The sequence below is a fragment of the Nicotiana sylvestris genome, chromosome 10 (assembly GCF_000393655.2).
Source record: "Nicotiana sylvestris chromosome 10, ASM39365v2, whole genome shotgun sequence".
Lineage (NCBI taxonomy): Eukaryota > Viridiplantae > Streptophyta > Magnoliopsida > Solanales > Solanaceae > Nicotiana > Nicotiana sylvestris.
In genome coordinates, this window is record NC_091066.1 from 30179232 (window position 1) to 30251320 (window position 72089).

Genomic DNA, 72089 nt, shown 5'->3' on the forward strand with positions numbered 1-72089 from the left:
ATATGAAATTACCGTCGGTCTTAATAACTCCATGAGTACTCGCATATATAATATATTACTATTGGACCACTAGTAAGTGTCGAAGTCGACCTCTCGTCTCTACTTCTTCGAGATTAGATGAGATACTCATTGGGTGCACGTTGTTTTCGTACTCATACTACACTTGCTGTGCATTTTTGTTGCACAGGTTTATGTGTGGCTAGTGGATTAGTGGCATAGCGGCATGGTTGATACGGAGACATAGGTGAGTTGCATATATCGAGACGACCGTAGTCAGCAGAGTCTCCTTTAGAGTATTGTACTCTATTTTTCATTTCTGTCAACTTGTATTTCGGATAGTTACTGTATTTTATTTCTTTCCCTAGTAAATGCTCATGCACTTGTGACACCGGGTTCTGGGATGTCTATGGAAGTAGTCAGTATTTTGAAATTGTTAAAGATATCATTATTTATTCAGTGAAAATTTATTCCTTATTGTTTAAATGTATAAAAGAAGTGAATTCAGAAATATCTAAAACGAGAAATTACTAGTTATTTAGTGTTGGCTTACTTGACAATGGTGTCTGGCGCCATCACGACCCTTAGTGGATTTTGGGTCGTGACAGGATCGGGCTGCACGCTGCAGCATATATATATATATATATATGGATCGGGCTGTATGTCGCAACGATATGTTGGATCGGGCTGCACACCGCAGCAATATAGCGCTTAGGTTGTAGGAGCCCCTCCAGAGTCTGCACACCTCCAGTGAGCATAGTCGACAATATATATTTATGGATCGGGCTGCACACCGCAGCGGTTATTATAATGTACCTATTGAGCGTGAGTGCAGATTGAGGAGAGTTGAGTCATAAGTGACTGAGAGGCTTTTCTGGGGGGATATACATATACGAGTGTTGTTTTTCCTGAAGGACTTATTTTATGAAATTACTATTTTCACTCCTCTTTATACTGAGCCTCTATTGAAAATGTTGGACAAAAATATTTTAAACAACTTTTATTGAAACTAGAGTTTTACGAGATGTTCGAAGTTTAATTACGGATTTGGCTTTGTTATTTCCACTGAGATTTTTATATTTTGAAATATATATGAGTGACCGAAAGGTTTGCTCGAGGGGATGTTTATGGCATATGTTTGCCCGAGGAGCTGTTTATGATTTATGTTTTGCTCGAGGGGCCGATTATGATTTTCATCACTTTTACTATAAATTTCATTGAACCTCTATTGAAACTGTTGGATAGTATCTCCAAATGATTTTTACCAAAAATTGGATTTTAAATGAGATTATTTGACTCATATTCTAAATTGAAAGCATGTTGTGCTTACTGAGTTTATCATGATGTGAATTTTATTTGTTTCCTACTGCTCAATCTTTATTTACTTTTATTACTTACTAAGTTGACGTACTCACATTACTCTCTGCACCTTGTGTGCAGATTCAGGTATGTCTGAACCCGGTGGCGGGTGTTGATGTCTTAGTGGCAGGTTCATCGGAGTTAGCAAGGTAGCTGTCTGGTGATCGCAACCCTACTTTTCGCCCTCCTTATTCTTCCTTAGTGTATTCGGTGATTTTTCCGACCATGTTGGTATTGAGGTTGTCAGACAGTTGTAGTAGATCCTCATGACTAGTGACACCCCGATGTCTGGCTTTCTTTCTGCCCTGTTATTTTGTTTTAAATATTTTATAAAGGTTTATTGTTAAAAAGCTTGATTTTATCCTAAGAAGGAAAAATATCGATTGGTTATGAAAATGTGTCGGCTGGCCTAGTTCCATGATAGGCGCCATCACGAGCGGGGTGGTTTTGGGTCGTGACACTTGTGTAAAGCAACAAAAACTCTTTCTTTATCATGTTGTGATATTATCTAATAGAGCATCTTCGTTTCCTATATTGTGAACAATATAAACAATTGATAAGTTTGACAAAAGAATGACTATATGATATCTTTAAACTCACATTTCCTTTCTTCTTTTCTCATTAATTGAACTTAAATTTTCATCAGTCTGTTGTCTAAAGTTGAACATTTTGTGCATCTTGCTCTATAGACCTTCTTCATAGAATGCGTCTTCAGAGATCGCGCTTGGCACTTTTCTTCTCTGTCGTCTAGAACTTCTCTGTTTTTTTATATGTACGAATTCTTTTATTGTTTGTATTCATTTAAGTTTGTGAATATATCATTTCATACTGCACAACTGCTCAATTCAATTTTATTATTTTTTTGGGAAGGAGTCGAATGTTATTCAAGATTAAATTTACGAATACCACTGGAACATATGTACGCAAGGTATTGATTGATAGAAAGACAGATGAAAGTTGTGAAAGTTAGATAAGATGTTTGTGGATGTAAAGTTATAGTATCTTATTCAATTTTGTTATAACTACATTGATCACCCTACTTTAGGAATCTCACCGAACTGCTTATGTCGGGGAAGATGGATGTAAATTGGCTATAACAAAATATGAAATTCCCAAAGTTGCTAAGACGACTCCTACGCAGATAATTGTTTATGTGGATTCTATATTCACATACAGATGATAATTATGAAAGTTAAATAAGATGTTTGTGGATTCAAAGTTATAACATCTTATTCAATTATATTATAACTACCTTGATCATGGTAATTTCACCGAATTTCTTATGTATAGGAAGATGTTTGTGGATGTAAATTATTTATAATAAAGTAGTACCCGTATGTGAAATTCCCAAAGAGGCTAACACGACTTCTTTGTGTTCAATTCCCATAGTGTGTCACTTTCTCATAAATTAAATTTCTTCATCTTCCCACTTTGTGGATTTTTACTTGCCTTTGGGTTGTAAAGATTGTAGATAGTTGAATCAGTTGTCATCATTTAAGCAAAAGAAAAACATTTGTAGCATGTAGAGATCGTATACAATTGGGTACTAATTTCTCTATAGCTGCAATTTATATGTTGCCTTGACTTTCTTAATGTGTCTTGCCTGATTTAAAGGATTATAGTTGCAAATAGTTCACCAAAATAAAATAACTGTTATATTTTTACTTGAAGATTTTTTTTGAACAATATGATACATCCTAATAATTAATCTGTCATTCTAGGGTGATAGAATATAAGCATTAATCGGGAAGTATGTTATAAAGTTCTTCAAGATGAAGGTGTTGAAATCGGCCTATATCACATAAATAATTTTGTTGTCGGATCAAATAACTTGAAATTAAAGTTTACAACACAGACCTCAGGCTGATATTTACACAGTGGACATGTGTTGAAGAAACAACTGATCCTTCATTTGATATGGAGATCTTTAACTTGCGTCCTTTTGAGCAGCTAACAAATCAACATGATGTTGATGGGGCAGAATAATTCGATAATTCTTCTCCTCCATTTTATTCTAATATTAGGTATTATTAAGTTGTACAACTAACTTTTATATTTGTAGATGTCGTTCGTCAGGTTATAACTTATAAAGTTCTTCAGGCCTACAAGCAAGCAGAAAACAAGTAGGATATACATTCGATAGTTGTCAAGTCCTAGCAGGGAGTTGCTTTTCAGGCAATTGTCTCTTATCAATAAGGTTTTGTATAGTAGAATTGCACAGTCTGGCGGAACTATCATTTCATAAAGCTATTAAATATTGTGTTCAAAATGAGAGAGTTGCAGTTAAAACTTAAAAACCTTCCACTTTTTTATATGAGGGGATGTACAACATCTAGTTTAAAAATGATTCATTTAAACAATCTAACCCTTATGTGATGCAAAATTATTTTATCTATCCCACCATTAACTTATCATAGAGGATGATTACAAGTAATGTGAAGCTGGCCTCTATTGGATGTCTCCCAAAATGAGCAGATGGTCATCTCCACCTGCTAGGCATTAAAGCTGTCTATTTATCTACAGTTTGATCAATTTTCAGTAAAATATAAATCCTATATTTTCATGTTCTCCTTATTTATTGGTTGCCAAGAGATCAATGGAGTTATCATCAATGTTTCACATACACGAGATTGAAGTATTCCTCTAACGACTCGATCGGTCGTTTTGAGCACTAGCACGTCGTTCAGCAGTTTGAGGCCATGAGCAGCTTCATTTCAGATATTATGACTTGTGCGCACGGTCAGAATTGAATTCCGGGAAGTTCGGAGTTGATTTGGAAAGAGAATGAGTCGGAAGCTTTAAGTTGAGAGAATTGACTAAGGTTGGATTTTTGAGTAAACGACCTCGGAATCGGGATTCGAAAGTCCCAGCAGGTTCATATGATGATTTCGGACTTGGGCGTATGTCCGTACTGGGTTTTGGAAGACCCGGGAACGTTTCGGCGCCTATTGTGGAAGTTAGCATTTTGGAAGAATCTCATAAGTTTGGGTTGAAGTGCATTTCAGTGTTATCAATGTTTTTGTTTGGGAATCCGAGTCTGGGAATAGCTCCGTATGGTGATTCTGGTATTGGGAGCGCGATCGGAAGTGAATTCGGAGGTCCGTGGGTCATTTTGAGGTCATTGGGCTAAAGATAGAAATTTGAAGATTTTTGAGAAGTTTGACCGGAAGTGGACTTTTTGATATCGGGGTCGGAATCCGATTCCGAAAGTTAGAGTAGGTCCGTAATGTCGAATATTACTTGTGCAAAATTTGAGGTCATCGGACATGATCTGATAGGTTTCTGCATCGAATGTAGAAGTTTGAGATTCTAAAGTTCATTAAGCTTGGATTGGAGGTCGATTCATGATTTTAGCGTTGTTTGATATGATTTGAGGCCTCGAGCAAGTCTGTAATGTGTTTTGGGACTGGTTGGTGTGATTGAATGGGGTCCCGGTGGCCTCGGGTGGATTCTGGGTGGTTAACGGATTGAATTGGGGTTGGAAAGAATAGCTGAAGCAGTTAATATCTAGTATAACCGCACCTGCGAAGTTTTGGCCGCAGGTGCTGTCACGACCCCGGTTCGCCCTCCGTGAACCATCGAGACGGCACCTAGTTATCTATGACTAGGTAAACCTAAATTGCGGAAGATAAACCAAAGTGCGGAATAAAAACAAATTAAAACAGAATGAAGAGTGATAAAACCATGTTTAAAAGTGCCGCTCGGCATACACAATATTTACTCTCAAACCAATACATACTTCCAAGACCCGGAAACCCATGAATCATAAGCTAAGGAGCACTATACAGTACTCTAACTCCAGAATGTCTAACAAGAACTGAAATACAGAAGGGCTAATACCTAAAAGCGAGAATAGAAAGGGACTCTTCGGTCTGCGGACGCGGCAGATATACCTCAAAGTCGCTGGAGCAGTCGCCTCGCCTCAAGGGTGATAGGACTGAGTCACAGTACCTGGATCTGCACATGAAAAACATGCGCAGAAGGGGCATGAGTACACCACAGTGGTACTAGTAAGTGTCAAGCCTAACCTCGGTCGGGTAGTGACGAGGAAGGTCAGGGCCCTACTGAGATAAAATAAAGAATATAAGACATGACAGTATAAGATAAGTAGTACAATTGAAAACTAACGATAAGAATCTAATACAGGAAAACAAGAAATTCAATAACTGAAACAGAGGCAAAAACATCACAGGGAAATAACCGGGTATCTCTCAGTATCCCGAGGATCTCTTAGTACCCTCAATATATGCCAGGGATCTCTTGGTATCCCGAGGATCTCTTGGTATCCTCAATGTATGATAGGGATCTCTTGGTATCCCGAGGATCTCTCGATATCCTCAATATATGCTAGGGATCTCTTGGTATCCTCAATGTATGATAGGGATCTCTTGGTATCCCGAGGATCTCTCAGTATCCTCCATATATGCTTAGGGATCTCTTGGTATCCCGAGGATCTCTTGGTATCCTCAATATACGTGTTGGGGATCTCTAGGTATCCCGCACTTCAGCTCAAATCGTAAATGCGTACAGGGGATCTCCCAAGATGTCGTCCCAAAGTAAAACACACAACAATGGCACAAGGAATACTCAAATAAACTCAACTTCATAACAAGGTAACACAGACAATTCTAACCTAGTATGTTTCACGTAATACAAATAAGGCAGTTAAAGCAAATAAAGCAATTAAGTCAATTAGACATGTTTCTCTAACTAACAGCAGGTTTAAAAGTGCAAGTAGAATAAATAGAAAGGGAAAACACAATTAAAGTTACTTAATGAAAATCGGATTTTCAACAATTAGCACAAGTACGCACTCGTCACCTCACGTACAAGGCATTTCAATTATTACAATACCAATCCTATGGGGAAAGTCCCTCACACAAGGTTAGACAAGCCACTTACCTCGAACCGACTCAAAATCAACCCGAAACCACGCTCTTTCCACGAGTACTCGATTCCAAATAGCCCAAATCTATTCAATTCAATTGCATAATGTAAATAACATTTCAAGTAACTGATTCTACAAAGAAATTCTAAGCTAATACGCGAAATTAGGTAAAATAACCAAAATGCCCCTCGGGCCCACGTCTCGGAATCGGGTAAAATTTACATTTCCAGAATTCTCACACTCTCACAAGTCTAACCATACCAAAATTATCCCAATCCAATGTAAAATTCCCAATCAAAACTCAAATTCTTGGTCTAAGAACTTTCCCCCAATTTTCATACAAATTCCGAAATTAAATGATGACTTCATGTTTGGATTAATGGGTTACAAGCAAAAAAGAGTTAAGAATCGTTACCCAACTGATATCTCTGAAAATCCCTCAAAACCTTACTCAAATCCGAGCACCCAAGCTTTAGTTTTCACAAAAATGGCTAACCCTCGACTTTGAAATTTTATATTCTGCCCAGACGCATTCTTCTTCGCGAACGCGATACACAAATAAATCTACTAGCCAACGAACGCGTAGCTCACACTGGTAGACCCTATGCGAACACGAGGACTATGTCGCAAATGCGAAGACCAACGGGTCCATACCTTCGCGAACACGGGACCTCATCGCGAACGTGAAGCATGATTCAGCTGCTTCACCTAGATGCTCTATGCGAACGTAAGACCCTCTCGCGAACGCAATGAATGTTTCCTCTACAACACAACAGCAAAAAATCTGCAATCTTTCCAAGTCCAAAAATGGTCCGTTGAGCATCCGAAATACACCCGAGTCCCCCGGGACCTCAACCAACCCTGCCAACCAATCCTAAAAAATCATTCAAACTTGTTCTAACTTTCAGAACGCTCAAAACATCATCAAAACACTTATTTTTCATCGGATTCAAGCCTAAGAATTCCAAAAACTCTAAAAATACGCTTTCGGTCAAAAAGTCTATCAAACCTCGTCCGAATGACCTGAAATTTTGCACACATGTCACATTAAACACTACGGAGCTACTCCAACTTCCGAAATTTCATTCCGACCCTCGGATCAAAATCTCACTATCGAACCGAAAACTTCAAAAATTCAACTTTCGGCATTTCAAGCCTAAATTAGCTACCGACCTCCAAAACACAATCTGAACACGCCCCTAAGCCCCAAATCACCCAACGGAGCTAACATAACCATCGGATTTCCATTCTGAGGCCGTCTTCACACTGTTCCGACTACGATCAACTTTCTAACACTTAAGCTCTCATTTAGGGACTAAGTGTCCCAAAACTCTCGGAAACTCGAACCGAACATCTCGGCAAATCAAAATAGCAAAAATAAACTTGGGGAAAGAAGTTAATAGGGAATCGGGGCGTTAATTCTTAAGACGACCGGCCGGGTCGTCACAGGTGCGGAGCCGCAGAAGCGGCCAAAGGGGCGCAGATGCGGTGGTGAAGGGTGAAGGCTGGGACTGCAGATGCGGTCAGGTCACCGCAGAAGTGGGACCACACCTGCGGAAGAATGAGCATAGAAGCGGATATGGGCTGGAAGACCCAAATCGCAGAAGCGGCAATTGGTCCGCACCTGTGGGACCGCAGAAGCGGTTAAAAGACCGCAGGTGCAAAAGGATTGGAGGCAGTGAGCTCTCTTTAAAAATTGAGTTTTGGTTCATTTCCACCTATTTTCACTTCGGGTTGCACGATTTTGGAGCTTTCGGAAGAGAGATTTTCTTTATCTAGGTCAAGGTAAGTTATTCCCACTCATTAGACGTTAAATACATGGTTTTGCTTCAGATTTGAGCATGAAAAATTGGTAGAAACTTGGGGGTTGGGAGAAACCCTAGAAAATGGATATTTTGGATTTTTACCACAAATTTGGGTATGAAATTAAGAGAAAATCATATATTTGAGTTCGTGAGTTCATGGGTAAACTTTACCTTCAAAAAATTTAGGAATCCGGGCATGTGGGCCCGAGGGTAATTTTGTCAACTTTTCGATCGGGGTTAGGAATTGTTATAAATTGTATTGTAATGAGTAATTGAGCGTATATTAATGGATTTGTATAATTATTGGCTAGTTTTGGAGCATTCTGCATTGATTCGAGTCTTCAGAAGGGCGTGGAATGCTGGTTATGGATCTTCGGAGCGAGGTGAGTCTCCTTTCTAACCTTGTAAGAGGGAATTGTCCCCATAGGTGAAATAATTGGTTATGTGCTCCTATTTGTGGGGGCTACGTACACACGAGGTGACGAGAGTCCGTGCGTAGCTACTATTATGTATAAGTCCGGGTAGTCTAGGACCCAAAAGCATGCTATACTTGGAATATTTGCCACCTTGTTGACAGTTTGAATTGATTAAATCATGTCGGATTAGTAAATGAATTTCAAAAAAAAGATTTAAACTTCATTTTCAAAAATCTTTAAAAGAGAATTGGTGTTTCTTTTGATAATTGTTCACTTTTGACTTCCTTATTGACTGTCTGTGTGTGTTTAATTTCGGAACGGGCCGAACGCCTCGGTAGATTAAATAGATGCATCTATTATTCGCGCCATTCGACCCTTTGGCAGTGCACAGTTTAAATATTGTTGGATTGGGTCGTACGACCTCGGCATGATTTGCGCATGCTTGTATTGCTTGCCTGGAGATTTATTGATATTGATATTTGCTCTCCCGACTTGAGATAATTGTTAGTTAATAGATTATGAATCCGGAGACTTTTAATATAAAAAGGAACTTTTACTTGTTCGTGACTTATTTGAAATTACTGTCGTTCTTAATAAATCCATAACTACTCGCATTAAATATATTACTATTGGACCACTAGTAAATGTCGAAGTTGACCTCCCGTCTCTACTTCTTTGAGATTAGACGGAATATTCATTGGGTACACGTTGTTTTCGTACTCATACTACACTTGCTGTGCATTTTTGTTGCACAGGTTTATGTGTGGCTAGTGGCATAGCGACATGGTTGATATGGAGACTTAGGTGAGTTGCATTTATCGAGACGACCTTAGCCAGCAGAGTCTCCTTCAGAGTATTGTACTGTATTTTCATTTCTGTCCATTTGTATTCCGGACAGTTACTGTATTTTATTTCATTCCTAGTAAATGCTCATGCACTTGTGACACCGGGTTCTGGGATGTCTATGGGTCTATTCAGAAATTTAAAATTGTTATATGTTTCATTATTTATTCAGTGGAAATTTATTCCTTATTGTTTAAACGTATAAAAGAAGTGATTTCAGAAATATTTAAAACGAGAAGTTACTAGTTATTTGTTGTTGACTTGCTTGACAATGGTGTCTGACGCCATCGCGACTTAGTTAATTTTGGATCGTGACAATTCCCCTGAGTTATTTCTTGAATTAAGAGATAATTTTATATTTTTTGATGAAGTAAATAGATTCATTGAGGGGATCAAGAATATGCAGGATTACAAAAGCGACAAAACTCATTGGGAGCTCATAATGTCCGTAAAATGGATAATGCTACTTACACGAGAGTTTACACCTAAATAGATTCATAAGACACCTAGCCTTCAGGAGTTATTTGGAGTTGAGACACCATAAAAACATCTATGATTCCTTAGTTTCCAAATACACCAAAAATTACTAGCAGGTACTTTCTCCAAATGTTCCTGATGGGGAACTGACTTAGGAAACAATATAGCAATAATGTACCTATAAGTTCCTAGACTGCTAACTAACTGAAGGAATCTATTAGTAAAGTTAAAATTTCTGTTTCAACTTATGTTTTCAAGACTTAATAGCCTCTGATGTATATTCTGTTATACATATCTAATTCTTAAAAATTAAAAAAGAAATTACTTTGTAGCTACAATTTGATTGCTATTGAAAGTTGATTTCTGTTTGGTTGGACCGGTCGATGGAAAGGGTATTAATATCAACGCGCTATTTTAATCATTATATCAGCTGCGGAGATCATTGCCGATTGCTGCCACTATTTATGGTACATTCTTCTCCTATTCCTCAATATTTATAGGTGTACATCAATTTGTGCAAGTGTGAATTACATTAATATTTATCGTTGATTTGTGCAGTGTACAACTAATGATCGTCATTCAATTGCAAAAATTATTTCCCGTATATTATTTTTTCACCGTTCCTCTCTTTTCTTCTATAGTATGTATTGCACAAATGTGTCTCGCTTTGTGATAGTTATTTTTAAATTTAATGATGTCGAGCTTGATTAAATTGGAATTTCTCGAAATAGTCTGTTCGAATAATAACAAATAGAAAAGTCAACGATTTGTATGTGATTACGTGTATTTGTAATATGTAGTTGCTTAATTAATATGTGTGTATGTGTTCTTATTTTCTTTTCTTTTTTTCTTAATTTATTTCTTTTTGGAACAAGTTCCTTAATTGATACATTTTTTAGTCCTCTAATTGCTTTACTACTGACCGTTTTAACCCGTCCATGGCTTGATGTTCAGCTTTTCCATGGACCATGGTGGAATGAACCAATAGAAACAACACGTGAACAAGGGGATCATAGCAATAGTAATTGACTTTTGTTCAGGCATAATATTGTAGGAACTCTTTGTATTTTATGTTTATCACGAGAGGGTATAGTGATAGACATCATGTGTCGTTCCTCCTCATTGGTTGCATTGATGAGAGAATCTAGACATTTCTCCACAATAGTATTGTTGCTGGCTTCATATGGAGAAGCTGACATTTTGGAGCCTATGTTTAATTTCTAGCACTAGCATTACATTTGAGATAATATTCAAATTAGTGGATTTACTTCAGAATATATTCTCATAGAGTATTGGAAAAGGTTTTATATTTATTTTACTTTTGTAATAATTTTATGTATTCGTGCACTCACTGGTTTCTTTATTTTACAGAAGAATTTGACGTAGCTAGAGGTGGCAAAATGGGTAAAAGAAAATAGTTATCCACCCATATTATTCATTAAAAAATGGATTGGATAATAAACCATTTAAAAACGGGTCGAATATGGATAAATAATCATATTATTCACTTAGAAAATGATTAACTAAATAGATAACCAATGGATAACTAATGTATTTAACTTTTACATTTGTAAAGCCTCAAATTGGAGTTCCTCAAGTATGAAAGACTAGGAATTCTCTCATAAGTGATCATATTTAAGAAGCCATGGATAATATGGATATCCATATTATTCGCCGGATAAATCCGTTTTTATCCGTCTCAAATACGGGTCAGGTCGGATAATTTATCCGTTTTTTAAATTATCCGTTTTGACCCGCTCATATCCAACCTGACCCGTCCGTTTACCACCCTTAAATGTAGGTCATATTTTAAACTCTGATTTTAAATGCTACACTGATGTTAAATTATTTTTTAAATATTTTTATCTTTTGCTCTTGATATTTAATCGCCTCTTTTGTTTATGTGTCTTTTCTATCATCAGTATAAGGCGTTTGAAGGTGGATGTTGGAAAATTGATGGAAAAATTGCAAAGAATAATATTTATTGCTATTCTCATTCTTGATAAATTCTTATGTCTTTGTTTGAAACATACAATGAGAGTCAGATTATGTATATAAATATCATGAAGAGCAAAAAGACTCCAACATATATAACGAACAAACTAATGAATATAACAAAATCGGAATTCTTTCACGCTCCTTCGTGTCTATTGTATTTTTTCACTAATATTTTTTTATAATAAATTATATTTAATATTCTTCACGCAACGCGGGTACGGATGAGAATACTTATAGATGGAGAATAGTAACTACCAACTATTGTGGTTAAACGGTAAATTTTATATATAAAAAAAAAAGATAAGGTCGTGAATTTATTAGCTTATATTGCCCCTATATTATAATATTGGAATTTAAGCAATTTTGTGGTCCATTAAACTTCTTATTTAATATTATCCCGCCATTAGGAAAGTCTCATTTTTTATTCTTGAGGCTGAAAATAATAGTTAAATGCTTAAGGATGGAACTCTTTTTCTCAAAGAAGTTGACACACAGAGTCCACCCGCTTCATGTTGAATCTCTGACGATAAGAGCATTAATGAAAAGTGAAAGTGTAGGAAATGACAAAATTGAACAATTTTCAGTAGTACCGTACAATTTTGAACAGTTTCCTTTTATTCAATTTGCACAGCTGAACAAATCATGATGTGATGTCCCTCCCAATTCTCTTCCTTGGAACACTTTTGATCAATAAAAACATATTAAAGTCAACGTTGTTGTGATAAAGTATCACAGAACGTGAAAAGTTAACTGAACTCTGACATTAGTGAAATTCAAACTTTGTGATAAATTTACGTTTCTTTTTCTTAACAAAAATGGGCAACGAGCAAACTATTCCACCAGGGCATATTACCTTCCGCCTGCCACAACGGCAAGAGGAAAACCGAACTAGACATTAAGAAATATCAAGATAGAGTAAAATTGCGTAAAATTCATGCACTGAATCAAATCTTTTTTTCCGTGGGTCTTGCAAAATTCTAACACAAACGAACTGCAGAAACTTGCGAAATATTAGAAGTATAAAAGACAATAAGAGAATCCAAATCAAAGTGAAGGACCCAATAATTGCGCACAAAATAGCGATGACATATACTCACCTCAGTTAAAGAAGAAGCTCACAAATCGAACAACGAAATAAAAGTAAATAGACACGAAAAAGTAGAACAGAAAGCAAAAATAAAATGAAGCACACAATTAGATACAATCTCAAGTAGCCACTTCGGTGTTGTCATAAGGGCATTAGGACAGAATTTAAGTGTAGCTGAAGCTTTGAACAGAGAAAAACACAATAAAGCTGAAAGAGGAATTTTATCAAACACTTACAGGACAAAGAGGGTAAAGATAAAAGCACAGAGGGAAAACCTAGAGAAGAAGAATAACAGAGAGGTTGAAATGCAGTGGAGATAGAATTGAAATATACAAAAATTCAAGCGGTGCTTTCTACCTGGCAGATTAGGGTGAACGTGTCAAGAGAACAGGAAATGACAAAGATGCCCTTATGATGAAGCAGGCATGTTGACCATCAGATACCTGCTTATCCTCTCTTATAGTATAGTAGTAGATAGTAGATATACACACACACTTTAATAAGCAAAACTCATCCATCAAATCATTCAGAGATGAACTATAATGATTTCTACGAGATGCAAAGCACATGCAATAAGAAAATCATAATGCTTATCGATCTGGTTATTGATTCTAGGAGTATAGATGATGACGAGTAATTAGAGCTACTCGTAATAGCTATGGACTGATCTTGCAACATACCCCGTGGCATTGACACAGGATTATTCACGCTTGGCTACATTACTATTCTACAGATGAATCAATGTGCACCGATCATTCGTGTATTTGAGAAGAATATGTCAGTTACAAGAAAAAGAAAACAATATCAAATAGCGATTGTTATCTTTAACTTTCTGCTGACAAAATTCAAACATATTATACATGCAATATAAATACGGTCCTGATTTTTGCTAGAAGATGAGTAGCTTCCATCAGCTGGCCAAAATTACTAGCTTTAAAAGGAAATGCAACATTTGCATGATTTGCCTTAGATGGTACCCAGTCTATTTTAGCTCCATTGCCTATTGCCTCCGTAACCCCTTCCAAGGTCTCGAAAACCCCCAAGACCTAATCATAAAAGAAAATCATTAAGATGAAAGCATAGATAGTAAAGCACAGAGATGTTCACCGTCACTATATGGTTCTTTTCATAGCCAATGACGTTATTAACAGCAAACACGTCAATTGAATCTTTTTCTCTTTTGTCGGTTTTTTTTTTGGGGGGGTGGGTGGGGGGGGGGCGGAATTGAGAATAAGTTTGATATGGAACTTTGGCCGATTCCAATATTGTATCCATCTCTTCCTTAGAAGAAGAGGCAGCAGAATTTTGTTAACAGTCCATGGGAATTTAGTCTTTGACACCTCAGCCAAATACTAGATATTAAAAAATTCTACCCAGCAGGAGATTCAAAATATCCAGTCTGTTGATGCGTTGCCATGACGAACCACAAAAAAGTCAAATTTATTTCCACACGTTGCCAATAGACTAACCTGGAGGGGGAGGAGCACCACGTCCCATTTTTGCCAGTTCAGGACTGACCTTCTGTCCAGCCTCCTCAAGAATGTTAATAAGGTCCTTGGCAAACCTAGCATTCGCAGCGGTAAAGTATGTGTATGCTGTCCCTGATGCACCAGCCCTTCCCGTTCTGCCAATGCGATGAACATAGTCCTCCAGCGATCCAGGAAAATCATAGTTGATTACAAATTTTACATCCTTCACATCTGTACCAATTCAAATGTTATAATGTCTGTAAAATGTTTCAAAGTAGTAGTTCCAACTTGGTTATGGTAAAAATTTATTGTTTTCTCCCCAAGACAATGTTAAAAGGCCTTCAGAGATTGGAGTGCACTCAACTCCCTAATTAAAGTGATATCCATATTTCTGACTCCAGAACAATTTATCATGCTAGCCATACCGTTCTAGCACAGAGAATCTTTTCGATATTAGCCTTTGCTCTTTGTAGCAAAGTATGCAAGGGTATACTAGCAAATAATATATATGGAGCATTCAGACAATACCAAGTGCCAACAGTAGTTATTTCTGTTCATATATTAGAACTGCAAAATTGTCTGTGTCATCCACAAGATGCTGCTACATAGAAAAAGCCTGAATATCTTCTTCGCATCAGATGGCCAAAAAAATTAGAGATTGGCGATCTATGAAAATATGATTGCACAATTACAGACAGTAGCAACGCCATAGACAGAGAGAAACACGAATAACAATGAGCACTAAATGGTTATATTTAGAGAGGCTAATAGAGTTTCCTTGTGCTAGGCATACCTAGACCACGAGCAGCAACATCTGTAGCTGTCATTATAGGAGACTTTCCAGCCTTGAACTCTGAAAGGACCCAATCTCTTTCTGCTTGACTCTTATCACCATGAATAGAAAGTGCAGGCCAACCATCCATCCGGAGCAGCCGAGTTACTTGGTCACACCCCTTTTTGGTATCCATGAATATTAAAATCCGACTACCATCCATAATATCTTCCAGCAACTTTACCAATCTGAATTTACAAAGCAAGTTTAGTTCAATGGGAGAATCTCATCAAATGTGAAGAATGTATGTTAAAAGGTTTTGAGGCATGCAACACTTGAAATAAAAAAGTAAAGGGTGTTAACCATACTTATTATACTTCTGGCTCTCCGAGACAATTTCCACATGCTGGCGAATAGCATGATTAGCTTTCAGGTCAGCTGAACCAATAACAACCTGAGCAATTTTTCAGAGAAAATAGTAAAAAGAGTGTAAAAAACACGTTCCAACTATTAATTCAAGAAAATAGTGCATTCACTTTTCATCTTGATGACAATAGAAAGAATTTTGGGCCACAACATAGCGATCAATATCCTCATTAAGTATAGGCTGAGGAACTGGATCAGAACCTCGAAAAGAAACTCACTTTGTATGAGTTGAAAAGGAACTGCCTTGCAAGCTGCTCAACTTCCTTGGGCCATGTGGCACTCCAATACAACGTTTGACGATCTGGACGTATCTGCAAAACCATTGAACCATAAGAAACAACATCCCAAGAATGAACAATGTCCAAGTGGGAGGAAAGAGGATAAATATTACACTTATTAACTTGACAGGAACAACATCTCTCTTCTCTGAATTTTTTGTATTGTCCAGATAAATAGAAAAAATACAAGAAGAAATTGGTTTCAGGATTTTTAGTCCTTCTGAATGTGAGAAATTATCAATCAAACTCCAGAACTAAAAGGTTGGAGGGAGTAACAAGAGCTAAAGGTAAAAGTTCTCTACTGTTTTCAATCAAGGAGTCAAAGTTGTCTCTTCTGAGAGAGAGTACCTTCTTTACACCGACAAAAGCTAGTTGTTTCATCAGATTTGAACAAGAAAATGATGGAATAAACACTAGAATGGTAGTAACATTTAACTGCAGAAGATCCCGGCCAAATCATAGAACCTTGCTGGTAATCACTTGTTCGCAAATCAAACTTTTTGGTTAACAAACCAGACACTAACCTTATAGAGGACACAGTTGCTTAAACAGCTTAAGAAATCAAATTCAAAGAGAACTTATAATTTGTGCTGGGAACAAAAATTTAATCCAGTAAGAGAAGCAAGAACAACTACCAATTTAGGGAAATACAACAACAACAACCCAGTATAATCCCACAAGTGGGGTCTGGGGAGGGTAGAGTGTACGCATACCTTACCCCCCCTGCCTTCTTTGAACGCGGAAAGGCTGTTTCCCAAATTTAGAGAAATAGAAGACTGAAAATACTAAGACAAGGGCCAACAGGTAATTATAGAAGCAAACCTGAGAAACAATTTTGCGGATTTGAGGTTCAAAACCCATGTCTAGCATGCGGTCAGCCTCATCCAGCACGAGATATGTCACCCTTCGCAAATTTGTATTATTAGATTCTAGCATATCAATCAACCTTCCAGGTGTGGCAATAACAATTTCAACACCTATCAAATAAAAGTATATTGATTAGCTCCATTATGACATGCAAATAATACAACAGAACTGAGAGAAGAAGAAGCTCTAGGATATACCCGATCCATCAACATCACGACACAGTAGTAAAGTCACGCTGAGCATATCACCACCTACCTTTCTGAAGATCACGAACTTGGGGCCCCTTTGGAACCCCACCATAAATGCATGTATTCTTAATCCGTGATGATGCACCAAATTTAGTGGCTTCTTGTTGAATCTGAACAGCTAGTTCGCGAGTTGGGGCTAACACTAAGACAATAGGACCATCTCCAGGAGCTTGAAAATAAGATTTGAACAAAAAAAAAGAAATAGAGAAAGAAGAGTTGCATCAAAAATCACGCTATGCAACAAGAAGAAAGTACTGCTCGACAAGTATGAAGATGTATGTACTCATGAGTGAATGAGCTGCTCTGCACTTATACCTAAAAATGGCTGGGCATTAACGTGCACAATTGCGGGCAACAGATAAGCAAGTGTCTTCCCAGACCCTGTTTCTGCTATTCCAATGAGATCACGGCCCTTCAAGGCCATAGGCCAACCTTGAGCTTGAATAGGTGTAGGTTCAGTGAAGCCAGCCTTTTCAATTTCTTGGATGACATAATCTGTAGTGGCACCAAGGAAACACAGAAAGGGGGGAAAAGAAGAACAAAAACAAAGTGCCATTTAACCAAAAGCTTGTGAAATGCATAATAGGAAATATCATGTGTACAAAACCCGTCAAATAGAACAGGAGACCTTTGAAAATTTGAAGATATTATGGAAACAATAATCAAATGGGAAAAAAAGTATCAATTGACGAGTTCTACGTTAGAAGTCAGTGAATACCCCTTTCACTAGATCTGCACAGCTCAATAACTTCGTAAATCAAACATATTGATGATTTAAAATGTTCATTTAGATAAATCTTCGCAACTTTTGCACGCATATTACTGAAACTTACATGCATGTCTTCCATTGTTAATTAAAACTATCCTTCCATCTCCTATAATATTGATTTAGTTCATATTCATGGGCAATTCCAAGTATCTATAGTTGAAGCCTGCACAAGTTATAAGAGACAACGATAGCCAGTACACTACTGCTACAATACTTCAGGTGTTCTGCATAACAGACCTTCGGACAAGGACCTCATCGGTTCCAAACAATACCAAGAAGATCCCACACTGAAATATTCAGGAAATTGTACCAAGTAGCACCAAAACTGAGCTCTTGGAAGAAATTAGAGTATACTCAGAATATACTCTAATTAGAGGATCCCACAACCTGTAATTAGGCCTATTACACTGGCTTAGTGCAAATATTTATTTAACATATTATTTACCCATTAAAAGAAATAGAGTATACCCACAATAATGTTTCTGTTTTTGGGGAGTGGAGGACAGTGATATTTGGACGCTGCTTTGTTTAGAATTTAAGGTTTAAGCATAACAATCAGTCTTATTTCACCAGCTTCAACAGATTACACGCCCTCCATTCCAGGTTGTCTTAATCTTTCAAGTGACATGAATGTGAATTTTTTCACACCATTTCTGTATTTTCTTCTTCTTTTTTGATTAAAATACAGAGTACAACACTTAAGTTTTTTGTTTTTTAACTGTTAAAGGTAATTTATTAATTTCAGCAATTACAAAGTGCTGTGGAAGTATTTAAAACAGTAGGCTACATTATGAGCTGAGTAGTGAGCTCAAAAAGTCAACCATGGCCTCAATGTCACACTTAATTTTCTGTTGGAGATTGGATAGTGGTATTATAAGGGCTATTTGCTTTAATATACCTGGAAATCCTACATCATGAAAGGACTTTACAGGCTTGGGCACCTCACGGCCCTCAACAGTGATCTCCCGTTGTCGTCTATACTCTTCCACCTCACTTTCAGTCATTGCCGCGATGAACGGTGATTCAACATAGAAATTCTTCTCGAATGGAGTCAATCCATCCAAATCAACCTTCCGTGGCGAATCCTTACCCTCGTAATCTTTCCTGTTTGATGACGATGATCTATAACTCGAGCCCCCACTGAAGCCCGAGTCACTGCAAAATAATCCAAAATTTAAAAGACTTATATTCAAAGCAGCTAAAACCCTGACCATAATTACAGTCATCAAGAACTGACGTATAAGAAAAAGTATAGATGAGTATGTCTAGTCTCTCCCAGGACCTAACCCCAACCAAGAGCAGCTAGGTGGAGAAGGATTCAGGAATGAGGAAGCAATTCTCAGAGATCCCTTTCCCTTTGGGAGGATACAAGAAGACAGGGGGAGTGTACAGTAAAAGCTACGGATTCAGTAACTCAAATGGTCAGTGGGATCAGTGGCATGGCAAACCCATAAATTTTAAATCTTGGACCCACCTTTGCAAGTAGAGTCATTTCCACGCAATATTTCTTTTTAAGTAGTGTTCGATCTATTAATCCACAATTAATTACAGTTTATTGGAATCACACCCTAACTATAATTACAGTCAATAAGAATATCATATATGAAAAGCCTATAAGAGTATTATTTATAGGTATAGCGGGAGATAATACAAAAGTAAATACAGTTTTATTAAAAACAGCTAAAACCACCATAATTACAGTCAATAAGAACTATCGCAGCATGTGAAATCATATATGAATTTGTACGTATAGCCGGAGATAATGCACAAGTAAATACAGCTTAGCCAGAGTAGCTTAACCCTAACCATAATTAAAGTCAATAAGAACTATGTATCGCATATGAGGTCATATATGAGCGTTTGTACGTATAGCCGGAGATAATAAACAGCTAAATACAGTTTATTCAGAGCAGCTAAAACCCTAACCATACTTACAGTCTATAAGAATTATCGCGTATGAAATGCGTATATGAATATGTTTATATGTATAGCCGGAGATTGCATAATTAGGGTTTTTACCTGCGACGGTCGCGGTAAGAGCCAGGGTCCGCCGGACGGCTATCATAGCGACTCATTTTCCGGCAACGTCGGAGGAGAATGTTTTAGGCTAGTGAATCAAAAAGGGAAGGTTCTAGAAGAAAAATGGTGGTTTTGTATGCCAAAGAAGAATAAGCAGTAGTAATGGGGATATGCAAAATGTGATTTCACCGCCGTTGTTGCTTCTGATTTTGGTCGGTTTTATTTCTGGTCCTTATTGACTGACCTACATTCAATTTGGTCCCTTTCGGTTTTTTATTTATCTCGGTTTCGTCCTCGATGTTTCATATTTGTCCTTAAAAAGGTCCCTTGAGTAGGGGTGGGCATATATCGGGTAAAACCGATAACCCGAACCGTTAATTCTTTATTGGGTTATCGGTATTGGGTTATTGGGTTAACGGTTCGGTAACGGGTTAAATTTTATTTTTTGTTGGGTTATCGGTTCGGGCTCGGTTTGCATTTTTGTTATTGGGTAAAAACCGATAACCCAATAAGAATGATGTAATTTACTAATTTACCCTTAAGTATATACTAGGGTTATTTATTTTCCTAATTCCCTCTTCACTCTTCAGTCTTCAGTCGTTTGTCTCTCAGTTCTCATTCTTGTTTCCGTCGCAGCCCCCAAGAGTCAAGATGCAAGACTCACCACCAGTTCTCCGCCAGACATCAGTAGATACTGCACAGAAGTGGGAGCGTGCTTTTGTTAAGAAACAATAAAAGTTGGCAGTTTACACGTTCTGGCAGTTTGATTTCTTTGTTTTATATATTGCAAATTTTTTTAGTTGTTTTATCTTATCGGGTAAACCGATAACCGAACCGATAACGATATATAACCGATTAACCGATAACCGATAACCAATATCTTATCGGTTTGGTTATCGGGTTATGATATTTGTAAACCGATAACCGATAGACAAAACCGATAATGTTCAAAACCGAACCGAACCGACCGATGCCCACCCCTACCCTTGAGTAAGCTGTCAAAATGGGTCCCCCATTTCAAAAGGGCCTTAAAACAGTCACCCTAACTCAGTCTTAACCAGCCCTTCATCTTTTTCGAACTTTTTCTTTTTTTGAACGGAAAAGGGCCAGAACTGACCCTGAACTATAGTTTTAGAGTTAAAAATATCCTCCGTCCACCTTTTGGACCTTTGGTATCCCTAACGTTATTTTCTTGGCCTATACATGCCACTCCAACTAACGGTTCCTCATTTAAAAAAAGAAAGGTTAAATACTAATTACGTGGCAAATTCTCATTGGCTTATTTTAAAACAAAAGACTCATGTCCATACTCAATCTGTTGAACCCGAACCGGCCCAAAATAACCCACCCGCTCCGACCCATTAACAAATAACCTAAATAAAATACGGATTTCACCCAGTTTGTTAGCCATCGTTCTTCTCTCCTCTTTGCAGACCAAAATTCCCCATCTCCCACCTCTCAAATTGAATTCTCAAATTCAACAAAATCAAGTCGGAGTCCTCTATAATGTCGGAATCTTCTACTTCTTCTCGTGAATCAGGTCAGTCCCGCACTTGTTTTTGCGGATTGACTGCTAACCAGTTTACTGCTACGACACCTATAAATGGTAGTCGTAGATTCTTCAAATGTCCTCGTCCTGAAGACATTGCTTGTCGTTATTGGGAATGGCGCGATGAAGAACTTCCGGCCCATGTGTCAATGTTTATCCACACTCAAAAGATTTCATTGAATGTCATTCGTAAAGAAAGGAACAATTTGAAGAAGACCCTAGATGAATTCTTAGGGTGTCTTGCTTGGAGAAGAAAGTGTCTTGCTTGGAGAAGAAAGTGTCGAACTTGGATTCAAATTTGAAACGATGGAAAAAATTTATGTTGTTGTCATGGGCGTTTTTTGTCTGTGTTGTAGCCGTGAAGACCATGTGTTGAAGTTGTAGTTGCATTTTTCTTTTGTTGTATATGTTAATGGCTTGGTTGCAATGAATAAGTGTTGAAGTTGAAGTTGCAATGTACCCAACTGGGCTTAATTTTTTGTTTGTCAACGAACAAATATGCAGTTTTTGAAGTAATTCTTGTTGTGTTCAACCAAGCAAATTCGACTATTGTCCATTATAATCTCTCTTTCTTTTTCTTTTTCTTTTTTTTGGATCATCTGTTATTGGTTTGTGATACACTAAGATATCAAGTCCTCATGGATAAGTATAATTTGCAAGTTTAATTTGCTATAGGTTTGTGACTATATGCAGAAGAGCTTCAGCAGATGTGTGTATTTGTTAGGAATTTTATAAAAGAAACATTTGAAACATTTGTTAGAGCTTCAGCAAGCTAAATGTTTCAAGTGCACAGGAAGTGATCTCAAGCATATTCCAAAACAGAGACTTCAAGTGCAGAAGCCTTTGTGCAGTAGGGCCTCTACTTAGAGGCAGAGCTGCTTCAAGTGGTTGCTACTTAGAGGCAGTTTTGGCCCTCTTAGCCTTTAGCTTGCCAACTCTTGCTTCCTTTTCGGTTATCAATTGGTTAGAAGTCACAGCTGTTTTGCCTTTCCAAGTCACCTTTTTGGGTGAATAGGGCAGATTAGTAGGCAAATTTATACCAGTTCCATCTCCCTTGAAACTAATCTTCCTGGTACTGGTAGGTTTTTTGTGCAACTTTCTTTGTTGAAGCATAGTCCAAGCTTCAGATATCACCACTGGCCTCAAATCCGGATCTTCATCATCATCTCCATCTCCAGTAGCATCATCAATATTATCTTCATCTACTGTCATGTTAGAAGGTGTAGCAGCTTGTTTACTTGTCTTCTTAGTTGCAGCATGTTTGTGCTGAATAGGTTTATTTGCTTTACTGGTCTGTTGAGCAGATTTCTTTGCTTGACTGGTTTGTTGAGCAGATTTCTTTGCTTGACTGGGTAGTTGAACTGGTGGTTCACAAGCTGGTGGTTCACTCAAAGAAACATTGTATCCAGGAGTAGTCATAAAGGCAAAATATGAATTCTGACTGTCTTGAGGTGCTGTCAAGGGCACATCTTCCATTGTTTGAGAACATTCTCCTTGGACCTACAAGACATAAAACATGTGTTTACTATGGAACTAAAATTGTGGAACGACAAACTCATTTCAGTAAGGTTTAAAAGATTACCAATGGACAAGTTCTGATATTGTGACCAGGTTCACTGCAGTACCCACATGAAATAAGAAGTCTTTTCCTTGAAGCAGACCATAACCCCTCTCTCTTCCTAGCCTCATCATTCTCACTTGTTCTCTTGACCTTTGGTTTACCAATCATTTTATGCACATCTGGTGGATCCATAGCAGGTTTCTTTGGAATACCACCAATGCACCTCACTCAAAGGATCAAGCTTTTTATGGAGTAAAGCTTTAATGGCATGAGGGCATGGTATTCCAGTTAAGTCCCATGCCCTGCATGTACATCTCTTCAATTCTAGGTTCACTACATGCTTGTCTGGACCTTCAATCACTTCATATCCAAAGTCTCCATTAAAGTCAACTTCACATTCTGCAGCAATAGCTCTATAATCACTATATAGCTCCATGGCATATGGGTTAATTTCTCCTTTCCAGTTTCTACACTCTTCTTCACGATTTTTTAACAAGTTCATCACCTTCCAATTAAGAAGTTCAAAAGAAAAAAATAGTTAAGAAGTATTGAAGGGGAAAAATAATTAAGCAAATGAAAGAAACAGTTAAGAAGGGGGAAATAGTTAACAGATGAAAGCAAACAGTTAAACATCAAATTTGTACCTTAACTCTAATCTCTTCCAGCATCTTGATTATAGGTTTTTGTCTTGCTTCTAAAATCCATTTGTTGAAAGATTATGTAAAGTTATTGTCTACCATGTTATTCTTGCAAATGGTATCAAAGTATGCTCTACACCAATTTTGGGGTGTATATCCTACTAAGGTCTTAGCAGCTTCTTCAGTCACATCACCCATGGACTTCAAATGATCTGTAAATTCCTCTTCATATGTGCTCCAAGCACACCACCACAACAACTTCTTTAACTCTAAACCCCTCCACTTCTTGCTCCAATTAGCTTCTATGTGCCTAACACACCATCTATGATTTGCATTAGGAAGCACAGTAGAAACAACATCAATCAGACCCTACAAAAATGAAAGCAAGCAGTTAAACATATAGTCAAACTAGTACAAAGAAACATTTACCTTTTGCATATCGGACATAAATGTCACTCCTTCACCCTCTTGCAAATCCAAGGAACTTCTTAGCAACTCTAGAAACCACTTCCAAGTCCTACCAGTTTCTTTATCAACCACTGCCCAAGCTAGGGGATAAAAGTGTTTCACTGAATCTTGTGCCATAGCAACAAGTAATATTCCCTTACACTTTCCTTTTAGAAAAGTGCCATCCAGACCTATTAAAGGTCTCAATCCTCCTTTTCAACCATTTTTCAAAGCATGGAAGCAAATATATATTCTTAGAAATTTCCTTTTTCCTTGTTCCAAAGCATCTTTGGATATGTTTATCACCACATCAGATCCAGGATTGCTATCCCTCAACTCTTAAGCATAAGCCTCTAATCTGTTATAATCATCAATGTAGCTACCCTCTAATTTCTCTAATACAAGTCTTTTAACCCTCTTCATTGTGGAATAACTAACATTAAGTTTGAATTGTTCCTCCAGATCCACTCTCATGTCTTTCACTTTGTATTTTGGATTATTTTGAACCTTGCTCTTGAAATAGTGTGCTAAAGTATTGGCAGTAGCTCTTCTATTTTTATGAGTTGGGTCACAGTTATGTTCCAAGTTTAAGGTCTTGATTTTAAATCCCTGATCTTTTTTATCCAAAGATATATGGCACACAAAAGGACATCCTATGTCACATTTATATCTCACCCTAGTAGTGTCACTCTTCTTTACTTTAAGACCCTTGCTGCTAGCAACTGCATAAAATCCCACAACTCTTTTAGCGTCAACCAAGCTTTTAAAACTCATTCCTTTTTCTAGTTCTTTGTATTTTTCTAGTTTTTCAGTGACTTCTTTAGTCATTTCCTTCTTGAAAAGTTCCAACTGCTCACTATCATTGTCACTAGAATCAGTTTCACTAGCACCCTCTTCAACAGAGGAGTCACAATCAGTACCAACCTCTAATGTGTCAATATTTTGTTCATTATACTGAATAATGTTAGGAGCTATTACTTGTTCTTCACCTTCATGTACAACAAATACCTGAACCACATTGAACTTGGCAGATAGTATAGATATTAATTTTCTAATGCCCTCATCACCCTCAAACACATAGTATCTACCTAAAGACCCTGTGACTAAAATCTGTTTCACCTCTCTTAACTTAAGGACTTCAGTGTATTCAGCACAAATATCAATATAAGACAGCATATCCATATCATATCCTTGCAACACATGATTCAGGTTTTTAATGTAAATCACATGAGGCTTCAAGACCCATCTGCCCCCATAATTAAAGATCAAGTCTATCTTCTCAAGCATTCTACAAAAAAAGTCATATACAAGCCATACAATAATAAGATAAAGGGACCCATCAGACATATAAAAACAGAAAAATAAAAGGAAAACTAACATTCTTTATTGACCCTAAAAAACAAACCCCATACGAATAAATACAGAAGAAATCAATTCCCCAAACCCTACCAGAAACATAAAATATGTATAGGCCACATGCAACCAACAAATTGCTAAATAACATAAAATATTCAAATTGGGACCACAGAAGAATAAAGAAATCAGAGACCATTCCCTTAAACCATAAATTTCGGACAGCAAAAAACCAATCGGGACCACATGTAATGTGAAATTGACTAAACAAAGGCATCAGAGCATCGAAAAAACAAGTGAATATTCCTAAAACTTCAGAAGCAACAAAAGTTGACAGATTCAACAAAACCCTAAACATATTTTATTCACAAAAGCAGTAAAATCTTACTTGAATGAGAGAAAATCTTGTATTTTAACTTCAGTGCTTCAACTTTAACGAATATTTTATGCTTCAACCTCTATAAAGTGCAGACATTTTCTGGATTGTTAAATCATCTAAACATGAGAGAGGGTTAAGTAGAATAAACATTAGTGAAGAAGAGGGCTGAAATCCGTATTTTATTTGTTAATGGGTCGGAGCGGGTGGGTTATTTTGGGCCAGTTCGGGTTCAACAGATTGGGTATGGACATGGGTCTTTTGTTTTAAAATAAGCCAATGAGAATTTTCCACGTAATTAGTATTTAACCTTTCTTTTTTTAAATGAGGAACCGTTATTGGAGTGGCATGTATAGGCCAAGAAAATAACGTTAGGGATACCAAAGGCCCAAAAGGAGGACAGAGGGTATTTTTAACCCTTCTGGCCCTTTTCCGTTTTTTGAAAGAACTATTTTTCAATCTTAATTTGAATATAAAATTCCTATATATGATGATGTGTAAGTAAGCAAAAACTACAAAAGCATAAATTTTTATAAGATAATACGTCAAAATTACATAAAAACTTCATAGTATTTAAGAAAGTCGACTTTATTTGCAAACAGAAGGATTTAGCTGTTAATAAAACTTTAAAGATGATAGTCGAATTCTAAAAAATTACCAATCAATAATCAAAATAACGAGAAAATACTTCACAAAAAGAAACCTTAACCCAAACCATGGATAAATACAAATCAAATTACCTACCCAATAGTCACATATATAAAATAATACTAACGGAAATAAATAAACTGAAGCATTCCCAATAAACCAAGGTGAACTAAATTCTTTTACTTTGCTGAAATAAATTTCGTTCTGTCAGCAAAGTGCTGAGATTGTACAAAATACAATTACTAATTCTAACTATGAGATAAAAAATATAAAATTCAAGCATATTTGTTGAAACCCAACAACTCAACTCAAAAGACTGATTTGATTATCTGCGAGTCAATTTGACTCTTTCTTATTTTTTAATTTTAAAATTCAAATTTAAAAAAAAAAAAAATTGGTCCACGGGCCGGCTCAAACCTAACCTCGTTAGAACCTCAAGGGTTAATGGGCTAGCTTGGGTCAGACCTGTAAGACTCATTTTAAATGGGCTAGAAAATCTTAGCCCAATCATACTTTAGTAGAGGCTTGGTTAGGCTGCTCTTATAAGCCAAGCTCATTTTGGCGGCTTTGCCTTGACCAAGTTAGCAATGAGATATGAATATCGAATTAAGCTCACAAAAATATAACCTGCTTAAGCTTCTCAAATTTGAGCGGGTTGAACTGAATATCTATTAGTTGACATGTCATTTTATTGCTATGTTAGGGCCAATTTGCAACACATATATAACTCATATCGATGTATTACAAACTTGGCAACACATATATAACCCATATCGATGTATTATAAACTTTTCAGAACAGTATTTTGAAGTTTAATAGCTTGATATAATCATATTAAATAAATGAAAATATTAGACAAATTATAAAAGACGGGACAAGATAAGTAGAATATCACTTTTAGAGAGATGATCCTCCAAATTTTAATCAACGAGCCAACGAGATGAATAATCGATCTATTATTTAATTCAAGTCGTGTATACATACTCTGAAAAATTTAAAGAGATGTATATATCTAATCCATTATGATTATTTGTAAAAATAAGTACTTAGAAGATACCAAAAATCACGGCGATTCCTATACAGAAGAAAAAGTGTTTATCAATGTGAGTCTAAAAACATTACTACTCCCTCTGGTCCATAATAAGTGACTAATTTATCTTGGGCACATCCATTAAGAAAATACTAAAATTTAGATAAAAATAGTTAGTGTGACTAAACTACTCTTAATTAAATGTTGCAGCATAATTTAATGTGAATAAAAGACTTTTTAGGGATACGTACATAAGGATAATTTTGAAAAAACAAATTAAATTTTTTCTTGATTATATAAATAGATATTTATTTTGGACCAAAATAAAAAGGTAAATTGGTCAGTTACTGTGAATCGGAAGGAGTAGTATTTATAGAGCTTTTTAAGCTCAAATATCTACAAGTTGCCAGTAGGCCCAATTTATTGAATAACTCAGCAGAGCAGGTCAATGCAAAGATTATGACTATTGACAACTCTAATATGCAACTTGATCATTCAACATGACCCACACTTTCTATGTTGAGAGGTAAGCATTAATAATGGAGGATCCCTTTTAGCTCGCGGTAAAAATTATTTTTATTTGGTAGCCGAAAAAATATATAAAATTTGTACAAAAAATATACAAAGAATATTTTTTTTTAGTTATTATTTTGAGAGTGACTATACAATGTCATTTTCTCTTAATAATAGTCATGGCCCACGAAATAAAGAACAAAAAATGTGGGAGAATTGCACATATGATATACTTATATATGTTAACTTTTGTCTTTAGAACTAACCAGGTAGAAAAAGTTGTGGAGAGAGAAAGACCAACCTCTCTCTAACTAGACAGTAATCACCCAGCCAACCAGGTATGGCCACATCTCCACTTCCAACTAGTGATCCCCATCGGAAAACCACTGGACCCCCCTCCCCCCGATATACCAACTTTAGATTCAAACTCTGCTATGGAGGAAGACAAAGCAGATAGAAGCTCCTTCAAGGAAGCCCTTCTCGATAAAAACTGGCATTCTCCACAAGTTATGATCCAGTTCAATCTGGTTTACACACATATGCCTTTTAATTAAACCCCGGAAACATACCAATCCCATTGTCATTGAGGACAAAATCAGGCTCTACAAACAGTGGAAATTCTCCTTGATTATCAAATTATTTAGGGGAAAAATCTCATATCACTTACTCAAGGTCAAACTCTCCAATCTATGGAAACCAAATGAATCTCTCACCTTAATCGATCTAGGATGGAATTTCTTCATCGCCAAATTTAATAAAGAGGAGAGTATGAGCAAAGTCCTAAGTGAGGGGCCATGGTTTGTAGTTGGGCACTTCCTATCAATCCGCAGATGAGAACCGAACTTTGTTCCAGCATAATTAAACTAGCCATAACAGTAGTTTGGATAAGACTTTCACAGTTGCCAACGGAATTCTACGACAAGGCAATTTTAGAACAAGCAAGCAACAGAGTGGGAAAGCTTTTGAAAAATGATACATGCACCTCATCTACCCTACGAGGAAGGTACGCCAGAATATATGTCCAAGTTCCTCTGGACATTCTGGTAACAACGAACATCACTATGGGCACCCACAACCAATTACTTGTTTACGAAGGGGAAGAGATACTTCGTGCGAGATGTGGGAAAATTGGCCATACCCTAAGAATCTGCGAGTTTCTATCACCCATCACCCAAGAAAAGCGTATTAGCGGCACCAACAGTGAAGGTACCACAAGGGAACAAATCTCCCAATAGTGAATTGTCATTTTTTCAAAATACAGATGCCATATAAACAAGGCCACTCAAGTTAACACCCATGTAAAGAGGTTCAATGCCTCCTTAGATACATTCCTTGACCCCAAACAAAATTCGACCATGGATTCCGGCAAACAAAACCCAAAACAAAAGGGGACTATAGATGTTATGGGGCACAATGGACAGCCATTCAACCCACACAAAAGTGGGATACAAGGGAAAAAAATGGGCCGGGGCCACTATGGTCCATCTTCGACCAGCTCCACGGGCAAAGCACATGCTAGCCCAAACCAAAGTTTCTTTGGGTTAAAAAAGGCAATTGGACGCCTTCGACCCATTGACAAAAGATCTTTTTTTGGGAAATATGGCTACTTGTTAGGGACAAGGGAAAAAGGTGAAGCCTACCCAAAATTTGGAAAATCCCCCTCCCTAAATCAAGTAATATCCCAACATCTGATACCTCTCTAAATTTGGGTAATTATACCCTGAAAAATACAACCCCAAATAAATATGCTACAGTGGGCCACCCATCTAACCCAGTAGCCCAACCACGCTCTATCCCAAACCCACACCCTAACAATACCCATACCCATTCCGAATACACCTCTCTCAATAGAGAAAATCAACTGCCTGGGGAAAATCGAACTCACTATCTCAGTTGTGGAGTGACACTGAATGTTAATCCCTCAAGATTGAGCAAAGATCTCAATCGTCCCAGCAAGAATTCCAACAACCTCCAAACGGATTATATCTAGGCAACTGAAGAGATACCTCAAATTCCAAGCTTAACCAGCAATCTCCCCCAAAACCCACCTCTCTACGGCGAATCCAAACAATCCCAACCCTCTACCAAGCAACAACCGTATCACAATGTCCACCCTCCCACTATCTCCGGATTTGATGTCGGAATGTTGGTTGGAGATGGATCTACAAGGCCACTCCTAGACCTTGCAAATGATGGTGGGCTAGTCCCAATCTCCATCACCATCCATGAGTCACGCTATCTGGCACGACTGGTGACCCACCTCCTCGACTAGGGCTTGTCCAACTTCGGCCATCAATTATGGATATCCACTTTCCTCTGAGCCCAATACATGGGCACATAACAACCCATATCTATGGAGGAGCTCGACACTCTGATGGGGCAACTCTGCCAAATGATGCCCCTTTTTTCCACTAATGGACCTGAACACTCCTCTCATATCATCGGCCTTCATCATGTGGCCATAGGTGAACCGACCTACCCCCCTACCACCAAATCAGTCCACAACCATGGACCAACTAATTAAGAAGAAGAAACAAACCCTAGTATACCTCAAAGAGTCCAACACAAACCTAGAAAACATATTGGGAAAGCTAGGAGTCCCAAAAACAACATTCCTCCCCATGCAAGAAGCCTACGTGATCGAGTTCAAAGAGTTGTTCGAAGAAATACTTATTGCACTCTACCCCAAAAAGTTAGTAAGTTGCAAACTAAATCTCCAAGTTCCCTCATCTCCAAGCTTAGGGAACTCGGCAATTGCAATAAGCCCTGTGTTGGGAAGAGTGAAAGCGACCCCTGTGGGAAAGGGGAAAGGCCTCAAAAGAAAAGCCCCATCTCAAAACCCTTTACTGATGAACTTTATAATATGGAATGCGAGAGGAGCCAACAATGCTGAATTCGCAGACACTGTGCCTCCATTGTGAAGCTGCACAACTCGGTTGTTCTTGTTCTCCTTGAGACAAGAATGGCTACCATACGCACTTGACTGCTGAGCTACAGTTCACAGATCAATTCCAATCCCCTTCCATTGGGCAATCTGGAGGAATAGTATTCATGTGGAAGGATGACCTAGTGAAGCTCAAAGAGATCTGTACCACACCCCAAGGTGTGCATGTCATGGTGAAGGTAAACCCTAATGACTCTAACTGGTTTTTCTCAGTTATTTATGCTAGTAGCCACTTAAATGATAGAATTAGTTTATGGTAGTCCCTTAAGGACATGACCTCTATTTATAAAGGTAGTTGGCTTGTAGGAGGTGGCTTCAATGAAGTCCTAAAAGCTAGGTATAAATTTGGGGGCAACAACATTAATAGTAGAAGCAATCATTATTAGAGTTGTTTGAATCAATGTAGACTTGTTGACCTAGGCTTCAAAGGCCCAAAGTATACTTGGTCTAATAAAAGATATAGTAACATGCAAGACCTTATCCTAGAAAGGCAGGATAGGTGCTTTGCCATTGATGACTGGATTGAGTCATACCCAGACTCCTCTATTATCCACCTCCCCAAGACCCACTCTGACCACTATCCTCTACTCATAAGCATAACTAGTCATCAGCACAGTGATCATAGTAGTCCCTTCAGTCTATAGTCTATATGGTGTGGCCACCCTGACTTCCCTACCATCGTTCAAAATAGCTTCAACCCTACTGATGATCTATTGGGGGACACCATCATTTTTAAGGCCAATATGACCAAATGGAATAAGGTAGTGTTTGGCAACATCTTCCACAAGTAAAAGTACATTCTAGCTAGACTGAATGACATCAAAAATCTAATACCTACCCTTTCAGCACCTTCCTTTAAAACTTAGAAGCAAATTTCCAAGCTGAATTCTTAGCCATCCTCCAAAACGAAGAGGAATTTTAGAAGCTGAAATCTAGAGTCAGCTGGTTATGTGAAGGAGATGCTAACACTAAGTTCTTTCACACAACCACCCTCAACAAAAGAAGGAAAAATAAGATGCTTAGTTTAACAGATGAGGTAGGTAACCAGATCACAGAACCTAAACTCATAAAAGAGACTGCCAAGGCCTATTGTAAGAACCTTTTTACCACATCCCATACCTCATGCACCTACAAGAGATGTTACAGTAAGGACAATACATTAGTCCTTAATGATAACATGAGGGTGTCCCTTGACCAAAATCTTAGGTACTCTGAAATCAAGAAAGGCATGAACTATTTAAAGCCTCTTAAGGCACCTGGACCTGATGGGTTGCACCCTTTCTTCTACAAAAAATACTGTTCCATTCTATCTACCCATGTCAACCATTTTTTCCAGATGGTGTCCAACACCTCAACCATGCCCCCCCTAAAGTTAATAAGACCCTCATGTGTTTGATTCTTAAATTCTAGAATGCTACTTTGCTAAAGAGCTTTAGACTGTGCAACACTATGTACAAACTTGTCACTAAGATAATGGTAAATAGTATCAAACTGTAACGACCCGACCGGTCGTTTTGAGCTTTTGCACTTTTCTCGCCAGTTCTCGGGCATGACTTGCCCCGTGTGGTGTATTATGACTTATGTAAATCATTGGTGTTGGGTTTTAGGTTAATCAGAATTTAATTTGGAAGAACAGTCTCAGTTGAAAGCTTAAAATTTGAAAGGTTTGACCAATATTTGACTTGTTTGTATATGATCTCGGATTGGAATTTTTATGATTTGGTTAGCTCCGTATGGTAATTTTGGATTTAGGATCGTGCCCGATTTTTTTTTGGAAGTTTGTAGTTTAATTAGGCTTGAAATGGCGAAAATAAGCAGTCAAAGTTTGGAAATTTGACCGAGGGGTTGACTTTTTGATATCAAGATCAAAATGCGACTCAAGAAGTTGGAATAGCTCCATTATGTCATTTATGACTTGTGTGCAAAATTTGGGGTCAATCGGACCTGATTTGATAGGTTTCGGCGTTGTTTGTGGAATTTAAAATTTCTAAGTTCTTAAGCTTGAATCCGAAGTTGATTTGGTGTTTTGATGTTGTTTTGAGTGATTCGAAAGCTTGACAAGGTGTTAATGATGTTATGGGAGGTGTTGGTATGTTTAGGTTGAGGTTTGAGGGCCTCAGGTATGTGTCGGGTGAGTTTTGAGCGAGTCCGGACATTCCTGAACTTAGAAAATGGATGGGGGCAGAAGTTTTAGTGCTGAGCGCGGTAGTTTAGTGCTGGGCGTGGAAAATGGTTCGCGGTTCGCGGTCATGAAGATCCGCGATCGTCGGTCTAACTTCGGAAGCTCATATCTTTTGATCTACAAGAAATTTTTAGATGATTCAAAAACGAAAGTTGTATCCCTTCGTGTCTAGTTTCCAAAACGATAAAGGTATTGCAATTTGGATATCTGTAGAAAAAGTTATGGCCAAAATACTAAGCCTGTCACTGCAAAGGAAAGTTGTGCGACCGCGGTCGTTTTTGTGCGGACCGCACTGGTTTGTGCAGACCGCAGTCGGTTTTGTGCGGCTCTCGGAGGGTGAAATCTGAGGGGTACTATATAAATACAAGGTTTTGGGTTTTATTTGATATTTTGACATAGAGAACTCGGATTTTGACGATTTTTCGAAGGTTTTTCAAGAAATTCATCGGGGTAAGTGAGTTTAACTCAAATTTGGCTAGAATACATGAATCTATCACTGAATTCATCATTTAATTCGTGATTTGGGATGGAATTTGGGAAGAAAATTGTGAAACCTTTCAAAAATGTAAAATGATGATTTGAAGGGCCAAACGGTATCAGAATTGGATACTTTTGGTATGGTTAGACTCGTGAGAGTATGAGGATTCTGAAAATGTAAATTTTACTCTATTATGAGACATGGGCCCAGGGCTCGGGTTTTGCTAATTTTGGGATTTTTGATATTTTTTGAATGTTTTCGCTTGGGCTTTGTTCCCTTGGCATATTGTGACGTATTCGTTCTGATTTTGGATAGATTCGACGCGCGTGGAGGCCAATTCGAGGGGCAAAGGCATCGTGAGCTAGAGAATTAGTCGGTTCGAGGTGAGTAATGGTTGTAAATGATGTCTTGAGGGTTTGAAACCCTGAATTGCACATCGTAGTGCTATATTGAGGCAAGATACGCGCTGGATGATGAGCGTGGGGTATTTTACTACTGGGGATTGTGACTTGGTCCGTCCTGATTGGTGATTTTACCGCGTATTTGACTGAAATTCATTTGTTATCATCATGATTTGGGTTGATTGCCATATTTGGGCTTCGTGCCAACTATTTAAACCCTTCGAGTATTTTTATCACTGTTTCCCTCACTGCTTGACTTATTATTTGAACTCAGTCCTGTTGATATCTACTGTTTTACAAACTCAGCCACTTTTACTCAGATTTGAAACTTAAATGATATTTATACATCATGTTTTGGGCTGAGAACTACTATTTTACTAATGACCAAGGGGCTTGTGATGATTTTTGGGCTGAGTGAGGCCGAGGGACATATGTGATGATATGCTGAGTGATATGAGGCCGAGAGCTTGAGATACTTTATATGCCACGAGGTGGCTTGAGTGATGTGAGGCCGAGTGCCGAGTGATGTAAGGCTGAGTGCCGAGTAATGATGCCACGAGGTGGCTTGATATAGCGTTTGGGCCATAAGGGCCCCCTCCGGAGTCTTCACACCCATAGTGAGCGCGGGTAACCATTATGATCTGAGAGTGAGCTCGAGGGGCTGATACTGTTCTAAGTGATTGATACTGAGCCTGAGGGGCTGATACTGTACTGAGAGTGAGCCCGAGAGGCTGATACTGTTCTAAGCGACTGATACTGTGCCCGAGGGGCGGATTTCTACTTGTTATTTACCTGTTAAATTACCTGTTTTACTTGTTTAAAAAAGGGATATCATTTGATTTCATCACTGATTACTGCTTTAAGTGATTTTACTGCTTGATATGGAATTGTTTTGTGCCTTTACGTGTTTTCATACTTTCAGCCATTATTTATAATTATTACTCACTGAGTTGGAGTACTCACATTACTCCCTGCACCATGTGTGCAGATTCAGGCATCGCAGAGTCCGCTCCTGAGTGCTGATTCTCCCAGTCCAGGCAGTGATTCAGAGACTACGAGGTAGCTGTTGGCGTTCACAGCCCCGTGCCTCCCTTATCTTATCATTTTCATGTTTTTAGAACTATTGTATCGGATTTAGTGTTCAGTAGACTTGTATCCGGATTTCTTAGTTGCTTATGACTTGTGACACCCCGGTTTGGGCTGTGTCGAGATGGTTTCTACTGTTGTTATCGTTAATTCCATAAATTATGGTTATTATATCACGTTTTAGAACTACTTATGGTATTTAACTGTTTAAAAGAGGTGGTCTATTTTGGTCTGGCTGGCCTTATCTTCACGAGAGGTTCCATCACGATCGGATTCGGGGAATTGGGTCGTGATAAGTTGGTATCAGAGCCTAGGTTACATAGGTCTCACGAGTCATGAGCAGGTTTAGTAGAGTCTCGCGGATCGGTACGGAGACGTCTGGATTTATCCTCGAGAGGCTGCCGAACCTTTAGGAAAAACTTCACACTTTTGAATTCTTATCCTGCGTCCTTGATTCAGCTTGGAAAGTAACTTTTGAAATTCCTTCCGCGCGTTCGTATGCACGCATGAGCGCTCAGTATCAGATGTGCATCAATGGCTTGTGATTCCCTGATTGAGGGGTGAGATATGATCTCGGTGAGTTGATGTTGGGCCAGTCTGGAAGACTTGAGGCCGGATTTTTGCCTATAGCTTGAGCACCGAGATGTTGCTTGTGTGAGCAAGTGCTTTTGAATTTATATGTTCGGTATTTTTCCCTGTTAGTAGAAGTGACGGCTGGATGGCTATGTAAAAATAATGTTAGTGCTGCGAGATGTATTCGTATGATTTTTCAGTGACGAGAAAGGTCTGCTGGAGGATAGAAGAACTAATAGGTGCTTGATTTCCGTCTTGATTCGAGTTATAGCTCGAGTTATGGGCGTGTGAAGAATCTTTTCATGTCTCTTAGTTGGGAGTGAAGTAGATTTCATGTTGCGGTATGAGTTTAGACTCAGGAAGACTAAGTGAATGTGTGATGGTTATGATGGTGGAAGGTATACATAAATGTTAGTTTAAGGCGAAACAGGTGGGTTATCTCCTGCGAAGTGTTCTGGAGTTGTGTGATCTTTATGTTGTCTGTTAGAAGATCCCATTTACAAGTGAAATATATGTGCGAATTTAATGTGGGTCTCTTAAGAGAGTGGGTTTAATTGTTACGAGAGTAATTGCGAGATTTGTAAAAGATATGAAGTACTAGATGGTATATGTGCCACGAGCTTATAAAGGGTTGAGTTTAATCTCACTATAGTATTATAGCAGCAATAAAGTGTATGCGTTATGAGTTATGGTACGTGTTTTGAGCTATGGCTTTGAGCCAAGTGGGGGAGTCTGCTATTGAATAGTTGATTGCACGGTTATGTGCTCTAATAGTTCTAGTTTGAGGCGTATTTGTAAATCAGTTGTGGCTCGAGTAAAGGAAATTTCAATAAAGGCTATGTTATGCTTTATGGGTGTATGAGAATCGGAGAATGACTTGAGTTGTGGTTGGTAAGGAATGCTCAGTGCATAGGGCAGGAAGTTGCTTGGTTATATTGGAATAAGGTCACATTCTGCAGTGTCGGAGTGCAAATGAAGCACACGTTGTTCGATTTGTTTAATCAATCTAACTGCGGTTTGAGTAGAGTGGATGCCTCTAAAGAATGGTCCTATTGTGTTCAAAATTTTACATGCAATAATTGGAGCCTTTCAAGTTGTACTTATGGATAGAAATTGAATTTTTTAGTGGAAGATGGCAAGGCTTGTGGTATTTTCTATGTTAATTATGGGATTCCATATATCAGTATCAGGAAGGTGAAGGTAATGGCTTCGGATTCGCAGTAAGTCCTTTCAGAGTCGGTATCTTGAATATGGTGCTCTGGGGAAACATTAAAAAGAGTATTCAGCGGATGATGAGCCTTAGGCTGTGTGGTATTATGCTTGGGTCTCGTGTGGTAAGTTTGGGTTGAGTAAATGTGATGTTATAGCAAGAAGGTGTATCAAGTGAAGGTAAATCAGAAGGGAGCTCGGATAGATGGGATAACTTGGTAGTAGGACATATCGGTATGGTAAGGATATGAATAGTTCTTCTGGTGTTTACAAGGTAATGAGTTTCCATATGTGTTTCATGGCAATGCTCTTAGGTTTTGGATGGCTTGTGTATCTTGGTTGAGTTAAAATAAGTTAGTATTGGTGGTTTGGTTTTATGTAAAGAGGGATTTGTAGAGTTCTTAATAATTTCTACCACGATAGAGATGTATAATTTCTGTTGGCATAAGGAGCATGGAATGTATAGTGATTTTCTCCTAGATGGGATCAAACAAAATTTTATTCCATAAACTCAAAGACAAGTATGTGGTTGGATTTATCTTGTATGGAACATAAAAGTTTTTGAAAGTTTTTTTTGACTAGTTAAGTATGTAGTTGATTGTGGCTTGGAAAGGGATTTTGAAGTTCTCATATTTATCATAGGATGGCATATTATATGTGGTATGTTGTGTAGGACGGAGATTGGCATATGTAAGGTTGCAATTCAGTTTTGAAAGGAAGGTCATAAATTCTTAGACAGCACATGCAGTTTCAGATGACTAGGTAAATGATATTACTAAATGGTGTGTCTTGATAATGGTATGCACTTCAGAAAGAGGGAAATGTGATTGATTTAATAATACATCATAGGTATTGCGGTTGTGGACTGTGAGAAAATAGCTAAGGTTGGTCAAAGGGTAGTATGTGCTATGATTCAGTCGTTGTGAACCTTCTGAGGATTATTTATCTGTTGTGTGTGACTAGACTTGATGTGTGGTTCATTGGTAGACCTATATGGATGTGTGTTCTGTATCACGACGATTTGGTTGACTTTGAGTTGCCAATGGTGAGAGATGTGTTGATTCGGTTGTTATTGAGTTATTAGTAATCACGGGGATCTATGAGTTATCTTTCCATATTGCGAGGCGTTAAGGTTTGTTGGTTATAGGCACATGTGGTGCGGCGTTATTGGGTCCTCTCAGTGGAATTCGAGCGGGTAGAGCATCGGGTATTGCTCGGCGGGTAGTGTATCGGTTGTGTCCCTTCGGGTATGTGTAATGTTATATCAATTGCTTCACGGTGGTTATGATGATTGCTTTGGTTTTAGCCATCATATTGCACACGATTGTCAATTTTGAGAAGAGTGACTTAAGGTATTTTCCCGTGGATCAGTGTTTGAATGAGGTCGCGCATTGGAGCGAAGCTATGGAGAGGTATGATCCTGCGGGTTAGATTTGTGTGTTATGTTTTTATGATGTGATACGGGTTCTCGGCATTGTGTGTGGTGGTACTAGTGAGCTTGCACTACAGCTCTTTTATTTGAGTCATTTTTCAGGAATTGAGTAGGTTCGGATTGTGGCTTATTGGTGCACGGATTTCACGAATCGTGGCTTTAGTCTATATTGAGGTGTCAATGTCACAAGAGTAGTTGTGTTAGATTATATGAGACTGTCGGGGTCTTTAATGACTGCAAACGGATTTGATTTCAGCATGTTGAAAGGATAATATAGAGCTTCGGCTCAGAAATTTGATGTGGTATTTGCCAAAGGAAGAGTGACTTCTTGAATGGTTGATCTAGGAAATGGTTATGGCTTACCGCGTGTTTTAGTGATCATTGGCAGTATATGAAAGTGTTGGGGTGAGAATTTAGTTGATAAGAGTTTTTCTATCGGTATTCGTTTGTTGTGTGCAACTGCTGTAATTAGAAGTTATCACTACGAGTGTTTGAGTCATGTGGTATATCAAGTGATTGCACCTGAGATTGCAAGTATGGGTGATTATAGCTGGTTCGGGCTTATTCTGAATATAGATGTGAGATTCTGATCTTGTGAATGATTTCAGAAGTGGAAATGTGGTTCTAAGGCTTATGGGTTAGATTGGGTTGTGAAATTTCAGTTACTGTGGGTTATTGGACCTATATGAGATAGGGTGACGTGGGATCACCCCCGGGTATATGCATGGTAAGGTTATTCAACGATTGGTTAGCTTTTGGAACAACTCTTAGCACGTTCGCGGACGAATGTATGTTTAAGTGGGGGAGGATGTAACGACCCGATCGGTTATTTTGAGCTTTTGCACTTTGCTCGCCAGTTCTCGGGCATGACTTGGCCCACATGGTGTATTATGACTTATGTAAATCATTGGTGTTGGGTTTTAGGTTAATTAGAATTTAATTTGGAAGAACAGTCTCAGTTGAAAGCTTAAAATTTGAAAGGTTTGACCAATATTTGACTTGTTTGTATATGATCTCGGATCGGAATTTTTATGATTTGGTTAGCTCTGTATGGTAATTTTGGATTTAGGATCGTGCCCCGAATTTTTTTTGGAAATTTGTAGTTTAATTAGGCTTGAAATGGTGAAAATGAGAAGCCGAAGTTTGGAAATTTGACTGAGGGGTTGACTTTTTGATATCGAGATCAAAATCTGACTCACGAAGTTGGAATAGCTCTGTTATGTCATTTATGACTTTTGTGCAAAATTTGAGGTCAATCGGACCTGATTTGATAGGTTTCGGCTTTGTTTGTGGAATTTGAAATTTCTAAGTTCTTAAGCTTGAATCCGAAGTTGATTTGGTGTTTTGTTGTTTTGAGTGATTCGAAAGCTCGACAAGGTGTTAATGATGTTATGGGAGGTGTTGGTATGTTTGGATTGAGGTTTGAGGGCCTCGGGTGTGTTTCGGGTGAGTTTTGAGCGAGTCCGGACATTCCTGAACTTAGAAAATGGATGGGGGCAGAAGTTTTAGTACTGGGCGTGGTGGATTTAGTGCTGGGCACGGTGGTTTAGTGTTGGGCGCGGAAAATGGTCCGCGGTCCGCGGTCATGAAGATCCGCAGGTCATCGGTCCAATTTCGGAAGCTCATATCTTTTGATCTACAAGGAATTTTGAGATGATTCAAAAACAAAAATTGTAGCCCTTCGTGTCTAGTTTCCAGTAAGTTAAAGATATTGCAATTTGGTCATATGTAGCAAAAGTTATGGCCAAAATACGAAAGCCTGCACTGGAGAGGAAAGCTGTGTGGCCGCGGTCGTTTTTGTGCGGACCGCGGAGGGTGAAATATCTGAGGGGTACTCTATAAATACGAGGTTTTGGGTTTTATTTGATATTTTGACCTAGAGAGCTCGGATTTTGATGATTTTTTGAAGATTTTTCAAGAAATTCATCGGGGTAAGTGATTTTAACTCAGATTTGGCTAGAATACATGAATCTATCACTAAATTCATCATTTAATTCGTGATTTGGGATGGAATTTGGGAAGAAAATTGTGAAACCTTTAAAAAATATAAAATTATGATTTGAAGGACCAAATAGTATCGAAATTGGATAATTTTGGTATGGTTAGACTCGTGAGAGTATGAGGATTCTGAAAATGTAAATTTTACCCGATTCTGAGATGTGGGCCCAGGGCTCGGGTTTTGCTAATTTCGGGATTTTTGATATTTTTCGAATGTTTTCGCTTGGGCTTTGTTCCCTTGGCATATTGTGACGTATTCGTTCTGATTTTAGATAGATTCGACGCGCATGGAGGCCAATTCGAGGGGCAAAGGCATCGCGAGCTAGAGAATTAGCCGGTTCGAGGTGAGTAATGGTTGTAAATGATGTCTTGAGGGTTTGAATCCCCGAATTGCACATCGTAGTGCTATATTGAGGCAAGATACGCGCTGGATGATGAGCGTGGGGTCTTTTACTACTGGGGATTGTGACTTGGTCCGTCCTGATTGGTGATTTTACCGTGTATTTGACTGAAATTCATTTGTTATCATCATGATTTGGGCTGATTGCCATATTTGGGCTTCGTGCCAACTATTTGAACCCTTCGGGAATTTTTATCACTGTTTCCTCACATTTGAACTTAGTCCTATTGATATCTACTGTTTTACAAACTCAACCACTTTTACTCAGATTTAAAACTTAAATGATATTTCTACATCATGTTTTGGGCTGAGACTACCATTTTACTAATGTCCAAGGGGCTTGTGATGATTTTTGGACTGAGTGAGGCCGAGGGCCATATGTGAGGATATGCTGAGTGATATGAGGCCGAGGGCCTAAGATACTTTATATGCCACGAGGTGGCTTGAGTGATGTGAGACCGAGTGCCGAGTGATGTGAGGCCGAGTGCCGAGTGATGATGCCACGAGGTGGCTTGATATAGCGCTTGGGCCGTAAGGGGCCCCTCCGGAGTCTGCACACCCACAGTGAGCGCGGGTACCCATTATGATCTGAGAGTGAGCCCGAGGGGCTGATACTGTTCTAAGTGATTGATACTGAGCCCGAAGGGCTGATACTGTACTGAGAGTGAGCCCGAGGGGCCGATACTGTTCTAAGCGATTGATACTGTGCCCGAGGGGCGGATTTCTACTTGTTATTTTCCTGTTAAATTACCTGTTTTACTTGTTTAAAAAAAAGGGATATCATTTGATTTCATCACTGATTACTGCTTTAAGTGATTTTACTGCTTGATATGGAATTGCTTTGTGCCTTTACGTGTTTTCATACTTTCAGCCATTATTTATAATAGTCGGAGTACTCACATTACTCCCTGCACCATGTGTGCAGATTCAGGCATCACAGAGTCCGCTTCTGAATGCTGATTCTTCCAGTCCAGGCAGTGATTCAGAGACTACGAGGTAGTTGTTGGCGTTCACAGCCCCGTGCCTCCCTTATCTTATCATTTTCATGTTTTTAGAACTATTGTATCAGATTTAGTGTTCAGTAGACTTGTATCCGGATTTCTTAGTTGCTCATGACTTGTGACACCCCAGTTTGGGCTATGTCGGGATAGTTTCTACTGTTGTTAACGTTAATTCTGTAAATTATGATTATTACTATCACATTTTAGAACTACTTATGGTATTTAACTGTTTAAAAGAGCTGGTCTGTTTTGGTCTGGCTGGCCTTATCTTCACGAGAGGCGCCATCACGATCGGATTCGGGGAATTGGGTCGTGACACAAACCATTCCTTCAGACAATTATTGGGCCATCTAAGGCCAGTTTCCTCTCTAACAGAAGGACTGTGACAATACCATAATTGTCCATGAATATATCACCAATTTCCAAAAGATGAAAGCGAAAAATGCCAACATGATCCTCAAGATAGACTTAGAAAAAACCTTTGACAGACTTGAGTGGTCTTTCATCAGGGATTCCCTCACATTCTTCAAGTTCCCACTTAAATTGATCAACCTGATCCTCTTTTGCATCTCCACTACCTCCATATCCATCCTGTTCAACGGAAGCCAAACTGAGCCTTTCAACCCTACTAGAGGTATCAGGCAGGGATACTCCATCTCTCCCTACCTATTCATTATTTGCATGGAAGGGCTATCAAGGAATATTGACTAGGCAATCCTAAGAAAGGACTGGCTTCCAATTACCATCAGTAGGAATGGCCCTAAAATCTCTCACATGTTCTTTGCTGATGATCTTACCCTATTTGATAGAGCCAATAAAAAGAGTTATGAAGCAATCCTGGCTACCTTAGAGGAGTTTAATAGTGCATCCGACCAAAAGGTCAACTTTAAAAAATGTAAGGTTATTTTTTCAATTAACTATCATGGGGATTGGGCAAATACACGCAGCTCATTACTAAGAATTAGGAAAAGCAAAGATTTTGATAAATACATGAGCTTCCCCATCTTCCATAAAAGTCCTACCAACAGAGATTTCCAATTCACTATTGACAATATGAACACTAGGCTGATTGGCTGGAAAACCAAAATGTTAAACATGGCTGGTTGTACAACTCTGGCAAAATCTAGCCTATGAGCATTTCCAGCCATGTGATGAGCTATATAAAGTTACCATCGCACATCACCAACCAGATTGATAAAATCTAAAGGAACTTTATATGGAGAACAACTGCTAAAAAAAGAAAGCTACACGTGATTAAATGGGATACTATTACTAAGCCTAATAACAGTGGGGGTCTGGCCTTCAACAAGCAAATATGAAAAACAAAGCTAGCATGACCAGTCTAGCTTGGAGACTCTACAAAAACACTGACCCATGTGGGCTAGGGTACTGATTGGAAAGCACTGCAGTGTTAACCATCCTAGAGCAAAACCTAAAACTAGGACTTGGCAATGTATTCAGGAAGGATAAAAGGTCTGTCTTAAGGCCTCTAGATGGGTTGTTCATAAAAGGGATAGAGTCAACTTTCTTACTGACAATTGGATCCCCAATATGCAACTCATCAATACAATCCTTCAGGGCCTTGGCACAACTATGACTTGACCAGTAAGATCATCTCCATCCTCAGCAATGGGGAATGGAACTTTGATGCTATCCACTACCCTATTCTCAGGGACATTAAGTATGTTATTCAATCCACCTTCATCTCTCTTTCTACCAACTCTTAGGATAAGCTCATCTAGAACCTCAATGGTAATGGGCTTTTTCAGCTCCAAATCTGCCTACAACCTGATTAGTTCTGAGATGAACTCTAACCCCAACCATGATGATACCTTCAACTGGATTTGAAAGCTAATGCTCTCTAACAAAATTAAGTTCTTTACCTAGATGATGAAATATAACATACTCCCTACTGCCAAGTACTTAAACAACATATGCTTAAATGTTAGCCCAATATGTTGTTTCTGCTCCTCTAGAGTGGAAGACATCAACCATATCTTCTTTGAATGCTCAAATGCAAGAGCATTTTGGCAGTCTTTAACACTGGAGTGTACTAACAAGACCTCACATCCACACCTTGTGTTCTCAATGATCCACTAGAAGTATACATGGTACAAGGTCAAGAATATGCAGTTTAACAATGCTATCAACTGGAAATCCCTTCTCCCATTCTGTTTTTAGAGCCTATGGCTCACAAGAAACAACAACCTTTTTGAGAATAAAAAGAACATTGTCCCTATTAAACAAACCATTGCTAGAGCTACGGAATACTACCATGTTGTTGTATAACCTAGGGATTAAAGTGAAACAACTAAAATCCACATCAATTGGAAGCCACCTCCTACTGGCTCATACAAGCTCAACACTGATAGGGTTGCATTCCCAAAATCAAGAGTAGGAGGAATTGGGGGTGTCATTAGGAATAGCAGGGGTGACTGGGTATTATGATATATGAGAGGCTTACCACATACCACCAGCCTGGAGATTGAACTCCAAGCCCTATGGCATGGGCTCACATTAGCCCTCGAACATAAACTCACACCTCTTCAAATATGCATTGATTCTGAACAGGTTGTAAGAATGCTAAAGGAGGAAAACATGCATTATAACTCTACTATCTTTGAATGTAGGTCATTGATGGAGCAGCTGGGGAATTCAGCACTGGGAAATGATTTCAGAGAACAAAATTGGGTGGCGGACCTCCTCGCAAAGGAAGGAGCAGGGAAAAAGGCCTTTGCTAGAACAAAAATTTTGACAATTGCTCCGGTGTTTATAAACAAGGTATTGTGGGCAGATATCCTAGGAACTGTTTTTGTACGTAAAGTCAAGGTGAACCCCCTTGTAATGCAAGACAATATTAACGCAATATTAGGGAGCTGCGGCTCCCAAACAATGATATAACTATTTTGGTATATTATAAAATTATCTAGTTCACCAAAAAAAATTGTCTTTATTAAAGGAATTTGTGCATAAATAGTTTCGGGGCATAATTTGGTACACAAATCTACCATGTTTTTCAAGTTTCAATGTTTAATATTCTTGTGATAAATCTGAATTATTTTACTATGAAAACTGCATGTTGCAAGCATGAAAAAGGATCCAACAAACTGTGATTATGTAATTATTAGTGGAGCTCGATAGGAGACTGAAGATTATGATATTTTATTCTCTTTACAATATTTTAAACGGAAAGAGGTAAGGTATATTCCTCTAATATCGTTTATTGTTCAATTATGTCTTCCGTTATATTTTTGGGCTATTTTTACCTTTGCCGTTTGGCAAAGTTTTAAATTTGCCCCTGATTTGACGGACTTGCCACGTGGAGGCTGCTAAGTGAAGGTCCCAATCCATAACAAAATAACCCACTCCCGTTCGGATAATCCGTGACCTGATCCGACCCATTACCAATTAAAACCAATCTGACCCTACAGTCTCCACCCTTGAAAATTGCCACCACTATAGACTACCATACTCTTCCGTCGCCACCACCGCTGATGGAAAACTCTAAATTGGCCATCTAATAACCATCGTCTTCCTCTATGAAATTTAAAACCCAAATTCCCCATCTTCACGAATTTGAAGAAAACAGAATAGCCCTTGTCACCTCCGAAAACCAAATAGCTCTCTTAGCTTGAATAGCTGCACCTTTCATTCCGATGAGTAACCAGGTACGGTACTTGGCTCGCCGGTGTATGTATTCTAGCTCTTTGTTTGAACGAAAAGTCTGGTTATTCTTCGGACTTTTATTTCCCTATACTCTGGTGGTCTAAGATAAATCCTGAGGTCATGAGTTGAGTTTTGAGCACCTGAGGTTGGGTAAATCCCTAACTCTTTCTCCTCGTTCTTTTTTTTTTCCTGGTTGATTACAACTATGGTGTAGTTTTAAATTCAATTATAATTTGATGCATAAGCATCAGCAGGTGAACCAACAGTAGTGGTGAGCAACAAAAGAAAATCTGAAACACCTTACAAGTTCTATGCACCTTCAAAAATCAAACCAGACAACCATCGAGTTTGACCGAAAATTTCGCCGACGATTCCAGCTTGTCAATGATGGGAATTTGATGGCGCTGACAACAAAGAAGATTTCAAAAGTAAATTGAGAAAGATTTTTAAGGAATGACTCTTTATAATTGTTGTCCTGGGTCTTGTGTAAAAAGATGAAATTGTTAATAAAGGATGGTGAAAATGGTCTCAAAATAAAACTTCTCTAATAATGGTATTGGTGGTTCCCCTGTTCATATGGTTTCTTCTGGTAATAGTGAGATTGTCTCTCTGATGTGATTTTAATAAAAAATATGACTATGTTTTACTTCAATGTCAAAAAGTTATGGTGGAATACTGGAAATGTGACCCAATTGAATTTTGTTGAAGATGAAGAAGGTGTTTTCCTCTTTTCTTGAAGTTGGCAGAATAATGTCTGATTCTTCCTCGTTTTGGTATGCAATAGTTAGGGCAATAGTGTCAGGCGGGTCATGGGTAACGCGTCAGGTTGGATTTTTTAATGTTGGGTTAGTTTAACCTCTCACAAGATGCCACATGTCTTGATCGTTAAAATAGGGGCAAATATAAATTTTGATTGACGGTAAGGATATATTTGAGGGGAAAGTACAACGGAGGATAGAATTGAACAATAAATAAAAGTAAAGGGTATATCTAGCCCTTTTTCGTATTTTAAATGATATTTCATTCGATGTACTGAATATTTCATTATCTTCTAGTTTTTACTGTATCCAAGTGGTTTTGTAGCTTAGGCGGAAGAGGAGAAGCAAAAGGAGGAGGAAGAAGGAGAAATTTTGATGATAAAATTATTTTTGCACAAATATTTAAAAAGACCACGGTGAAATTTTATGAGAAAATGTCGAGGCCCATCCATAATATGATGATGAAGCTAAGGTAGACTTCGCAAAATCAAATGATTATGAGTTTTTTTCAGTTTTAGTCTGCGTCATTCGGTAGTCAAAAAATCGTATAAAATATGTATAATTTTTGTATATAATATACAGAATATATGTATATATAAAAAATATACAACAAATATATAATTTTTTCGACTATTATTTTGAGAGTGGTGATACAGTGTCATTTTCTCAAAGATTATTATGTGGACTTTGAAATTTTTTGTCATCCAACACTTTTTCATTTTTTTTTTTGAGAACTATCTGTTTTTGTGATCAAATTATCCGTTATTATCTTATCTTGGACAAAAATTAGATATCAAGGAATGAGTTCAGATAAAAATCCAGACACTAAATGTGGTATTAATAATTATTAAATAATTATAAGGTTAAGAAAATGCCTTTTTTTATCTAGGAATTGATCATCAAAACCAAGAAAACCATCAACTTCTCTAAGAAAAAAATATTGTAATTCAATTGTATGAAATATTGATTTCTTTTTTTTCCCCTATAAAAGTCGGGCATCTCACTTTCTAATTAGCTTCATTAAACTTCCTTAGGTTTTGAATCTCTATATATTTTCTAACATAAAGTACGACGTGCAAGCTGTTCTGTGCATCAATGCTATGAAGGGAAAAAAGAGTACTTCCTCGGTTCACAATAAGTGACCAATTTACTTTTTTTTTGTCCAAAATAAATGGCTATTTATATAATCAAGTAAAAATTCAATTTGTTTTTTCAAAATTATCCTTATGTACGTATCCCTAAAAAGTCATTTACTCCTCACATTTGAGAAGAGAAGTGCTACTATAACTATGGTGTAATATTTAATGAAAGGTAATATATTCACACTAACTATTTTCGTCTAGAATTTAGTAGTATTTTCTTACTGAATATAAAATATAATTGAGCTTTTAGCTAACCAATCATCATTAATGGACATTTTGCCGAGGAATTAGATAAGGTTCGACAATTAAAATAACTACACGAGGTGTACCACAATCAGGGTACGAAATTTTGGACTATGGTTGTCACGACCCTAAACCCAACTCGGTCGTGATGGCGCCTCTCGTGAAGATAAGGCCAGCCGACTCACTTCCAATTCACTTTAAGCAATTTAAAATAATAACTACTAAGTCTTTAATCAGAAATAAAATTCGAAAATAAGCATTTAACAACATAATTTGCGGAAATAAAAGCCAACACAACCCACATCGGGGTGTCACCAGTCATGAGCATCTAAAACAATACTACCAGTCTGAAAGTCTACTCCACTACTAAATAACTGAATCAGAAAAGAAATAAGATAGAGGGAGGTTGCACTGGGCTGCGAATCGCCAAGCAGCTACCTAGTAAACCTCCGAAGATCTGTTGGAAAGTCAACCCTCAGTAGCAGGACCTATAGCGCCCGAATCTGCACACAGAGGTGCATAGAGTAAAGTGAGTACTTCCAACTCAGTGAGTAATAAGAATAAATGAAGACTGAACGATATAAAATCACGTTAACCACAATATTTAGCTATCAGAGGCATAACAAAATCAGTAACACAATTTATTAATGAAATCTCATAAAAACATCTTTTTAAGCAGTCAACAATAGATAGGGAAAACAACTAGGAATGGTAAACACATAAGAACTGCCCCTCGGGCACAATAATATCAAATCAGCCCCTCGGGCAATATCACAGAACAATATCAGTCCCTCGGGCTATATCACAGTCAATACCAGACCCTCGGGCTATATCTCATGTCACAATGGGTACCCGCGCTCACTAGGGGTGTGCAGACTCCTGGAGGGACCCCTTACGGTCCAAGCGCAATATCAAGTCATCTCGTGGCGTCATAAACAGGCTCTCGCCCTCATATTAATATCAAGCCACCTCATGGCGTACAATCTCAGGCCCTTGGCCTCATTATCATAATTAGTGTATCACTGTTGCGGCGTGTAGCCCGACCCAAAATTATCCTCACAATACATGCCCTCAACCTTACTCAGTCAGAATCTCATAAGCCCTTCGGGCAATAGTAAAAATATGCAGCTCAACTCAAAATATCTTTAAAACATCATTTAAGGTTTCTAAAACAGATTAACATAGCTGAGTTTTGAAAACATTGAAAGATCTGGCATGACTGAGCACAAGTATGAAATCAAACAGTGAGGAAAATATCATTAACAATACCCTAAGGATTCAAACAGTTGGCACGAATCCCAAATATGGCATTTAGCCCAAAGTATAATAATATCAAACAATTAGCTACCAAATATACAAAAAAATAGTTATTCGGGATGGACTAAGTCACAATCCCCAACGGTGTACGACCCCACGCTCGTCATCTAGTGTGTGCGTCACCTCAATACAGCCGAACGTTGTGTAATCCGGGGTTTCATACCCTCAGAACAACATTTAAAATCATTACTCACCTCGAACTATCCCGAAAAGTTACTCTGCAACACACTTGACTCTCGAACCAACTTCTGAGTGCTCCAAATCTATCAAGTTCAGATTTTTATCATCAAATTATGCTAAACGAATGAATTCCAATTGAAAAATATCGATTTTAAGCACAAAGCCCGAAATTAGTCAAAACCCGACCCCCATGCCCGTGCCCTGGAATTGGACAAACTTTATACCAAAATGTCCTTCATCATCTCACGAGTCCTTACATATAAAGAACTCGAAAATCGGAGTTCGTTTGACCCCTCAAATCATCCCTAGAAGGTCTCATAATCTCAAGCCCTAACTCCACCTTTTCTACTGATTTTCATATTAAACACTGATATTTTGTTCCTTAATCACAAATAATCGAGTTTTAGGGTCCAAAATCCTTACCTCAATGAAGAACAATGATTTCATCTCTTAAAAATCGCCTCAAAGCTCTTTTCCCCTTCAAAAAATGGTGTAAAAGGGTTTAATGGTCGCGGAGGATTTATTTAAATACTGCTCACGCATTTTACTATTCACCCGAGTACTGTTCACCCGAGTTACTGTTCATGCTGCTGTGAAAAATGCAGCAGCTTTTCTTCTAGTCTAAATTGATCCGTTAACCTTTCGAGATCCACCCGAGGCCCTCAAAAATCTCAACAAATATACCAACACGTCCCATAACATCATTCGAACTTAGTCGAGTGTCACGACCCTAACCCCGAACCCAGTCGTGATGGCACCACTCGTGAAGACAAGGCCAACCAATTTACACAATTCACCCTTTTAAACAGTTAAATAATATAAAGATACTTCAAACATGATTCAATAGTAATATTTAGCGGAAATAGAGATAACAAAATGGAAACCCAACCCCACACAGCCCTAACCGGGGTGTCATAAGTCACGAGCATCTATTAGAACATAAATACAACTACAAGGTCCGAAATATACAAAAACAGGACTGATGAGCAAAAAGGGAGAGAACACGGTGCTGCGAATGCTGGCAGCCACCTTGCTAAACTCCGATAACTCTGCCACCGATTAGCCAAAACCCACTACCAGGTGTATAAATACCTGCATCTGTACACAAGGTGTAGGGAGTAAAGTGAGTACTCCAACTCAGTGAGTAATAAAGGTAAATAACAAGTGAGTAGTAAGAAATCATGTAAGGCAAACCAACATGTTGTATAGAAGCAGTGTAAAACCTTTGAGAAAAGCAATGAAACTGTGAAATCTTTAGAAATATCTTAGTTCAGTTTAATCCTCTTTTGAAAATGGCTTTTTCAATAGTTATGCAAATGAATACAAAACAATTAGTGCATATAAGCACAGAAATCCGCCCCTCGGGCTCAACACTCAATGTAACAGGTAATGCTAGACAATCAGGAAGATAACACATAAAGTAACACAATCAACAGGTAATGGCAGACAAATGGAAATAAAGTAAACACATAGAACAGTACCAGCCCCTCAGGCTCACTCTCAGAACACTCTCAGCCCCTCGGGCTCACTCTATGATCACAATGGGTACCCGTGCTCACTGGGAGTGTGCACACTCCGGGAGGGCCCCCTTACGGCCCAAGCGCAATATCAAGCCATCTCGTGGCATCAAATCTAGGCCCTCGGCCTCGTATCATCCAAGCCACCTCGTGACGTATAAAAATATCTTAGGCCCTCGGCCTCACATCACTCAAGCCACCTCGTGGCGTATAAAAATATCTCAGGCCCTCGGCCTCATATCACTCAACATATCCTCACATATGGCCCTCGGCCTCACTCAGTCCGAAAATTATCACAAGCCCCTCGGGCATTAGTAAAACAGTAGTTCTCAGCCCAAAACATCATTTAGAAATATCATTTAAATATCAAAACTGAGTAAAAGTGGTTGAGTTTGTAAAAAAGTAGATAGCAACAGGACTGAGTTCAAGTAATAAGTCAAACAGTGATGAAATAGTGATAAAAATCCCCGAAGGGTTCAAATAGTTGGCACGAAGCCCAAATATGACAATCAGCCCAAATCATGATGATAACAAATAAGTTTCAGTCAAATAAGCGGTAAAATCATCAATCGGGACGGACCAAGTCACAATCCCCAGTAGTAAACGATCCCACACTCATCATCAAGCACATGTCTCATCTTAATATAGCACTATGATGTGCAATCCAGGGTTTCAAACCCTCAAGACATCATTTACAATCATTACTCACCTCGAACCGGCTACAACTCTAGCTCGTGACGGCTTTACCCCTCGAATCGGCCTCCACGCACGTCGAATCTATCCAAAATCAGAACGAATACATCACAATATGCTAAGGGAATAAAACCTATGCGAAAACAATCGAAAAATATCAAAAATCCCGAAATTAGCAAAACCCGAGCCCTGAGCCCATTTCTTGAAACTCAGAAATTTTCACATTATTAGATTCTTTATCACCCCACGAGTTCATACATATCAAAAGTTCTCCAATCCGACCTCAAATGGTTCTTCAAATCCCAATTCAAAAGTTCAAAATCCCAAGCCCTAGTTCTTCCCTTTTTAGCTTAAGTTCCAAGAATTTCTAGGTTGATTTCACAATAGAATCACGTTTTATGTTCAAAAATCTTACCTCCAATCAATTCTCCTTGAATCCTTCTTTAATCACCCTTAAAAAGCTCTTAAAATGCTCAACTAAGGAGGAAAAATGACTCAAAATCGCGGATAAAATAACTTATAAACTTTCTGCCCAGGTCTGACTTTCCTTCTACGCGAACGCGGTCAACCTCTCGCGTTCGCGTAGCACAAATTTATGTTGACCAACTTTTACCTTACGCGAATGCGACACGCCGGTCACGAACGCGATGCCTCTTCCGCCTTGACCTTCGCGAACGCGAGACACCTGATGCGAACGCGAAGAGCAAATTCCACTGGACCCAAATCCTTATACGCGAACGCGGAGAGCCTCATGTGAACGCGAAGCACAAACTCCTAGCCTTCCGCGAACGCGAGGCACCTCTCGTGAACGTGAAGGCTTAATTATGGCCTTCCTCAAATTCTTCTACGCGAACGCGAGGCTCCGCTCGCGAACGCGAAGAGATAATTCTCTACAACAGCTGGGCAGATTTTTCTGCAACTTTCAAACTCCAAAATGGTCCGATTGACCATCCGAAACTCACCCGAGGCCCTCGGTACCTCAAGCAAAAGCACCAACACATCTTAAAACCTCATTCAAACTTGTTCCAATCATCAAAACACCTCAAACAACACTAAATCCATCAATTCACATTGAATTCAAGCCTAAGTTTTCTAAAAATTTACGAAATACGCTTTCGATCAAAAACTCAACCAAACCACGTCCGAATGACCTGAAATTTTGCATACACATCACAAATGACATAACGAAGATACAACAACTCTCGGAATTTTATTCCGACCCTCAGATCAAAATCTCACCTACCAACCGGAAATCGCCAAAATACTAACTTCGCCAATTCAAGCTTAATTCTACACCGGACCTTCATAACCAATTCCGATTACACTCCTAAGTCATAAATCACCCAACGAAGCTAACCAAATCATAAAAATTCCGTTCTGAGCTCATATACAAATAAGTCAACTCTTGGTCAAACCTTTCAAATTCAAATCTTTCATCTGAGACTATTCTTTCAAATTCCTTCTGATTTTCCTGAAAACCAAAACCAACGATCTACATCAGTCATAATACATTACACATGGCAAGTTATGCCCGAGAACTGGCAATCAAAGTGCAAAAGCTCAAAACGACTGGTCGGGTCGTTACATTGAGCCTTCGAAACACCAAAAACAACATCAAAACACCAAAATCACATCAAATTCAAGCCTATGAACTTTGAAATCCCTAAATTTCACAAACGACGCCGAAACTATCCAAAACAACTCCGATTGACCTGAAATTTTGCAGACATATCCAAAATGACATTACGAACCTGTTCTAATGGTCAGAATTCCAATCCGACCCCGATAGCCTATTTTCCACTGCCGACCGAAAATCGCCAAAAACTAACTTTTGCCAATTCAAGCCTAATTCTACACCGGACATCGCAATAATATTTCGGACACACTCCTAAGTCCCAAATCACCTAACAAAGCTATCCGAGCCATAAAATCCATATTCCGAGGTCGTTTACCAATACGTCAACTCTTGGTTGACTTTTCTAACTCTAAAGCTACTTTTAGAGACTAAGCGTCTCAAACCTTACCAAAACCATTCCGGATTCGATCCGACCAATCAAATACCACATAACATGGATAAACAAAGCATAAAAAGCATAAATAGGAAAAAACTAAGCGGTAACTCATGAGATGACTGGCCGGGTCGTCACAATGGTTCAGTAACTCATGTCATTTGGAGGATTAAAAAATGAAAAATTAATAGGAAATTCTACTTTTAGTCGTTCAATAAAATATACAATGCAGATAAGTATTGTGGTCTTGCATGGGGACTAACATCTCGTGCCAGCGTTCTTTTGGGGTACACATTTCACTTGAAAAAAAATATTGCATTGAGATTGTCACACTTCCTTTTTTCCGAGGGAATAGGGAATTTTTCTAATTTAAGTGACACTAATCGAAATAAAATTATTTATTTGTTCAGAGTCGCCACTTGGGATAATTATATGGTGTCCCAAGTCACTGGTTTATTTTAAATCCCAAATCGAGGAAGTTTTGACTCTGTTTTACAGTCCACAAAACACAGAAATCCGGGTAAGGAATTCTGTTATCCCGGGAGAAGGTGTTAGGCATTCCCGGGTACCGTGGTTTTAACACGATCGCTCAACTATTAATAATTAGCCTAATTACCTGATTTATTACATATTTAAATCCTATTGTGCATTTTAAACATTTTAACTGCTTTTAATTATTTATGAGATTTGTTTCAACAAGTCGCGATGTCGCACATTCGTTTGTTTTGTACACATTGCGAATCGCGTCACGGGAACTGTACCCATGATCCACAATATATTTAATTTTATTATTGTTCGAAGTTATGGTCGGGTCACATAAAATGCACACCCGAATTGGGATTATTACATATCGTGACCATGCCACGAGAACCGTACCCATAGTCACGATGATTTTATTAATCGCGCCTAAAGCAAGCTACGATGATTCATAAGATTATTTCCTAAACTAGTGATTATTTTTATTGAGCTTACGGTGGATCAGCTGGCCCATAAATATCAGAAACTAAGTTTTGATTGTCCAATTAAGAGAAACATCCAGATAAGAACAAACTACATAGAAGGAAGCAAAATGCCAAAATCAACAAGAAATAAGAGCTTACCAATATAATATGAATCATGTTCAACACATACACCATTTTTACTGTCTTTAATGGTTTAAAACTCAAATTCCAAAATTATTTTTAGCATGTTAAACCATGATACATAAGTATTATTAAAAGCAACAATTAGAAAAGCTAATAATGAAACCATAGGAGAATTTCATTCAAACACATAATACTTCAAAGCCATTCATTAATTAGAAATAAGGTAAGTTAAAATTGGACCTCTCATTATAACAAATTTCTTTGAGAATTGAATAATGGAGCACCGTGAAGCAAACAACGGTACAACAAATACTCTGTTCCAAATGAATGCACAACAGTAAGCTCCGATCAAACTTGTCTCGAAATTGAACCGTGACCGGAGTTAGAACAGAAAACTTGTCGCCGACGACCTTGAGCACAGAGCTTCACGGGATTAATGGAGGATTTTGGAACCATTTTCTCGGCGAAAATGAGAGGGATTTGAGCTGTTGTTTGTGAAAATTTTGGGACTATTTTGTCAGTGTTTTGGGGAGATTCTTTTAGCGTTTCTGGGTGATGACAATGACTATGTTTATTGTACGTATTTGGAAATTTAGAGCTATTTTGAGGTGTAAATGTGAGAAGGAGAAGAAAACTAGTTGTTCTCCAAAAGAACGAAGAAGAAGGCGCTGATGCCCATCTTTCTTTTTAGAGCTCTAAGTTTCTTTTCATTTTTTTCTTTTGCCCTACTTTCTTTTGGTGCTTTTTCGTTCCTTTTCTTCTTTTCAAATTGGCTTTTTCCCCTTTTTTTGTGTTATGTATGTTTTTCTTTTTCTTTTGTCATGTGAGGTTGTAACTTTTGAAGAAGAAGAAGGAGTTCCTATGGTGGGGTGCAACTGACCTCTCCTCAATGAGAGAATGAGATATAAAAAAGATGTAGGGTTTAGGGGAGGAGAAAATCTGATGGGCTATTAGTTATTGGGCTCAGGTTTGGGCCATGACTTGGACATTTGAAAAACAATAAGACTTTAGGAGAACTAGTCCAAATTAAATCTTCTTTCCTTTTTTGTGATTTTGATAAAAATACTACTCCTAGACTTGAATAGCAAGATAAAAATACTAATCACTCAAAATTTACTTAACAAATTAATATATTTTTTGAAAAACCTTTTCTTTATTTGTAAATGAAGATAAAACTTATATTAAAAATGTGACTTTTTTTAATTCTTTTCAATTTTCTTAAATAAAATATATATAAAAGGAGAAATAAGATCTGAAATATGTAGATTAAACTTAAAATATATTTACCTACCAAAAGTGATGAAAAACTCAAATATAGTTAAAAATTAGGTGCTCACAGCTGCCACTCTTTGCTTGGAAACATAAAGAATTTTTAGGCAAAGACAAAGTGAGCCATGTAACTAGTTTTGACTATATCGTTACTCAAAAGAGGAAGAAAATAAAAGAAGAAGGTGCAATTGAGTCTTGATTTGGACAACTTACATATCCCGGGTTATAAGGGAATCATATTGCGTGTAGTTCAAGGAGAATGATGGAGTGATGAATTCGAGAGTCGAGTGAGGTTCCGTTGAGGCTCCAGTTCGTGTTCCTATTATTACATCAAAATCAAAATAATAAAGACTAACTAAGTCTATCAACTACGAGTTACAAGATTTCTATCTATGAGTCTTCTGATGCTTGATCTTGAGTCTTAGTTAGTTCTTCATGCGGACTCTTATCTGAATCGTGATGCTTGTTAGCTGCAGGTGCTGGTTCATTCCTCTTTTCAACTTCTCGGATCAAGGCAGGACATGCAAAGCTTGTGACTTCAATCACGCCTTGAGCAGTCCACATCTTTTCTCCGCTTGTACACTTTGAGTTCACTTTTTTTTTTCCTTTTATTCTGGATTGAGACTCCTTCTTTTGGTCGTCTCAAATCCTGTGCCTCGAGGTATAACCTGCTTAGGCACCAAAACAAACGAACGAGTGAAATTTGTCTTCCCCAATTTCACTATGAAAATTTCATGAGTTATTTGTAACCAAAACTCTATACTACTTCATTATTGAAAGCAATAAAAGTCAAGATTGTGTATCCTTGGGAAAAAAAGATTAGGGAGTGGAGACCCTATATCTAAAGTGAAATCAACTAGGGATTGGAGACCCTATTGTTGAAAAATCATCAACTAGGGAGTGAGGACCTTATGTTGGCATCAACTAAGGAGTGGTGACCCTTTGTTGGTATCAGGTTATGCTGGCATCAACTAGGGAGTGAAGACCCCATATTGGCATCAACTAGGGAGTGGTAACCCTATGTTGGCATCAGTTTATGCTGGCATCAGGTTATGTTGGCATCAATTAGGGAGTGGAAACCCTGTGTTGGAATCAACTAGGGAGTGGTGACTCTATGTTGGAAAAAGAGACTAGGGAATTGCGTACCCTATGCTAAAACGAACCAAGAAGGATTTCTTTTTGGTGTTTGAGAAAATCATTCTTTTAAACAAATTGCTCCAATGTTTTTTTTTTCAAAGGCATGACCAAATGACTTTTTTTTTTTAATTTTCGAGGAGAAAATTCACCAGACTAGATTTTTATATCTTAAGAGAAAAATTCAACAGACTAAGACATCTATCCTAGGAGAAAGTTCATCAAACTAGATTTTCTAATTTATTATCTTAGGAGAAAGATTCATTAGACTAAGACTTTGATCCTAGGAGAAAAGTTCATCAGACTAGGTTTTTTTTTCGGTATCTTAGGAGAAAGATTCATCAGATTAAGATTTCTATCCTAGGTGAAAATTCATCAGACTAGGTTTTCTCATTTTAGGAGAAAAATTCATCAGACTAAGAGTTCCATCCTAGGAGAAAGATTCATCAAACTAGGTTTTCTTATCTTAGGAGAAAGATTCATAAGACTAAGACATTTATCCTAGGAGAAAATTCATCAGACTAGGTTTCTTTTTTTTTTTGCATCTTAGGAGAAAGATTCATCAGACTAAGATTTCTATCATTGGAGAAAGATTCATCAGACTAGGTTTCTTATCTTAGGAGAAAGATTCATCAGACTAAGATTTTTATTGGGAGAAAATCCATCAGAGTAGTACTTTTTATCCTAGGAGGAAAAATGTGAAGAGCAATGGCAAAATTTTATGCACACTAGCAAGACAGATAAATGCAAAGATTTGAGAAACTTCCCTTTGGCAGCTCTTCTCTTCTCTTTCTCTTTTTTTTATCCACTTTTTTCTTTTCTTTTTTTTTTTCTTCTTTTTTTTCCCTTTTATTTTCCTTTTGTTTTTGTTTTTGTGAACTACTTTCCCGGCATGCTTTGTTCCTGTTTCAGATAAAGAAAATTTTGTCAGTTTTAAAAGTGGTGGTCGGTTTGTGGCCTTGAGTCCTTGGGCAGCTTGAATTTTGCTCAATCAGCTTGAGTTAGTTTCAAGAGACTTTTACTCTGCATCAACCCTGATTGTTTCATACCCAGTATCACTTGTATTTGTGGCTCAATCAGCCTTATCACAACTGGAGATCTTTGCTTAGGGGACCTTTCTGATATCTTGAATGGCTTTGCTTTTGGAGCAATTTGTTTGTTAGAGAGAATCACCAGTTATCTTTGCTTGCGCCAAGTAGGCTGACAAGAGTCTTTTAGGGGGAAGCCTTTGCATGAATTCTCAATACATGTTGATTGTAAAAAACTGAGTGTGCTGGCCAAGTTTACTTTGTGCTACTGAAAAGCTAGTATCAGATTTTGAAATCTTTTCTTGCTTGTTTTGACAAGGACTGACTCAAAGTGAATGACACAATGATGCAAAGAAACAAATATTAACAAGCAATGCCCTTGTCGGAAGGATAGAAGAAAGAGTTTTTTTTCCTATTTTTTCTCTTTTTTTTTTTCTTTTTGTTTTGCGGTAACTAGCCTTAATGATTATGACATGCATTTTGGACTTAACGGCTTGATATATCAAACTTATCTAAACTTTTCTTTTACCATTCCTATGACCTTTGAAGTCGGGCTTGTTTATGCCAATTCTTTGCATCAGCTTCACGATTCACTTTCGACTAGTGGTGCCTGGAGGGATTTTCACAAACAAGTCTCTCTCATTTATTTATCTCTTCTTACTGTTGTCTTACAATACCCGTAAGGGTTTCATTAGTAAGACTCTCTCATTTTTCTATCTCTATTTTTCTTTTTCTTTTGCTTTCTTATGTGAGCAACTTGACAGTGTTCTATGTTGCGTGACAACTGTTGCTCATTGCATGCTTCTCTTGGTATTCTCGAAGGCATATCGGGAGGTCTTCATTTGGAATGTTTTTAGATAGGGTTGGAAAAAAAGAGTCGGCATGAAGGCTTAAAGTAGACTCAAAATGAGGGGTTGTATACTTATAACTCTTGGAATCGACTCTTTCAAAAGTAAAATAAAATCTTTGTCCCAGTTTCAGCTATTGGGGATTTTTGGATTTATTTTTTTTGAATTCTTATTTGGTTGGAGCGAACCGTGTAAGGCTGCCTACATATCCTTTTAAAGGAATCATGTCAAACGTAGTTCACACATCTGACCTAACAGTTTTTTATCTTTCTTTCTTTGTCTTTGTCTCTTTTTTTTTTCAAAACAAGTTGCCCCAACTTTTATTTTCTAGTGACACAGACCTTTGACTATTCTTTTCTTCTTTTTTTTTTCCACTTGAACTTTCTAATAGCTGCCCCAGTTTGTACTCTTGGGGCATGAACTTTTTTTTATATTTTTTTCATTTTATTTTCTTTTTTGGACTTTTAACTCTAAACTTGATTCCAAAAGAGGGTGGTCAAAAAAATAACACAGGCTGAAAAAAGGTAACAAAGGATATAAAGTGTTTGGGTAGCAGAAAATGGCCTCGTAGCCTTGAGAATGCCAATCATGTTAGCTCTTCAAAATCACGACATTGATGGACATGTTGCATTCTGGGTTTTTTTCAGTGTAAAACTGTATGAGCAATACTTTCCTCGCTGTGAATGACCGTTGTCAATTTGGGCAACTTTTTCTTGGATTTTGTCTTGATGTAGAAGATGCATTTTGCCAATAAACTGATCCATTTCAAGTTAACTGGGATACACCTTCTTTTGAAAAATGCTTTCTATAATTAAGTGCTAAATATACTGCAACCCATCCGATCATCTTTAAGCCTGATATTCTCAATGATTCAAAAGGTAAAGATCCTTAACTTCTATGAGCATAACTGCTTTGGTTCCATGTAAACTTGTCTCATGCTTATTTTTAAATGTTTCATGCCTCTATTCATCTTCAAAAATGTCTCTTTCTCACTTATCCAATTCAAGACTAAAACAGTTTTTTAAGATCTGACCAAAAATTTCGCATGCATGTCATGTCACTAGTACTAGCGTGAAAAGAACTATGCACAAAATGGACACAAAATGACTAATTGCTTTTTAATGAATAAAGGATAGTTGTGTCTGGTAACACAAAAAGAAGAACAAAAGACGACAAAATAAGCTACCATGGTTAAAGGAGGAGTGACTTTCTAGTTACTAAGTGATATCTTAGCCACACATTCGCACATCAGTATTACTACCGTATTTGGCCATTTTGATTGCTTTGGATTCAACACTCAAATTTTGACAATTATCCCGAGCAGCCTATGTTCTATTGCTCAAATCTGGTAAAGTCAACCCCATATTTGCCTCCATGTTTGATTTTTCACCGCCAAATTGCCTACTTGCCTTTTCGTAACCCTGGATCAACAATAATGGTGCTTGTTCCATTGGTTGACAAGATGCTTTTATTTCTGAGAGAACTTGGATTGTTTTTATGACTTGCCATTGCAAACCAACAAACCGACCACCTTTGACTAGCTTTTATTCCAAAACAACAAGCATGTTAGAGTAAACACTCTCTTTCTTTTTTCCCTTTTTCTCTTTTTTTTTTCTTTCGTTTCTCTCTCTTTTTTTCTTGTTTTTTTAAAAACCATTCGATCGAACCTGATGTGGGTTGCCTACGTATCATGTGGGAACATGAATCAGATCTTGTGTAGTTCGAGAAGATTAGGAATAAACTAAATCTTTTTTTTTGGATTTTAAATTTTTTTAATCTTTTTTTTTAATTTTCGAAAGAAAGACTTATAAAGAAGAAAGAAAATATTTTTTGGCATTTCGAAAGTAAAACTTCTAAAGAAGAAATAAAATATCTTTGGATTTTTGGACCTTTATGTTAAAATTGTGAAAGAAAGACTTCTCAAGAAAATATTTTTGAATCTTGAATTTTCTTTTCAATTTTTGAAAGAAAAACTTCTAAAGAAGAATGGAAATATTTTTGGATTTTTAGAATAAATTAAAATAAAATATTTTTGGATATTTTGAAAATTAAGGGCCGGAACCGATGAGGTTTGCCTACGTATCTCACATCCGGTGAGAATCTGTCACGACCCAAAAACTGACCCGGTTGTGATGGCGCTGTAACGACCCAGCCGGTCGTTTCATGAGTTACCGCTCCGTTTCCCCCATTTATGCTTCTTTATGTCTTGTTCAGCTATATTACGTGGTATCGGGTTAGTTGATTCAGGTTCGAAGTGGTTATGGAGAGGTTTGAGACACTTAGTCTCTTTTGAGTAAGCTTAAGTGGGAAAAGTCAACCGGACGTTGACTTATGTGAAAAAAGGGTTTGGATGTGAATTCTGATGGTTTGGATAGCTTCGTTAGGTGATTTGGGACTTAAGAGCGTGATCATAATGTAATTTGGAGGTTCGTGGTAGATTTAGGCTTGAATTGGCGAAGTTGGAATTTGGCGTTTTCCGGTTGGTAGTGGAAATTTTGATATCGGGGTCGGAATGGAATTCTGAAAATTGGAGTAGGTCTGTTGTGTCATTTGTGACGTGTGTGCATAATTTCAGGTCACTCAGAGGTGGTTTGATAGACTTTTTGATCGTTTGCGGAATTCGGAAGTTTTTGGAATCTTAGGCTTGAATCCGAGGGTGTTTTGATTATTCGATATTGTTTGGAGTGTTCCGAAGGTTGGTATAAGTTTGGATAGTGCAATGTGACTTGATCGTACTTTTAGTTGAGGTCTTAGAGGCCTCGGGGTGATTTCGTATGGTTGACGGGAGGTTTGAAGTTGGAAATTTGCGGCTGAAGTAGCTGAAGCTCCTGTCATAACCGCACATGCGGGCCCGCAGAAGTGCAAGGAGGGCCGCAGATGCAAAAATGGGCGAGAGAAGATGGAATCGCAGATGCGGATGTTTGAGCGCACCTACGATAGCGCATGTGTGGGATTCTGATCGCAGGTGCGGTCCTTGGGCGGTTAAGTGAATTCCGCAGATGCGCACCTAGGACCGCAGGTGCAAGATTTCGACCGCAGAAGCAGTTTAGCTAGGGCAAAACATATAAATTTTGTCCTTCGCAATTTTTGAGTGGTTTTTCACCATTTTCATGTGGGTTTGAGCTTGGAAGAGCAATTTGAAGAGAGAATTCAAGAGGGTTTCGTGGACGTAAGATTTTTGGACCCTAAACTTGTTTCTATGATGGTTTGTGACTGATTAAGCTTGAAATCTATGGAAATTAGTAGCAAAAATTCGGGGGTTTAGGACTTGGAAATTGGAGACCTTAATCTAGAGATTTGAGGGGTCATTTGTGGTCGGATTTTGGTATTCTTGGTATGTATGAACTCGTGAGAGTGTAAGGATTCTAGTTTTGTGAAGTTTATCGGAATCCGAGATGTGGGACCGGGGGTCGGGTTTGACCAATTTCAGGATTTGTTATGTAATTTGATTATTTCGTATAGGCTTTGTTCCCTGAGTATATATTGATGTTGTGGTTCTGATTTTGGTTAGATTTGGGGCATTTGGAGGCCGAATCGGGAGGAAAGGGCATCACAGGCTATAGTTTGGCTTGGCTTGAGGTAAGTAATGCTTCCAAACTTGGTTCTGAGGGTTCGAAACCCCGAACTACGTGTTCTATGATTACTATTGAGGTGACGCAAATGCCAAGTGACGGGCGTGAGGGCGTGCACCGTGAGAAATGCGGCCTGGCTCATTCCAGAGCACCGCTTAGTGACTCTTTCTTGCTGATATCTATATTGTATCTATGTGATTAAGTTAATGAGGTGCACATTATGCTAATTACCATGTTAAGGCTTCACGCCAATACTGTTGAAACCCGAGAGGTCGTTTCTTGCTGTCATGTCATTAACTTCATTTATATTCTATACTTAGTCCTGTTCATGCATATTATATCATACCTCAGTCTCGATTATTGCTATTTGACATATCATATCATTGTTCGGGCTAGTACCATGACATTTTTGAGTCGTGTGTGTGAGACTAGAGAGTATTGACTGAGTGAGGCTGAGAGCCGGATATTGATTGACAGTATGGGATCGGGCTGCACGACATGTCAAGATATTGATCATGCCTTTGCTGGCATTGATATAGCGCTTGGGCTAAGAGAAGCCCCTTCGGAGTCTTTACACCCCCAGTGAGCGCATTGATGATATTGAGGGATAGATTTTTCCTGGACATGGATCTTGTCCGAGGTATTGGTATGGAGATGGATCTTCTTCATGAGGCTAAGTCCTAAATTACCTCCCGAAGCTATTCGAATAATCAGAATTCACATCCGAGCCCTCTAACACATAAGTCCACATCCGGTTGACTTTTCCAACTTAAACTTCCTCAAAAGAGACTAGGTGTCTCAAACCTTCTCAAAACCTTTCCGAACCTGAGCCAACCAATCCGATCACTCATAGAACCGATAGACAAAGTAATAAGAAGCAGAAATGGGAAAAACAAAGCAGTAACTCATGAGACGACTAGCCGGGGTCGTCACACTTTTTAACATTCCAACTTTCTCCAATTCAATCCTAATTCTACTACGAACCTCTAAAACACAATCCGGATGCGCTCCTAAGTCCAAAATCACCTAACGTAGCTAACATAACCGTAAAAATTCAAATATGAGGTCGTTTACACATAAGTCGACATCCGGTCAACTTTTCCAACTTAAGCTTCCAATTAAGAGACTAAGTGTCTCAATTCATTCTGAAACCACTCCGGACCCAAACCAACTAACCCAATAAGTCATAATACAATTGTAGATCACAAAAGAAGGGGCTACAACTCTCATAACGACCGGCCGAATCGTTATATTGATCATCCTCAAATAGGTCTAGAAACATACTTGGAGTCTCAAATAAGTGTGGATAGATGCTATGCATCTCCCGCTTGGTCTCCCAAGTAGCCTCCTCCACGGGATGATCTCTCCACTGTACTTTCACTAAAGCTATATCCTTTGACCTCAACTTTCAAACCTGCCACTCCAAAACGGCCACCGGCTCCACATCATAAGTGAAATCACCATCCAACTGAACCATGCTGAAATCCAAAACATGAGACGGATCGCCGATATACTTCCGAAGCATAGAAACATGAAATATTGGATGCACACTGTTGATAGCCAATTTTTCCTTATATATTTTTAATATATATATATATATATATATATATATATATATATATATATATATATATATATATAAATTTAAAATAGCATATATGCATATATAAGCATGCATGAGCATTTTTATAATTTTTCTATAATTTTTAAAGGCTTCAAATTGATTTATTTCTCTCCTTTTTATCTATAAAAATCTCCAATAATTATCCTTCAAATTATTTTTGGGGTGATTTAGTCTTCTAAATTCTTTATTTATGCCAAAATATTGTTTAAATATTTTAGTGCATTTTTTATAATTGTATTTATATTTTTAAGCTAATTTGCATATATTTGCAATAATAGCCCTATTAATGTATAATTACATTATTAATATATAAAATGGTCTTTTATATTTTTAAAATGTTAAATAATTATTTTTAATCATTTTCAGATCGGAACGTATTTTGAAGGTCCGGAGTAGATTTAGGCTTGAATTGACGAAATTGGATTTTTGGCGTTTTCCGGTTGATAGGTGAGATTTTGATATAGGGGTTGGAATGGAATTTTGAGAGTTGCAGTAGTTCCGTTGTGTCATTTGGGATGTGTGTACAAAATTTTAAGTCATTCGGACGCGGTTTGGTTGGGTTTTTGATCAAAAGCATAATTCGGAAGAATTTGGAAACTTAGGCTTGAATCCGATGTGTTTTCGTTGATCCAATATTGTTTGAGGTGTTTTGAAGATTGGTATAAGTTTGAATAAGGTTATGAGATATGTTTGTGCTTTTGGTTGAGGTCCCGGGGGCCTCGGGGTAGTTTTAAATGGTTGACAGAGAGTGAATTTTTGTAGAAGCTGCAGATTTGCTGCTTCTGGTATTTCTGCACCTACGGATTGGGGACGGCAATTGCGATGCCGCAGATGCGAGAAGGGAGGCCGCAAAATCGGAAAATGCATAGGAAGGCAGGAACCACAAATGCAGTTGTGGGATAGCACCTGCTGTGATGACCCAAAAGGTCATCACTTGTATTGCAAGTGAATTCAGTGTTCTGAGGCCTAAAGACCTCCTCTTTACTCACTTTGATTTATGTGCATGGTCCGGACCTATATCCGGAAATCCTTCTATGTGAAAGTATGAGAAATAGAAATTTCTAGAGTTAAAAATTTGATTATGGTTGACTTTGGTTAACATTTTGAGCAAACGGACTCGGATCTGTATTCCGAAGATCCCGGGAGGTCTGCAGTAAAATATGGGACTTGAGCGTATGCCCGGAAATGAATTCCGAGGTCCCAAGCCTTAGAAATCAATTTTTGAAAGAAATTATTCTACTAAATTATCTAAGAAATAAAGAAAAGAATTAATGTTTGAAAACATTGTTATCGGGCCCGTATTTTGGTTTTGGAGCCTGGTACAAACTTGTTATAATATTTGAAAGATAACTGTGAAATTTGGTGAAAACAGAGTTTATTTGACGTGGGTTGGACTTCCGATTGAAGAGTTATGAACTTTGAGAGTTCTTGATGAAAATGTTGAGTTTTGAGATTTAATTCATGATTTTACATGTTATTTTGATGATGTGATCGTACGAGTAGGTCCATATGATATTTTTGAGTTAATATGCACATTTGGTTTGGAGTCCCGAGGCTTTGGGTGAGTTTCGGGTAGGTTCCGGGGTGTCTTAGGCTTAAAACATGGCTATTGGAGGTTCAGAGAAGTGCAAATCTCTGAACCTACTAGTGCAGTCCGCACTAGTTTTTGTGCTGTTTGCACTGGTGACTGTGCGGCCGCAGTTGATTTTGTGCGGTCCGCACAGGTTCACTGGTCCGACTTCGGAAGCCTATACCTTTTGATTTGAGATGATTGAAAAACAAAAGTTGTAGCCCTTCATGTCTAGTTTCCAGAAAGGTAACGAAATCACAATTTGGACATATGTAGAGAAAGTTATGGCCAAAATACTAAAACATGTCACTACAGTACACAGGAAGGGCTGTGCGTAGTTGATTTTGTGCGATCCGCACAGGGGGTCTGAGAGGGGTATATTAAGACGGGATTTTCAGTTATTTTTCATTTTTCAAAACCCCAAAAACATAAGAGGTGATTTTTCAAACAACCTTTTTTCTCCAAAACATTGGTAAGTGATTTCTAACTCGTTTTCTTCAATCATTAACATCTTTTCACATGATTTCAACTAAAAATCAATGATTTTCATGGGGGAAGTTGGGTGTTTTGGGTAGAACCTAGGGTTTTCAAAAAATTGGGGATTTGGACCTCGATTTGAGGTCTGATTTCAAAACAAATCATATATTGGATTCGTGGGGGAATGGGTAATCGGGTTTTGGTTTGAACCTCGGGTTTTGACCATGTGGGTCTGGGGGCAATTTTTGACTTTTTGGGTAAAACTTTAGAAAACGCATTTTCATGCATTGGAGTTGATTCATTTAGCATTTATTAATGTAATTAAGTATCTTGTGACTAGATACAAGTGAATTGGTGGTGGAATCAAGGGGTAAAGCTATAGTTAAATCGTGAATTGTGTTCGGGGCATCGAGGTAAGTGTTTGGTCTAACCTTAGCTTGAGGGATTAGAAGTTGAGTCCTATTTGCTATGTGTTAATTGTTGAGTACAACGTATAGGCATGGTGACGAGTATCTATACGTTGGTGTCTAGCATGCCCGTGAGTCTTTATATTATGATTATCATGACTTCGTTTATCTTTCATGCCTTAGTGGTGGTTTCTATTTGTTGTTTAAAGTTGTGGAAGGAATTGTGACCTATGAACATTGAGGAGCGTGACTCAAGTTGTATAACGAATTGTGAAAGTGTAAGTGAAAAATTAAACCTCTAGAGCATTGGCTCGAGTTGTGAAGTGAATTGTGAAGTAAAAGTGAGAAAGAGAAGAGATCATTATGTTGTCGCCCTTGTCGGGCTATTGTTGATTTATTCATTATCTCCCTTGCTAGGATGCTAAGGTTATTGATGATGTTCCCTTGCCGGGATTTATTTGTTGAATTATTGTTCCCTTGCCGGGATCTTTATTGCAATTTCATTTATTCCCTTACCCTATTGTTTGTGATTGTTGTTTGGGTGAGGAAGAGAGTTAAAACACGAAGGGTGATGCCATGCATTGTTTGTTTTGAGAGGAAAGAGTGTAAAGCACGAAGGGTGATGCCATGCATTGTTTGTTTTGAGAGGAAAGAGTGTAAAGCACGAAGGGTGATCCCGTGTATTATTGTGAGGAAAGAGTGTAAAGCACGAAGGGTGATGCCGTGCTGCACGATGTACCATTCCGTGCTGATTTTATTGATTATATGGTGAGGAAAGAGAGTAAAATCACGAAGAGTGATGCCATGCACATTTTTATTATATGATTGCTTTGGTGAGGACGAGAGTAAAAGCACGAAGGGTGATGCCATGCATTTATTGATTTCTGATTCTTTGTTGATATCCGAGTTATGTCGTTTCTTTCGTTTATTTGATGTTTGTCTATTCGGAACTATTATCTCCCCCACAACATGCTCCCCCTGCCATTTTGTCTGGTTATTTCTATACTTCTTTTCTGCTGTATATATTTGAATTGCACATGTTTATTTGGTAGTCTGGTCCTAGCCTCGTCACTACTTCGCCGAGGTTAGGCTAGACACTTACCAGCACATGGGGTCGGTTGTGCTGATATTACACTCTGCACTATGTGCAGATCCTGGAGCAGCTTTTGGACCGTAGTGTGGAGGCTACCTTCAATCCACGCGGAGATCCAAGGTAGACCTGCAGGCGTCCGTAGGACCTAGCGTCTCCCTCTATCCCTATTTCCTGTTTTATTTTCCTTTTATTCAGAAACAATGTACTGTTATTTCTTCAAACTTTGTATGTAGCAATCTTAGACGGTTTATGACACTGTGACACCAGGTTTTGGGTGGTTAAGGCTTAAGTATTTGTAATAGATACAATTTTCATATATTTTATTGTTGCCCTTCTGCTTAAATTTGAATTTCCACTATTATCATGTTATCGCCTTATAATTGTTAACCAGAGATAATTGGATAATGAGGTAAGTAGTTAAAGGTTTGGCTTGCCTAGCTCACATTAGTAGGCGCCATCACGACCCCCGAGGGTGGGAAAATCCGGGTCGTGACAAGTTGGTATCAGAGCTCTAGGTTACATGGGTCTCACAGTTCACAGACAAGCTTAGTAGAGTCTGAGGGATTGGTACGGAGACGTCTGTATTTATCCCCCAGAGGCTACAGAGTTAGGAACAACTTCACATTTATTCTCTCCTGTCGTGCAGTTTGGTTTCTCAATGCTAATTGAACTTCTACTCTGTTCTTTCGTAGATGGCAAGAACACACACTTCCTCACCCACTAACCAGCAGCTCAAGCCCCCAACAGCAGCTCCCACGAGGGTCAGAGGGTGAGGCCGAGGCCGTGCTAGAGGCCGAGGTAGGGGCAGAGCTCAACCCCGAGCAGCAGCACCAGCGGTGGAGTCTCAGGTTGACTTTGATGATGAGGTTTCGGCCCTAGTAGTTCCGGTGGGCCCAACTCAGGTCCCAGAGGGGTTTATTGCTACCCCAGTTCTTCAGGATGCTCTGGTTCGTCTGGTGGGCCTCATGGTGAGTGTCACCCGAGAAGGCTTGCTTCCTGTAGCACCAGCCGTCTCTCAGGCTGGAGGAGGAGCCCAGACTCCTGCTACTCGTACTCCGGAGCAGGTAGCTCCCTAGTTTCAGACTCCAACAATTCAGCTAGTTGGAGAAGTTCAGCCAGGTGTGGTAGCTCAGACCAGTGATGGAGCAGCTATGTCTGCCGATGCTTTGTGGAGGTTGGATAGGTTCACCATGCTCTTCACTACTACTTTTAGCGGTGCATCCACTAAGGATCCCCAGGATTATCTAGACAGCTGTTACGAGGTTCTTAGGAACATGGGGATAGTTGAGACCAATAGGGTTGATTTTGCTACTTTTCGCTTATCTGGATCCGCCAAGACTTGGTGGTGAGATTATTGCTTAGCTAGACCAGCCGGATCACCAACCTTGGCTTGGGAGCAGTTTACGCAGCTATTTCTAGAGAAGTTTCTCCCCATCACTCAGAGAGAGGCCTATCAGAGGCAGTTTGAGCGCCTCCAGTAAGGTTCTATGACTGTTACCCAGTATGAGACCAGATTCATCGACTTGGCTCGTCATGCTCATATCATACTTCCCACCGAGAGAGAGGGTGAGGAGGTTCATTGATAGACTTATTCAGCCGATTCGTCTTCAGATGTCTAGGGAGGCAGGGAGTGAGATATCTTTCCAGGAGGCGGCCAATGTGGCCAGGAGAGTGGAGATGGTTCTGTCACAGAAAGGTGGTCATAGGTCAGATAAGAGGCCCCGTCATTCAGGCCGATTCAGTGGTACCCCGTCTAGAGGTAGGGATTCATATGGTAGAGGCCATCCTCCTTGGCCTTTTTTGTCAGCACTTCAGGTTTCTCACGGTGCTTCGGCTAGCTGTGGTCCTCAGGTGTAGTATTCTGATCAGCAGTCCTACAATGCACCACCAGCTCCCATCAGTGCACCGCTGCTTCAGAGTTTTCGGGGTGGTCATTCAGGTCGTCAGGCCAGTAGTCTCAGCAGCCGGGGGCTTGCTATACTTGTGGTGATATGGGTCACATTATTAGGTTTTGCCCTCGAGCACCAAGTAGCTCTCAGCATCAGGGTTATCGTGCTATGGTTCAGGCACTAGGTGTTCCACAGCCTGCCTATCCCGCTAGAGGTGGGGGTAGAGGTGCTAGAGGTGGAGGTAGAGGTATTAGAGGTGGAGCTCAGGCCGCTAGAGGTGGAGGCCAGCCAGCAGCAGGCCATCCCAGAGATGTAGTTCAGGGTGGTGGGGCCCAACCCCGATGTTATGCTCTTCCAGACAGGCCCGAGGCTGAGGCTTCAGATGCGGTTATTACAGGTACGGTTCTGGTTTGTGATAGAGATGCTTCAGTGTTATTTGATCCAGGGTCTACATACTCGTATGTGTCATCTTATTTTGCACCGTATCTGGTCATGCCTAGTGATTCTTTGAGTGCTCCTATTTATGTGTCTACACCGGTAGGTGATTCTATTATGGTAGATCGAATCCATCGTTCATGTATAATTGTGATTGGGGGTCTTGAGACTCGCATAGATTTGCTTTTTCTAGACATGGTTGATTTCGATGTCATGTTGGGGATGGACTCGTTATCACCTTACCACGCTATCTTGGACTGTCATGCCAATATTGTGACCTTAGCTTTGCTGGGATTGCCTCGTTTAGAGTGGAGAGGGACTCCTGGTCATTCTACCCGTAGTGTGATCTCTTATGTGAAGGCTCGGCGTATGGTAGAGAAGAGGTGTTTGGCCTATTTGGCATATGTTCGTGATTCTAGTGCTGAGGTTCCTTCTATTGATTCTGTGTCCATTATTCGTGAGTTTCCTGAAGTATTTCTTTCAGACTTGCCGGGTATGCCATACGACAGGGATATTGACTTTTGCATTGATTTGGCTTTAGGCACGCAGCCCATTTCTATCTCGCCGTATCGTATGGCCCTGCTTGAGTTAAAAGAGTTGAAGGAATAGTTGCAAGACTTGCTTGAGAAGGGTTTTATTAGGCCGAGTGTTTCACCTTGGGATGCGCCGATGTTGTTTATTAAGAAGAAGGATGGATCGATGAGAATATGTATTGATTACCGGTAGTTGAACAAGGTTACAATCAAGAATAAATATCCATTGTCGAGGATTGATGAATTGTTTGATCAGCTTCAGGGTGCCAAGGTATTTTCGAAGATTGACTGGAGATCTGGCTACCATCAGTTGAGAATTAGGGCATCCGATATCCCTAAGACAGCTTTCCGCACTCGGTACAGGCATTATGAGTTCTTGGTAATGTCATTCGGGTTGACAAATTCCCCAACAGCTTTTTTGGATTTGATGAATCGAGTGTTCAGGCCTTACTTGGATTCGTTCGTGATAGTCTTCATTGATGATATTTTGATCTATTCCCGCAGTCGGGAGGAGCACGGGCAGCATCTTAGATTGGTTCTTCAGACCTTGAAGGATAGTCAGTTATATGCTAAGTTCTCAAAGTATGAGTTCTAGTTGAGTTCAATTGCATTCCTGAGTCATGTTGTATCAGTAGAGGGTATTCAGGTTGATCCGAAGAAGATTGAGGCAGTCAAGAACTGGCCTAGACCAACATCAGCTACAGAGATTCGGAGTTTCTTGGGGTTGGCAGGCTACTATCGTCGGTTCATGGAGGGGTTCTCATCTATCGCAACCCCGATGACCAGGTTGACCCAGAAGGGTGCCCAGTTCATATGGTCGGATGAGTGTGAGGCGAGCTTCCAGAAGCTCAAGACGGCTCTGACTACGACACCAGTATAGGTTTTGCCCATAGGCTCAGGGCCTTATACAGTCTATTGTGATGCATCTCGTATTGGACTTGGTGCGGTATTGATGCAGGATGGCAAAGTCATTGCCTATGCTTCACGACAGTTGGAGATTCATGAGAAGAACTATTTGGTTCATGGCTTGGAGTTGGCAGCCATTGTTCACACGTTGAAGATTTGGAGGCATTATCTGTATGGCATTGCATGTGAGGTGTTCATGGATCACAAGAGTCTTCAGTATTTGTTCAAGCAAAAGGAGTTAAATTTGAGGCAGAGGAGGTGGATGGAGTTGTTAAAGTACTATGATATCACCATCTTATATCATCCGGGAAAGGCCAATGTGGTAGCCGATGCCTTGAGTAGAACGTCAGCCAGTATGGACAGTCTTGCTTATATTCCGGTCGGTGAGAGTCCGCTTGCTTTAGATGTTCAGGCTTTGGCCAATCAGTTCATGAGGTTGGATGTTTCTGAGCCTAGTCGTGTGTTAGCTTGCACGGTCACTCATTCTTCTTTATTGGAGCGTATCCGTGATCGGCAGTATGATGATCCCTATTTGTGTGTCCTTAGAGACACGGTGCAGCACGGAGGTGCCAAGCAGGTTACCTTAGGTGATGATGGAGTTTTGAGATTGCAGGGTCAAATTTGTGTGCCTAATGTGGATGGACTTCGAGAGTTGATTTTGGAGGAGGCCCATAGCTCCCGGTACTCTATTCATCTGGGCGCCGCGAAGATATATTAGGATTTGCGGCAACATTATTGGTGGCAGAGAATGAAGAAGGATATCGTTGCATATGTGGCTCGGTGTTTGAATTGTCAGCAGGTGAAGTACGAGCATCAGAGGCCCGATGGTTGATTTTAGAGGATTGAGCTTCCCGAGTGGAAGTGGGAGCGGATCACTATGGATTTCATTGTTGGACTCCCACAGACTCGGAGATTGTTTGTCTTCATGGTATGCCCGAGTCTATCATTTTGGATTGAGGTACACAATTTACCTCATATTTCTGGAGAGCAGTTCAGCGAGAATTGGACACACGGGTTGAGTTGAGCACAACATTTCATCCTCAGATGGATGGGCAGTCCGAGCAAACCATTCAAATTTTGGAGGATATGCTCCGAGCTTGTGTTATTGACTTTGGAGGCTCATGGGATCAGTTTTTGCCTTTAGCAGAGTTTGCCTA

At 38.7% G+C, this 72089-nt stretch overlaps 1 protein-coding gene and 1 long non-coding RNA gene across 2 annotated transcripts; one reads left to right on the plus strand and one right to left on the minus strand.

Annotated features, from left to right (window-relative positions):
• Window positions 1-13604: 13604 nt before the first annotated feature.
• LOC104247727 (DEAD-box ATP-dependent RNA helicase 20) lies at window positions 13605-19908 on the minus strand. The gene is made up of 10 exons (XM_009803812.2): window positions 19719-19908; window positions 18598-18854; window positions 17246-17425; window positions 16938-17099; window positions 16638-16792; window positions 15756-15848; window positions 15480-15565; window positions 15133-15359; window positions 14340-14570; window positions 13605-13916 (listed from the first exon to the last, which is right to left on the minus strand). The coding sequence occupies exons 1-10, from the start codon at window positions 19772-19774 to the stop codon at window positions 13858-13860; spliced, it is 1506 nt and encodes a 501-aa protein (XP_009802114.1). The 5' UTR covers window positions 19775-19908; the 3' UTR covers window positions 13605-13857.
• Window positions 19909-44844: 24936 nt separating this feature from the next.
• LOC104247726 (uncharacterized) lies at window positions 44845-45855 on the plus strand. The gene is made up of 2 exons (XR_716297.2): window positions 44845-45353; window positions 45449-45855. It is a non-coding gene; the product is annotated as an uncharacterized lncRNA (long non-coding RNA).
• The last annotated feature ends 26234 nt before the right edge of the window (window positions 45856-72089 follow it).

What these genes read in the sequence shown, in the direction of transcription:
- LOC104247727 (XM_009803812.2), bottom strand. Translation starts at nt 19,774, where the DNA reads ATGAGTCGCTATGATAGCCGTCCGGCGGACCCTGGCTCTTACCGCGAC. An exon ending in TCATGATGTAGGATTTCCAG is followed by an intron (nt 17,426 to 18,597) that starts GTATATTAAAGC and finishes GTGCCACTACAG; the next exon opens with ATTATGTCATCCAAGAAATT. An exon ending in TGTTGCTGCTCGTGGTCTAG is followed by an intron (nt 14,571 to 15,132) that starts GTATGCCTAGCA and finishes GAATTGGTACAG; the next exon opens with ATGTGAAGGATGTAAAATTT.